The sequence below is a fragment of the Chenopodium album genome, chromosome 17 (genome assembly GCF_948465745.1).
Source record: "Chenopodium album chromosome 17, dcCheAlbu1.1, whole genome shotgun sequence".
Lineage (NCBI taxonomy): Eukaryota > Viridiplantae > Streptophyta > Magnoliopsida > Caryophyllales > Amaranthaceae > Chenopodium > Chenopodium album.
The window spans coordinates 7,955,185-8,027,273 of record NC_137850.1 but is presented as its reverse complement, the minus strand read 5'-3'; the positions used below and the strand labels follow the sequence as shown (position 1 = coordinate 8,027,273).

The 72,089-nt window shown below is 35.7% G+C and overlaps 3 protein-coding genes and 1 non-coding gene across 5 annotated transcripts; 3 read left to right on the top strand and 1 right to left on the bottom strand.

The window, feature by feature from the left end:
• The first annotated feature begins 38,356 nt into the window (after positions 1 to 38,356).
• Positions 38,357 to 47,306, top strand: LOC145589473 (uncharacterized). Of its 2 annotated transcripts, XM_081646051.1 has the most exons (8): positions 38,359 to 38,607; positions 40,801 to 41,271; positions 41,726 to 41,900; positions 42,821 to 43,118; positions 43,514 to 43,586; positions 43,667 to 43,757; positions 46,026 to 46,105; positions 46,748 to 47,306. In XM_081646051.1, exons 1-8 carry the CDS (start codon positions 38,536 to 38,538, stop codon positions 47,003 to 47,005), a joined length of 1,518 nt encoding a protein of 505 aa, XP_081502177.1. In that variant the 5' UTR covers positions 38,359 to 38,535; the 3' UTR covers positions 47,006 to 47,306. The 2 variants fall into 2 exon arrangements, with proteins under 2 accessions (XP_081502178.1, XP_081502177.1); XM_081646052.1 differs by lacking the exon at positions 46,026 to 46,105 and having other exon boundaries at positions 38,357 to 38,607; positions 46,748 to 46,970.
• A 5,371-nt stretch (positions 47,307 to 52,677) lies between these two features.
• LOC145588615 (uncharacterized) lies at positions 52,678 to 53,394 on the top strand. The gene has a single exon (XM_081645240.1). It carries the CDS (start codon positions 52,678 to 52,680, stop codon positions 53,392 to 53,394), a length of 717 nt encoding a protein of 238 aa, XP_081501366.1.
• Positions 53,395 to 53,590: 196 nt separating this feature from the next.
• LOC145588614 (uncharacterized) lies at positions 53,591 to 54,061 on the top strand. Its single transcript, XM_081645239.1, has one exon. It carries the CDS (start codon positions 53,591 to 53,593, stop codon positions 54,059 to 54,061), a length of 471 nt encoding a protein of 156 aa, XP_081501365.1.
• Positions 54,062 to 60,428: 6,367 nt separating this feature from the next.
• On the bottom strand, positions 60,429 to 60,535 carry LOC145590411 (small nucleolar RNA R71). The gene has a single exon (XR_014102015.1). It is a non-coding gene; the product is annotated as a small nucleolar RNA R71 (small nucleolar RNA).
• Positions 60,536 to 72,089: the final 11,554 nt, after the last annotated feature.

The following is a 72,089-nucleotide window of genomic DNA, read 5'->3' as shown; positions in this document are numbered from 1 at the left end:
TGTTTAAGTCGCCCTTATTGTTTGATCAAAGAGGGCGAATTTAATTATGTCTCCCTTATTGATCAAATATAATACCACCACCCATTTTTTGCCCTCTTTGATAGGAACGTAATTGGGCAAGTTATGGATGCCCTACTTGATGGTTTATAGGAAGGCAAAATTCAAGTCGCCCTCTTTTCTAGAATAAAGTTGCCCTTCTTGAGCTATTTTCTTGTAATACGGTCTATTTTCCTTCATTATGTTGCCAATAACTAAAAAAGCTTTTCAAAAATGGTCAGGTATGACGTGCGCGCACATTAACCACTCTAGTAGGGTAGAAATCTTTTCGTACTAGATTTTTCTCCCTTAAGCTTAGTTGCTTGCTTAATAGTCTTCAATGATGTTAATTTGTGTGGGTAATCTATCTAACTATTACCTATAATAAAGCAGAGTTTTTTATTTTAGAGGGAATTTTCTCTCCTAAACTCTACTTTATTCCTTTTTTTTTGTAAGAGATATTTACAGAATTATTAACTTGTCTAAAAACTTTTAAAAAACTTTACTTCCTCCGTATTTAAATACTTGCTCTATTTCTCCATGCGCGGAGTTTAGGAGAAATTCGAGAAAATAATAAGATAGAGGTAGTGGGGTAGGTGGAAAAATAAAAAATTGTAAAAAGCAAAAGTAGTGGGGAGAATTGAAGGGGAGAGAATATGAAATTAATAAAATATGATTATGGTGGGTCCAATAGGTGAGAGAAAATTAATTTAATATTGTAAAAACTTTCCAAATAAGGTAATGAAGCAAGTATTTAAAAACGGCCGAAAAAGAAAAGTGAAACAAGTATTTAAAAACGGAGGAAGTATTATCTAATTATTTATTATTATGCACATTTTTCTACACACTTCTATATTTGAATTTCAATTACCATTAATTATAAAAATGGAGCATGGGTCTGGAATTATGTAATTACAAACTAGTTAGCGGTATGATTATCAAGTGATTTATATTTTCTCCTGAGAAACTTAAAAGGTACTTGTAATGTTTTATGATTAACATTATTTTATGCTAAAATCAATTTAAATGCTAAAATCAATTTTAATGTAAAGACTTTGGTGCAATTATAAAAATTATAATTCCATATTTGGTAGGAAATGTCCAAAGCTAGTTGGTTATAAGTGGAAACTCCAGTCACCTTGGAGAGGGAGAGAGATTAGTAAAGCAACTTTTCTGATTCTATTAAAGAAGAATTCTCCCAGAATTCCATTATACGTACAAACTTTTTTTTTGTTACAACTCATACTTGGGCTACAATGATACATAAAGTCTAGTAAAGCAACTTTTTCTTTCTAGTATAAGAAATTAAATTTGTATAAGCAACTTTCGTATTACCCTCAAAACTCACTCTAGTATATATAATTTTTTTGTTTTTTGATGAAGTAATATTTCTTTTAATAATACCCCTATTTAGGGCAAATCTTAAAGGGGTAGTTTTCTAGGAATTTGCTTAAGGTTTTAGGGGTAATAACAATCAATTCTGCAAATAACAATCACAATAACAAAAAACAATAACACAATAAAGAACGAGTAAACAAAGTAATGAGAGTAAAGAAGACAATACTGAGTAAGGATGGTCCCCTTCGAATGGACACAATTTTCTTAAGTAACTTGCATATATTTTCGAGTATTAATGTATGAATGAGGCTAGGGCTGTTTAGAGTGCGATCTAGGCCGCACCAAACCACAAACCAAACCGTTTTGTGCGGTTTGAAAATTGCAGTGTGGTTTTTGAAAATAAATAAAAACGCAATGGGATTTTGAAAAAAATTTAAACCAAACCGCACTTTGATGCGGTTTGCGGTTTTTATACTATATTATATTTTTATTAAAAAAATATAAAAGAATTAAAATATATGATCTGATCTTTCACTATAAGCTAATTAAAGGTTAAAAAAAGAGTTTAATATTTGAATTATAAATTAATAATCTCAAAATAAAATAAAAGTTTTATTTTTTAGAAAATAATTAAAATTTTAAAAAAGTATGGTTAAACCGCATCGCACCAAACTGCATTTTGCGGTGCAGTTTGATTAGAAGTGCAGTTTGGAAAAATTACAAACTGCAATTTTGCGGCTTGGTGCGGTTTAGCATCTAAACCGCACCGCAAACACCCCTAAATAAGGTTGTACATGTATTGCTAACTATTTATACTTAGAGATCTCTAGGATTTACAAGTATTTACAGAATATATTCAAATGAGGAAAATCTTCGTTTGCTTATTCTTCTTTCCTTACGACATTAGGTATTTTTGGCATGCTTCCCTTGTTGCCTTGCCTTGCTTATCGATTCCCTTTTCATACTTGAGTCCATTAAGCCGTTTAACTTGATTTCTTCTTGTTTGGATTGCTTCTTGGATCTCTTGGCCTTGTCCTATGTCTTTTGGGCTCCTAAGGAGTACGGGCTTAACAACCCTCTCTTGCCATTTGTCTTTGAAAAAAGTAAGGTCTTATTATATTCACCTTATCTTTAAGTATTTTAAATCTCTTAAGTTCATACGAACTATAAGATAAATTAAGAAAAAATATATTTTTGAAAAGGATTTTCAAGTATTTTAAATTTCTTAAGTTCATACGAATTATAAGATAAATTTAGGAAAAATATATTTTTGGAAAAGGGTTGATAAGGATATATACATATATGTGTGTATATATATATATATATATATATATATATATATATATATATATAATAATAATAATAATAATAATAATAATAATAATAATCCATTAAACCTATCCTATCACTACCTTGAATATAAAATAAAAAAAAAATAAAAAAAAATCTGGTTATTCAATATGTTATTCAATATGTTCACATTATAAGAAATCTGGTTGCATTAGCGTGTGATTTTAAAATATTTACTTTTTCTTTTATATATAATAATTTTATGGAGAGACAATTACAAATATTAATGAGGCGGACTTTTATTAACTTACTAGATTAGGATCATACGATGCACGATTCTAATAATTTTTTTGGCTTTTTTATGTGTAAACTATATGTACATAGTATTAATAATTTAAGCAAATCTAATAAATAGATAAGTTAACAAAGAGTGGAAACCCCAATTCATATAATCAGTATAAAATATACGGAGTAGGAGAAAAGATAATGTGTATAAGAAAATGAAACAATATGACCTTCCTTTAATTTCTCCTATGGAATTTGTGTAATTAGTCAATTTAAATATAAAATTTGTTAGAAAAATGTATAATTAATTTACCATTTTAAAACTTATATTTATGTTGAAAAACAAAAATTAATGATGCCATCATTAATTTTGATCGGAAATTTTTTTTATGAGAAATTGATATGTAGATAGCAATGATATCAATGGTAAGTAATTTAGTTATATTTTTATAATATAACAGGAGTTAAATTTTAATACCGTGTAACACCGTTTTAAGTATACATTATCATATAACAACTCATTTCTTTGGCTGACAATGATAGGTTAGCAAAGCAACTTTTCTCTAAAATAAAAAAATTACAAGATTTAATTATATTGTAACAACTCAATGTGCCGACAATGAGATAGACCAATACACTTGCATCAATAAAAGATACGACTTTTTTTTTTTTTAACACAAAAAAAAGATAGACTAATACACTAAAAAGAACAAATTAAATCCAGTTTGTTATCACTTAAATGTATAGATTTGTGGCTTTATTATCAAATGGAGATTAGGTCGTTTGGATATGATTAGACTTACACTAATGCTAAAAATGGACTAGTAAGTTGTAACAAGCAGGTTGTCTACGTGTCAAATTTATACAAAGTACTAAATTATTGTAAACGTGTCAAAACAACTCAAGGTATGTAAGTTTACAGCCAAATCAATCTATACTAATATATTTAAAAGAAGGAAAAAAGGGATTGGGATTCGAACCCCTGACATTTGTCCTAAAAAGCTACGCTTTCACCAGTAGGACGTGCGTAGTATAGGTTAAATATGAAGGAATTATGTCTTCGATAAGTGCAATTACTAGATATATCAAGGATCATTATTATGAACATAATAAATTCATTCTTTTGGGTCGTCATTGTTTGTTGTTAGATATGATAAATGATTTTTGGACTAGTGAAATAGTCCAAAACCCAATAAAATAGATCATATGAGGTCACACAATAAGGGTATTGGGTTAAACAAGTTAGAGGCCTATTAATGGGTCTTATGAGGATAGGACAGACCATAATGGCGTTGGGCTAGAGTAGTTAGATAAGAGTTAGGAATTTGGGCTCTACATGGACTCTTATTTTCTAGATATGATCTATAAATAAAGTCCATGACTAAGGTTGAACTAAGTCACAATTCACATGTCAGTAAATTGTGAAACAAGCAACCAATTCCCAAAATCCTAAGCTCTCTCTTTCCTCTATTACTCACGGCCCTCCCCTCTCTCTCACCCCTCCGTACGGCTGGCCACCCGAAGGTGGCGTGTGGTGTTTGTGGTGGTGGTTCTTGGTTGGTTCGTTCCTCTCCTCTCCGTAGAAGGTTGGTTGAAGCGTTCAATCACGACTAACTAGCATTAGTGGAGGTTTAATCTGTGCCTGTGGACCAAGTAGAGGAATCACGCTTGAGGTTCTTTATCTCCATTGTTCTTGCTCGATCGCACGTGGAATCACACTTCAAAGGTACAATTATATGTTTTTTATGTGTTATACCACTACTACAAAAAACCCCTATCGAGTCTCCTGTAAATTGAAAGGAATGGTGTCCTTCGAACAAGTGTACTACTCTGATAGCGGGTTCAGAATTATTAGAAAGCTAATATATTCAGTAAGGTCAAGTGATCGGAATGCCTGGGTGGAGGCCGCTTCCGATTAGTAATATTAATATAATTAATATTACAGCTTAATCTTGACTGAACCCTTCGGGTCACACCCAAACAAATATATGCGAACCAACTCGACGAATTAATTCGGAAGAAATTAATTCGTCGCCTGAGTGTTAAATATTTAGACGTCGGTAATTCGAGCTTAGAGCGCTGAAACCGATCGTCGGAAGTCGAGTCTAAAATGATAAAAGACGAGACGCGCAAAATAATAATAAATCGACCATATTCCCGAAAATACCCCTAGCATCGGTGTGCCCCGAGCATCCGAATGCTAGGGGCAATACGAGCTAGCACACCTTGCTAGCAGCCCCGGCCAGCCGCGGCTAGGCACAACAGCAGCCGCACCACGGCAGCAGCCGCAGCCGCACCAAACCGCAGCAGCAGCCGCTGGTGCGTGCTGGGCTCGGGTCAGGTGCGGGCTGGTGCGGGCCGGGCTCGGGCCGGGCTCGTGGCTTGGCTCGGGCCATAGGGCCATAAATAAAGGGGAAGCTTGGAATATGGGAGTAAGTGGGAGAGGACATGTGGCACAAGGAGAGTATTGAGTGGGGAGCAAGTATGGTCCCCTACTCTCCATGTGGTCCTCACCAACCCATCTCACATGGTAATGCCACTTGTAGATTTATTATTAGTTTGCAATTTTAATTTAATTTAGCTTTAAATTAATTTGTGGAATTTCATGATCCCACATTGATGGGATAGAAATTCCCACTCATACTTTCCTCTATAAATACCAAGCTTTGGGTTTTGGAGAAAAGTGCTTGAGTGGGAGTTAAAAAGAGCATTCCATAATTTTTGGGAAAACTCTTAAACTCACATAACACTCGGGTTTGGGTCGGACCTTGCTAACCCCAAGGTAGTAGACCTTAAAGTTGTGTTCGCCCATTTGTGGGTGGATACCGTCGAAGGCGCGGCGCTTGACGTGCTAGTAGCTTTCAAGTAAGAGCCCCGGGTTTTGAGCGAAGCTCGCTTCGAGGGTAAGATTCGTTATCTTTTCTTTGTGAATATTTATTTATGCTTTGTGATTTTAATTATTGCGAGTGGTTCCTCGGGAAGGGGTTGTTTCCGCGGTGAGTCGGACTCACCAAACCCCAACAGCGGTATCGGAGCCCCGCTCGTTTATTTTTATAATCATGTTTTTCAAGGTTTATTTTTGGCTTAATTTTCTGGTTTATGTTGCTAATTAGATTAGTAGCTCGGTTTTATTTATTTAATCCCGTTTTTAATGTCGAATTTGGCCCAGAACCCAGATTTTCGCCCAAGACTAGTGAATTTTGGGTGGAAAACGTGTTCTGGAAATGGTTTTACCCTGTTGGGACTGTGATTTTAGCCAAATTCTGACCAGAAATGCCTTTTTCGAGGGGTTTTTCGTTTTTGACGAAAAATTTTAAGTCTTTTCTAACCTTGAAATTAATGGCATAAATTGTTGATTATATGGTTGATTATTTGCATATTTTTCTGCACTTTTATGTCCCCTTAAAGCACACTTACTTGGTAGTATTTGATGCTTAAAGGTTGATTTATTTTCACATAATTGCAAACTAATTGCTTTTTAGTGTGAAAATTTTATTTTTGAGGCTTCCTAAGTGTTAAAGATTCAATCTTTATTTATGATAAGTGATTGAAACTTTGAAAAACCACTAAATTCCATGTTACTTTGAGTTGAACTTTGTTGTTTTAATCATTTTGAGTTGATTAGAAACATAAAGTTTCGATTTTTGTGATAGAAATTTGGTTATCTTCATGTTGGAAGATATAATTTTCAAGGATTCACAAATTTTAGATGTTGGAATTTTCATTTGAACATTAAAGTTCATATTTTTCCAACTTCCCTTTACTTTGTCAAATTCTCAAGTTTAATTTAAAATGATTAAATTGAAAGTGAGAAATTGCCTCAATTTTATTTTGCACCAAGCTAAACCAATTTAATTAAAGATGGTTCTTGGAATTATTTTGGTTATTGCACTTTGAAAATTTTATTAAGTTAGACTTGTTTAAAATTTTACTTTGCTCAATAAATTAGTTCTAAAATTAATTTAGAATTAATTATTTTTGTCTCGCGGAAAAGGGATCAAATCCCAAGGTAGTGGCACGCAAAACGAGGCAATGCACCACCATGGCGAGCCGGGCTGCACAGCAGCCCGCATGTGGCTGCCACGGTGGTTGCACCGCCTCGATGGTGGGCCACACGCGCGGCAGCAGCCACGCACAGCAGCAGCTCACGCGCGGCAGCAGCAGCCCCGCGCGGCTGTGCTGTGGCAGCGGCTTGCGGCCGTGTGCCATGGGTCGTATGTTCGTGGTCTTGGCGTGTGCGTATGCTTGGTGCGGTGAGGTGACTAGCCGTAGTAGGCTTGATGTTAATTATTTTGCCGTTTATTTATTTTAATTAATTTTGTTATTTTTAATTAAAATTTTGGGAGGCTAGGCCTCGGGTTTATTGAGAGGCATTGGCAAAATTTCATTTTGACAAGTATGGGTGCTACCGACTTAATTAATTGGATTAATTAAGGAAATGTGGAATTTAGTGGGAGCTTCAATTATTAATGACGTAATTTATATAATCGGTTAAACAACTTTGACTAGTTTAATTAGGCGTGTTAATCGGATTAACCACCTAGATTAGTTACTAGTGCGCGCGTTGTTTGAATGCATTTTACTTGTTGTTAATTTTGTAAATTGCATGGGCCATTCACAAATAGTGAATGGATGAATAGAATATATATATTCTCTCTCTCACAGGTTTTATGAAATGGCAATTAGTGGGACCCGACTAGGATAGAAAATACGGACTACGTGCCGTTATGTATTTTTGTAAATCTAAATACGGTCTACGCACCGTTAAGTATTTTTGTACTTTAATATTTAGATTATTCCTAGTTATATACACTAGTTTTTGCATAGTTTGGTTAAGTCTTGAAGACGGCGTATCTTGGAAGACAAAGCCTTGAAATGCAAATGAAGACCTTTTGAAGATATGAAGATTTCAAGGGGTCATGCTAGTTGCCAATATGCATCTATTATTTCGCTTTATATTTTATGGTTATATATATGTGTGTGAAATATTCGTTAGATGCATGTTTAGGTTTTCTTGATGTTGCGATGATTAGTTAAGTTCACTTAAATCAACCAACATAGAAATCCTAGGTCCCTAATAATATTGAGTAAAACTTGCCTTTCCAAAACAACACTTACTAACCGGACGATGGTGATGGTAGGCTACGCCAAAGCGAGGTGCCATCACTCCTCTAAGGGGCATAAGGCACACCGGGTGTGCACGTTGGTTTTGGTTTAACTCATCGGTATGAGTGAGGAGTCCTCACATACCGTGGCAAAAGAGACACATCGTCAAAGATGCATTAGATGTGACGATTGTCTAACCAAGAGTGGCTTAGAGCCATTAGCAAGGCAATGCTTACCCTAGAAGATTGAGTGTTTAAGACAAGCCAAAGCATGCTTAACCACTCTTTGTTTCTTCGGATCTTGGAATCGCCTTATTTTCACCAAATAGGGACAATTTTACGTGTAAATAAGACGTTAAATAAGTATTGAAAATTTGCATGAATAAAATTCAATCTTATTTAAGTAATTTTTGAATGGTTTTTCATTAAAAATTCTTTCAATTGTAGAATCATGTCTTCAACCTCAAACAACCAGTTTTCATTACGCTCAATTCTCGACAAGGAGAAGTTGAGTGGTACCAATTTCCTTGATTGGCAAAGGAATTTGCGCATCGTTCTTATGCAAGAACAGAAAGAGTATGTCCTTGATGAGGAAATGCCTGAGGCTCCCAATGAGGAGGTAACTCAAGCGGCCCTTAACCGATGGCAAGTGGCCGATCGGGATGTCAAGTGCATAATGCTAGCCACTATGTCTCCTGAACTTCAGAGAACCTTCTTCGAGAAGTAATCGGCCTATGAGATCATTTCTGAGTTACAGAATATGTTTTCAAGAATAGGCTCGAACTGAAAGGTTTGAAACCCACAGGCCGATCCTTGAGACTAAGCTCAAGAAAGGAGAGTCAGTCAGCCCACATGTGCTCAAAATGATCGGATTATTTGAGAACATGGGAAGGCTTGATGCGGGGTATTCAACCGAAATGGCTATTGACATCATTCTCCATTCCCTTCACAAAGGCTATGACCAGTTCAAAATGAACTACAACATGCATAGCATGGAGAAAACCCTCACCGAGCTTCATGGGATGTTGAAGCAAGCTGAGCAGACGCTCAAGGATGAGGGAAAGCATGATATGCTCATGATTAAGAAGGGTAAGCCGTTCAAAAGGGTAGGCAAAAAGAAGAAGGGCTTCAAGGGGAAAGGGAAGAAGAACTTTCCGCCTAAGCCGAAAGCTACCAAAGACAACAAGGAGGAAAAGGTAGCATCTTCTAAGTCTGATTCCGAATGCTTCTATTGCAAGAAGAAGGGACATTGGAAGAGAGACTGCCTCAAATTCAAGGAAGATAAGAAGAACGGAACCGTTGCTTCTACATCAGGTATTTACGTTATAGATTTTAACTTCACTAGCTCGGCTTCATGGGTATTAGATACCGGATGTGGCTCACACCTTTGTTCCAATTCACAGGCACTAAGGAACACTAGGAAGCTAGCGAAGGGAGAGATCGAGCTCCGAGTAGGAAATGGAGCAAGGATTAGTGCTATTTCTGTAGGATCTCTCAGTTTGTCTTTGCCCACGGGGCTAGTTTTGGAACTTGACAATGTTTATTGTGTTCCCAACATTACCAAAAACATCATTTCAATTTCGGCGTTGGACGCCAAAGGTTTTGAATTTCGAGTTAAAGACCAAACATGTTCATTTTATCTCGATAATGTTTTATATGGTACGACACATTCAAAAAATGGTCTTTATGTGTTATCTCTAGATAAAGAAATTTATAACGTTAATAATCCTGCAAAGAAAGCTAAGACTACACAGTCTAGTCAAACTTACTTGTGGCATTGTCGCCTTGGCCACATTAACATCAAACGCATCAAGAAACTTCTACAAGAAGGTATTCTTGACTCATTTGATTTAGAATCCTTTGAGAATTGCGAAGGATGTTTATTAGGCAAGATGATAAAGCAACCATTCTCCAAGTTAGGAGAAAGGGTCGGTGACTTATTGGGACTTATACACACCGATGTATGTGGACCAATGAGTACACCCGCAAGAAATGGTTATCGGTATTTCATAACCTTCACGGATGACTTTAGTAGATATGGTTATGTCTATCTAATGTCGCACAAATCTGAATCGTTTGATAAATTCAAAGAATTTCAGAGAGAAGTTGAAAACCAACTCGGCAAGAAAATCAAGGCACTTCGATCGGATCGAGGTGGCGAATATTTGAGCCAAGATTTTGATGACCATCTGAAAGAACATGGAATACTTTCAGAGTTGACACCTCCGGGAACTCCTCAATGGAATGGAGTATCTGAAAGGAGGAATCGAACCCTGTTAGACATGGTCCGATCGACTATGGGTCTTAGTGAACTTCCAATCTCTTTCTGGGGACATGCACTTTTAACTGCGGCACTCACACTGAATCGTGCTCCGTCAAAAGCAGTGGAAAAGACTCCATATGAATTATGGACTAATAAACCACCAAGGTTGTCTTTTCTCAAGATTTGGGGATGCGAAGCATATGTCAAGAAACTCATTTCTGACAAACTTCATCCAAAATCTGATAAGGTTTACTTTGTGGGTTATCCAAAAGAAACCAAAGGGTATTACTTCTACAACAAATCCGAGAACAAAGTGTTTGTTGCTCGTGATGGTGTCTTTTTGGAGAAGGAGCATCTCTCCAAAATGACAAGTGGGAGGAAAATCGAACTCGACGAAGTTCGAGAGGACGAGCAACAAGGACAAGTTGACAATCAAACTGCTTACCAAGCAGCTGTTGACGTTGTTCAAACTGATAATGCAAATGCTCAGTCCATTACCCTACGTAGGTCGACTCGGCCAAGATCTCAACCTGACAGATATCTCGGTATTGTATTAACCGAAGATCAGGACATCCTAGTAGTGGATGGAGATGAGCCGGCAACCTACAAGCAAGCTATGACGAGCCCTGACTCTGCAAAATGGCAAGAGGCCATGAAATCCGAAATGGACTCCATGTTTGAAAATCAAGTATGGGACTTGGTTAATTTACCCGTAGGTTACACACCTATCGGATGTAAATGGATTTTCAAGATGAAAACCGACAAAGATGGAAATGTATTTATTTACAAAGCAAGGCTGGTAGCAAAAGGTTACAGGCAAATTCACGGCGTTGATTATGATGAAACCTTTTCTCCAGTTGCCATGCTTAAGTCCGTTCGAATTCTTCTAGCGATTGCTGCATATTACAATTATGAAATATGGCAGATGGACGTCAAAACCGCCTTCCTCAATGGGATTTTGGAAGAAACTGTGTATATGACACAGCCTGAAGGTTTTGTCGACCAGAATAATCCTAAGAAGGTATGCAAGCTTAAGAAGTCCATTTATGAACTAAAGCAAGCAAGCAGAAGTTGGAATCTGCGATTTGATGAAGCCATCAGTAAGTTTGGTTTTATCAAGAATCCAGATGAGTCTTGTGTCTACAAGAAGGTCAGTGGGAGTGACATCGCCTTCCTAGTCTTATACGTCGATGACATTTTGCTCATTGGAAATAGCATTCCATTGCTGGAGTCTGTAAAGACTTGGCTCGGGAAATGTTTTTCAATGAAAGACTTGGGAGAAGCTCAGTACATATTAGGCATCAAGATCTATAGGGATAGATAAAAAAGGATGATTGGAATGAGTCAGAGCACTTATATCGATAAGGTACTGGCTCGATTCCAAATGGAAGGAGCCAAGAGAGGGCACCTACCCATGTCACATGGCGTAACCTTAAGCAAGAAGCAGTGTCCAAAGACACCTGATGAGCGAGAAAGGATGAGTCGAATTCCGTATGCTTCGCTTATCGGATCGATCATGTATGCCATGATATGTACTAGGCCGGATGTATCGTATGCCTTGAGTGCTACGAGCCGATACCAATTAGACCCAGGAGAGGCGCATTGGACTGCGGCCAAGAATATTCTGAAATACCTGAAAAGGAACAAGGATAAATTCCTGGTCTATGGTGGTAAAGATGAATTGGTTGTTGAGGGATATACCGACGCAAGCTTCCAGACAGACAGAGACGACTTCAAGTCGCAATCAGGATACATATTATGTCTCAATGGAGGAGCGTTTAGTTAGATGAGTGCAAAGCAAAGCACAACCGCTGATTCTACAACTAAAGCCGAGTACTTGGCAGCATCTGAGGCGGCCAAGGAGGCAGTTTGGATTCGCAAGTTCATTGATGAACTTGGTGTTGTACCCTCGATCAAGGGTCCAATAGACCTCTATTGTGACAACAATGGAGCTATTGCTCAGGCTAGAGAGCCACGAGAACATCAGAAGGTCAAACATGTCCAGAGGCGATTTCATATGATTCGAGAATGGAAGCCAGAAGGTGAAATCAGAATTTGTAAAGTTGGAACGGATGACAATGTAGCCGATCCACTGACTAAACCTCTGTCTCAAGTGAAGCACAACAAACACATTGAGGCAATGGGAATCAAGCATGTTGCGAACTGGCTTTGAATTCCATTTATAGTGTTTTTTAATCAGATTTTGAACAATGTTGATGTAAAGCACCATGATGAACCATTCAGTTTTGGAGTAATTAAAATCTTCATGCAATTTAAATCACTCCGTCTTTATTTAATTGTGGTTTAGAATTAAATAATGAGTCCATTCAATTTTAATAAATATTCAAAATAGGGTATCAAGTCAATGGCTTGGATAAAGAAACACCTATTAAGTGAATGTTGAATATTTTAATCGAAAATTATCCCTAATCAAGGTCGTATTTTGTGGACGAATGATGACCATCAGAGATTAGTGTGTAGTATGATTTGTAGCACCGTTTCTTGTGCTATGAAGATACAAATCATTTGCACAGGTATTGGTTTAGAACCATACTGGACAGACCTATGAGGATGCTTTAAGAGATTAAAAATCGTCATAAGTATTTTCTCATTATTACTATCGGAACTCTTTCCTTTTGACCATGAGTAGTGGGAGATCTCTTGTTTGAGTACTGGTCCGTTTTGGTATTCGCCAAACGTCTGCCGTAATTGGGGATTATAAAGACGGATATCGGGTGGGTGAGTCCTCTTAGTAAGAGAAGCTACATTACAAGACTGGAAATGTCCTCCTACTAACAATAGGGAACATGTCTTGTTGTTTACAAGGCCTCTCGAAGAGCGAGACTGTGAAAAATGCATGGCCGTGCTCAGATGGATTTTAGAAATCATCTGCTTATTGACAGTCAAACTCGGATTTCGAGAAACACTTCTGGACGTAACAGAGATGACTAGTAATCTTACTCTGTAGTTCATGAAGAGACATGAAGAGACATAGGATAAGGGCTATACACTAAATGCACACTTGTCCGAAAGGACAAGTGGGAGATTAAAAGGAATGGTGTCCTTCGAACAAGTGTATTACTCTGATAGCGGGTTCAGAATTATTAGAAAGCTAATATATTCAGTAAGGTCAAGTGATCGGAATGCCTGGGTGGAGGCCGCTTCCGATCAGTAATATTAATATAATTAATATTACAGCTTAATCTTGACTGAACCCTTCGGGTCACACCCAAGCAAATATATGCGAACCAACTCGACGAATTAATTCGAAAGAAATTAATTCGTCGCCTGAGTGTTAAATATTTAGACGTTTGTAATTCGAGCTTAGAGCGCTGAAACCGATCGTCGGAAGTCGAGTCTAAAATGATAAAAGACGAGACGCGCAAAATAATAATAAATCGACCATATTCCCGAAAATACCCCTAGCATCGGTGTGCCCCGAGCATCCGAATGCTAGGGGCAATACGAGCTAGCACACCTTGCTAGCAGCCCCGGCCAGCCGCGGCTAGGCACAGCAGCAGCCGCACCAAACCGCAGCAGCAGCTGGTGCGTGCTGGGCTCGGGTTAGGTGCGGGCTGGCTGCGGGCCAGGTGCGGGCTGGTGCGGGCCGGGCTCGGGCTTGGCTCGGGCCATAGGGCCATAAATAAAGGGGAAGCTTGGAATATGGGAGTAAGTGGGAGAGGACATGTGGCACAAGGAGAGTATTGAGTGGGGAGCAAGTATGGTCCCCTACTCTCCATGTGGTCCTCACCAACCCATCTCACATGGTAATGCCACTTGTAGATTTATTATTAGTTTGCAATTTTAATTTAATTTAGCTTTAAATTAATTTGTGGAATTTCATGATCCCACATTGATGGGATAGAAATTCCCACTCATACTTTCCTCTATAAATACCAAGCTTTGGGTTTTGGAGAAAAGTGCTTGAGTGGGAGTTAAAAAGAGCATCCCATAATTTTTGGGAAAACTCTTAAACTCACATAACACTCGGGTTTGGGTCGGACCTTGCTAACCCCAAGGTAGTAGACCTTAAAGTTGTGTTCGCCCATTTGTGGGTGGATACCGTCGGAGGCGCGGCGCTTGACGTGCTAGTAGCTTTCAAGTAAGAGCCCCGGGTTTTGGGCGAAGCTCGCTTCAAGGGTAAGATTCGTTATCTTTTCTTTGTGAATATTTATTTATGCTTTGTGATTTTAATTATTGCGAGGGGTTCCTCGGGAAGGGGTTGTTTCCGCGGTGAGTCGGACTCACCAAACCCCAACATAAATGACCTAATGGAGTCGCCTCAAAGGCGACTCTACAGCCACCGATATGATAGCTTCCAACTTTAGGAGTCGCCTCAGAGGCGACTCGATAACTTTTATATAAGTCGCCTATTAGTTGTTAGGCGACTCTATAGGTTAAGACATTGTGTCACATGTATTGAAAGAGGCGACTCCATAGGTTAATCTATGGTGTCGCTTGTGTTGAAAGAGGCGACACGTAAAAAATCAACATTTGTTTCCAACTACTTTTATTTGCTCATATAATGTCAATGTTTATGCTACTTAACATGCTTGATCTCTGGTTCTTTGCCTGGAAGGTTGATGTTCTTGCCGTCGTTCCAAAGTTACTTTATATGTATATATGATATTGTAACTATTTTTAATATTTTGTAAGAATCAACCTATCGAGTCGTGTTTTACGTATTAGGTGACTTATTAGGTAGTGGTCATAATAAAACACATAACAAGTCGGACTTTTAGAGTCGCATGTATATAAGGTGCGACTTGTAAACATATCGAGTCGCCTCATACTAATTAGGCGACTTGTTAAGTTGGAGTTAAAATCAACAAAGCACCTAACGAGTCACCTAATATACATGAGGTGAGTTGATAGGTTTACAAGTCGCATCATATATGCATGTGACTCTATAACCTAACTTATTCGGTGGCTTAAATTAAATTTTCAAAATCACCTGTATATAAGGTGCGACTCATTAACCTATTAAGTCGTCTTATACTCAAAATCACCTGTATATAAGGTGCGACTCATTAACCTATTAAGTCGCCTTATACATATTAGGCGACTCATTAGGTGAGAGTTATAGCAATCAAAACTCACCTAATGAGTCGCTTAATATGTATAAGGCGACTCGTCAGGTTTTTGAGTCGCACCTTATGTACAGGTGACTTTGAAAATCTAATTTAAACCACCAAATAAGTCAGTTATAGAGTCTCATGCATATATGGGGTGACTTGTTAGCCTATTAAGTCGCCTCATATATATTAGGCGACTCGTTAGGTGCTTTGTTGATTTTAACCCTAACTTAACAAGTCGCCTAGTAAGTATGAGGCGACTCGATAGGTTTATAAGTCGCACCTTATGTACAGGTGACTCTAAAAGTCCGACTTATTAGGGGTTTTTTGTAGTAGTGTACATTGATCTTGGTGTTTAGATGCTTATAAATATGATTCATGCAATTCCGCTTAGAGTATCTAAAGTCCAACAAAATATTCGCAACATTTAATATTTAACCCAATTTTTATTTTCTTATAAAAAACCTATTCGTTTTTTTTTTTCGGATCTAGTTGGGTTCAGCTGAACACACACTGGAACCGCCACTATACCTACTAGAGTGGGGATGAATTTTGGACCCGCCACGAAGATGGAGTTGGGGATGGGAATGGGGATGGAGATGAAAATGTTAGGTGGGGATAGGGATGGAAAGACCAACATTCGCCTTGCCCCATTGACATCCCTAAATCACAAGATTTAATTAAAGCAGCAATGTGGTGCAACTTGGACAACACACTAGTTTAGAATCTTTAGATTAATTAAGATGAGGTTTTATTCAATAAAGGAAAAGGTATGCAAAATTTCGGCTTGGCAATGCAATAGTTTTGCACGGTTGTTAAATGACAAACTACGAATGGCCAAAAATGAGAGGTACCATTACCTCAACAGAAGGTTGCTTTTTTTTTAGGCGATGATAATGTAAAAGAATCTTTCTCCACAAGGGTTTTGGAGGGAAAAAATGATAGTTTGTTGCCCTTGGGAAAGAGGCTACATGATGATGCATGGTTTGGAGAAAAAAGGAAAAAAGATTTATAATTGGCATTATATTCCTTGGTAGACAAACTAAATGGTGTCGAAAATTAAATTTGGTTTGGCATCTCTTTAATTTGTAAATATATTACATGCCGTAATAAAATGAATTGTGTTTCTCTAAAATGGTATGGTACTAAGGTTGATAAACACTTGGTACATAAACTACATGTAGTGCTGAAAAACATAAGCGGAAGTTTGAGTTCGATTTGAAGCTATGTCCGGTGAATAGATTAGCTTGAATTGTTTGGTGGTGACTGTTGGAAAACTACCTGTTGAAATCAAGAACAAAGACAAGAAATACCGATACAACTGATCAAGATCCGTCCTCCTTTGGTTGTGTCGTGGTTTGGAACCCACTGACTTAGAAGCGAACTACGCCACCACTGGTACAGATATCCGTTACTGCCCCCCAAGTTTTACACAACGACCTCCGTACGCCGTGTACCCGAACTCGAAGGTTGGAATTGCTTAAAAACTTTTCAGATCTCAAAGGGTAGGCTATTGTTTAGTTTTCTTATGAATGAATAAAATAAAGAAGAAGACAATACTTATATTTATATGTGTCCCAAACTAGGAGACAAATAACACAAACATACCCAAAAAAATAGGCAGGCCCGGTCAGGTAACTGGCCGCCCACCCGAGCGCAAGTGCAAGCCTCCCAGACTGAGCTGTTGCATCCGGTTAGGCCACGACCACCCGATTGGGCGATCTCAATTCACTCGCCAAGAAAAACCGGACAAACAACCGGGCACCTACCGCCCTGTCGGGCTCGTAAACTAGTAGTCCTGCCGCCCGTTCAAGCGAACCATCATATCGCTCTGCCGGGCTCAAGAGAACTCCTAATTCATGCAGTCAAATTCACCCGGTTGATCAGCAACGCCTACCCGGTCAGGCGCCAGCATTCCTTGGAACATTTAATCATCCCGATCGGGCGCAGCTCGCTTGGCCTGGCACGAGTGTGGATTCTAATGGTTGCAACTCATCTGAATGCATTACCATTTCCAACATTGAGTACATCACAACCCACCCATTGATGAAGAAAAGAGAAAAAGAGGAAAGGAGATCAATATATTCATCATCATTTGCTGGTGTCGACATTGGGTTTTTGGGTGTAACTATGGATATGATATGTGGGATAGAAGAAGTGTAAAAATTAGATCAAAAGCTCATGATACCATGATAGAGTTATGAAATAAAATGTTAAAATCTTAAAGAGAATATGAGAAAGCTTAGAAAGTATAAGCGAGAGCTCTATTATATATATTGATGTGATTCTATGACTACTATATAATACATGAGTAAGCAATAAAATACTAATAGATACATTTGAATAAATGCATTAGCTAAGGTAGAGATATACTTTGATTAGCAATCTAAAAAGTAAGTCAAAGAATTACAGAAACTATAAATGGTACTAGTAACTAATAATGATAATAGCTATAACTAGATATGCCAGATATTAGAAGAGACTTTCTCTCTCTAAAAGTGTAGTCATTGGGGGTTAGCCTTCCACTTTGGTGGTAAGGTCTCGGGGAGCTCTCTTCTATTAGGGAGCACGTCCAGTTGTTCATTCTTTCAGTCAGTGTTAGGATTAGAGTCTTTCGGTCCTTTAGTTTGGTCAAGTCTGTTCCGTCTAGGCTAGTCTTAGGTGGGAAGTGGTATGACTCAAGTAGAGGATATTGATATGGTTTCTGCTTAAGAAACTGATCTTGTGGAAAGATCAGTCACTCATCCAGATCAGGTGCAAGTAGAAAGGGGGAAGATGCCCCTTGCTGGGGATTTGGAGGTTATGCAAGTTTGTGTCGATAATGATATTGAGGATAAGGAAAGTACTTAAGTAGTGGAAAAGCAGGTCAAAGGTTCCTTTAGGGAGGCTGTAACAAGATCATCTCAATGGTTTACGGAGGCTAGGAAAATCATGGTTGCTTCGAATGATTGGGATGAAGAGGAGTTCACTCATGAACATGCAGTCAAATTCCCTAAGAATAAATTGGTGGAGTTACGAAAGCATTGGGGGTTGACTCTAATATGAAAATGCTTGGGCTTAAGAGTACGAAGTGAATTCTTATGCCATCTAGTTAGGAAAATGTGGAACCTAAGAGGGGGTTGAAATCATAGAAAATGGAAGGGAGAGTGTTTCTATTTCGATTTGCTCTTCAGGATGATTTGGAAAAGGCTAGACTAGGGGGACCATGGTTCATTTTTGAGCATTACCTCATGGTAGCCAAATGGAAGCCAAACTTTAGACCTTCTATGGAGATCTTTCAGTGTATGTCAGTATGGATTAGATTTCCAGAATTGCCTGTTGAATATTACGACAAGGAGGCCTTGTACCATATAGCAGCGGTGGCAGGAAGTCCTATTAAGGTTGATTATTCAACAGATAAGGTGAACAGATGCAGGTACGCTAGAGTATGCATTGAAATCTATCTGAATAATCCTTTAGTCACTAAATTTTGGGTAGGGAAGGCCTGGCAAAGGATTGAATATGAGAAGATCCATAGTTTGTGTTTTAGCGATGGTAGGATAGGGCATGCTAAAGAAAGTTGTGGTTGGCATAAAGGAAAAGCTGTACAAGTGTCAGATAAGCTAGATACCCTAGCTAAGGGCAGAATAGTAGAAAGGAATAGCAGTGACACTATTTCTTTAGAAAAGAGTGTGATGCAGCCTAGTACTAGGGAGGTTGGAGATTCTAGCAGCAAAGATATTCTGAAAGAGGGGCCAAGTAGTATGGGGGAGAAAGTTGACAAAGAGGATTACAGCACAAAGAGGATAAAGATATTCTGATAGCAGCACAAAGGAAAAAAATTATTAAAAATGGAGAAAATAACAAAAAAGGAAGGAATGTAGAAGGGGATAAATCAGGAAACACAGCTAGATTCGGAAAACAACATAGGGAACAAACTAGCCACCATTTACCAATAAATAATAATAAGTGGAGCGTGCTATGAGAAGAGGAAGGTGGAAAGTTTGATAATATTAATAAAAAACATTTGCATCGAAATATTTCAAAGGGAGGGGAAGTAGCCTACAGATCATCTTTTCCAAAAAAAACCATCTACCTTGGTAAATGGAAAAATTAATATTTGTGAAGTCCCAAAGGGAGGCTGCCCAACTTCCGCCAATGGGGGTTCACCCTTTGTTGGTGATTTCCTTCCCGGAGTTGCCTTTAAAGATTGCCCTTCATCCTCGTCTCCTTTATCTCATAATTCCCCTGCTTCGGAAAATACTTTGAATAACCATGAGTTCTCAAAGCCAATTCCTTAACCGCAAACACAACAATGATCAAGCAAGGTTCGCAAATCAGCTCTCAGGAAATCGATTGTGTCGCTACTGGGCAATTTGAAAAATCAGTCGGTGAACTCGAACCCGCAGTGAAACACCCTAGAAATTCCTTTCTTTTAAAATACCTGTTCTGCCCTGTTTAAAAATTTAAATAGGAATATCCGCAGTGAAACACCCTAGAAATTCCTTTCTTTTAAAATACCTGTTCTGCCCTGTTTAAAACTTTAAATAGGAATATCCGCAGTGAAACACCCTAGAAATTCCTTTCTTTTAAAATACCTGTTCTGCCCTGTTTAAAACTTTAAATAGAAATATCTAAGACATTACCGCCACCGTGAAAACGGCTGAGGCAACTATCAAAGATACACAGCGGAAGATCAATTTTAATACCACTCAAAACAAGTCAACTTGAAAAGTCAATCAACGAAAGTAAAGTCAAACCAAAGTCAAACGAAGTAAAATAAAATCAACCTACAACTTGGAACCATCATAGGCCCTTATTAAAACCAAACCAACTTTAAAAATTTTGCATTAGTCATGCAAAATAATAATTTCATAAATAATTAAAGCATTAAACACATCATATACTTATAGAAATTAGCATGATTCGCTCTTCACTCATGCCCATTCATGAATATGCTTCATCACTTGAAAAGCTTCTCTCTACTTGTTTCCACTACTCTCCATTAACAATAGGTCATCATAGGGCCAAGATAAAGACAAGGCCAACAAACACACAAAACACACAATCAGCAAAGCTGAGTACATAAGCGTAATTAACACTCTAACATGCAATTACCTATCAACACACAACTTACCTTGTTGCACCTGTTTTTCAAGCATACAACATTCAACAAAACTTTTCACTAGACAACTAAATAATTTATTTAGTGTGATTACGCATTGAGCGGGTTTCCCCACTAACCTCCCCCAATAAATTGAGGATACTGACACGGGAGCTAACCGTGCCAGCATCAATAACCACTCGTAAGTAGCGGAATTCCTGTGCATAATAATAATAATAAAAGGAATGTACAGCGTCCTGTACTCTAGTAGAATTTATGATCAAATAAAGTCACATAACTCCCCCCATATGTTCATACTCAAGGTATATACGTTCCAAGAGCTTTGGTGCGTAATCTCTTTCACTTTACATTATTTACAGATTATTAAACTTGGTGATGACTCTCAAACCATAATTATTCAATCAACAATAATTATTCAAACAATCAAACATACCAATTTAATTCTTGAATAATTAGTGACCACATAATATTTAATATTGAACCCTTTTTAAATCTACCTCGGTGTCAATGACACCTTAAACGCTTAATGCGCCAAAAATCCTATCCCTCAGTGTTAAAAACACCTTAAGTGCAATAAGGCACCAACATACATTTTATTCCTCGTGTACATAGACACTTACATAGCTCTTTTCCCATGCTTAAAGCATCAATAAAAATTATATGAACCATAATAAAATTCTCTTTTAATATTCCAAACCAAATTAAACATTTAGTTTAATTAAACATGCTCTCTAACATGCCATAAATAAAAGTGTGGTTCATAAACAATATTCCAAACTATAATTTTCCATCCATTAATCCATCACAAATAAATCATGCTTCATAATTCAATCACCAATAACATCCAAATCATAATTTCCATTCTAAATCTAGCATGATACTACTTGTAATCAATTAAACACATTTAGCATGCTACTACACAAGTAAAATTATGCTAAGTACGCGAACGTACCCTGTATACGATCTTAAAATCGCCACGACTAATAGAAATCACTCACTTCGAAGTCTCCTACAATTTAAAATCATAGAAGAGTATTAAAATCCTCTCTACACAAATTTCCAGCAATATATACTATTATTAAACCCCTCATAATTTAATTAAAATAAGCTAAAATTATATTTAAAACATCATACTTTAATCCCAATTAATGGATAATTGAAATTCCTTAAAGAAACTTGATTTTTAATGCACTACTAAAAATTCCAGCATTATATTTTAATGAAAACTTACTATAATTAGGCCTTAAAACACTTTAATCAAATATTTAAACCATTGTATATCATAATCCTTCAATAATTAACAATTCAAGAACCTAGGGTTTCAAAAATTGAGGCTTTTTAATTAAAAATAAAATCTGAAAATTAATTTACATAATACTCATAATCAAACATCAAAAATCAAATCACAAAACTCATAATTAATAATTAGATCTAGGATTAAACTAGTTTTTATAACAAAGTTTTAATTTTTTTTTTAATTTTTAATTTTTTTGTTCGAAAAAGGCAGCTGGTCGGCCACCACTGCCGACTGTCGCCAGCTGCCGGCTGGTGCTGCTGGTGGCTGGCGCCGGTAGCCCACTGGTGGTGGTGGTGGCCGGCGGTGAGGGGGAAGCCGAAAAGGGGAAGGGGGAAAAAGAGAAAGAAAAAGAAAAAGAAAAATAAAGAGAAAGGGAGAGAAGTTTACCTTGGGTTTTCTCCACTCTGGGCAAAGTTTGATTTGCCTCAAGTGTTTAATATTTATACCTCTTCTCTAGAAACCCTTCTCCCTAAACTTTTTTTTTTTTAATCTTTCTTAATCCCTTCCCTAATAAAACTTTACTAAAATAAAACTTTCTTAAATTAAACCCCAACTTAAATAAAATAATTAATTAAATAAGCTTTCCTTTTATAAAATATTTCTAAACTTATTAAAATGAATAATAAAAATAATTTAAATAAAACATTTCAATTTGTTTAAATACTTCTCAAAATATTTATTTTAAATAAAATACGTATAAAAATACGAGGTATTACACGCAACCGCCTAACCAACCTCTTCCATCTCTACTCCCCCCAGCCACAAACCACGTTCCAACCCAAATTCTCACCCATCTATTATCCACCAGTCCTTTCAGAACATCAGGCTACAGCCAATGCAAGTTCCTCTTCCACCCCACACAATATCACCTACAATTTTACCCCCTTTTCTGACAATCAAACCATACAATCAGTCCTCTCTACGCCGGGTCTCACCGCCATCACAAACTCATCATCTCTTTCCAATCTTTCCAACCCCAGCCATGTGGCTAATTCTGGCAAAATATCCTATTCCAGTAGAAAAAATAAGCAAGGTAGACGCAGAGTTGAGAATATTGATGAACCAATTTGTTCCTCCATTTCCCTCCGATTACGGAACAGTATTCAACCCAATGTCGCAGCCACCAAAAAAACCCCCCGAACTTCCTGTTGCAATTAGCAAGCATAAATTTAAATCTCATGCTACCTCAAAATCTCCTAGTAGTTTTGGAGTCTCAGAAGGAGGTAGTAGGAGCAGAGTTGGTGCTCAACCACATTCCAACCGAAAATTTGGTACTAGAGATCAAATTAGCAGCCAACCCTCTGTCGATGGAAGATGTTTGGGCAATGGGGAAGATGAATCTATGGGAGGATTGGAGGAAGATGTTTCTGGCATCGTCAACTCTCAATGAGCTCAAATTGGGAGTGTTTCCAGATATTCATATCAATTATATCTCAATGAAAGTCATACTGTGGAATGTCAGGGGAGCAGTTAGCAAGGAATTTTTGCCTCACGCTTGTGAGGTTCTGAAGGCCTACAATCCAAACGTGGTTTTCTTCCTTGAGATGATGGCTAAAGATAGGGTAGCTAATTAGGTCTATAAGTTGCTGGGCTTTGATGGTTACCGTACTATTGGAGCAAATGGAATTAGAGGTGGCATCTGGCTTTTTTGGAAAAGACCAGTTGAGCTGCTAGAATTTGCAATCAAGTCCCCTAATCTGTTTCATTCTCTTTTCAAAATTAGTCCAGGCAAACCGAAAATTTTTTTCACTGGCATTCATGCACCGTCGATAGCCAAAGATAAGGCTGAGCTGTGGAGAGGGCTGAAAGACGACGTTCCTCCTTCGTCCACTCCTTGGTTAGTAATGGGAGATATGAATGAAGTGGTTAGCCAATAGGAGAAAGTAGGTGGCAGCCCAGTTACCAATTCACAAGGAAGGGAGTATGTGAATTGGACAGATGCTGCTGGGCTTATGGACCTCGGGTATAGTGGGCAGAATTTTACGTAGAATAATGGAAGGGATGGAACAGACTTGATTAGGGAAAGGCTCGATAAAGCTTTAGCCAATGCTGAATGGTTTAATGTCCACCCTCAAACTCAGGTATTTCATCTTGCAAAAACCTATTCAGATCACTGTCCTATATTAGTTGATACGAATTCTTTGATTCCTAAAGGTTGTTTTCCTTTTAGATGCAAAGAATCTTGGATGCATAACCCTAATTTTGATGAATTTTTCCGCATAACTTGGAATAAAGGAAATAATGTTTTTAATAATTCTAGAGATCAGTTTATCCAGGATGTCAAAAATTGGGATAAAAATGTTTTCAATAGTATTATTAACAATAAGAAACGTGTAATAGCCAGAATCCATGGAATTCAAAAATCGTTGTGTCATAATTACTCCACCTTCCTAATAAAGCTAGAGAAACAGTTGCTTCATGAGCTTAATGATGTTTTGAAATTAGAATGGATTAAATGGGCGCAAAAAGTAGGGATAGATTGGCGAAAATATGGAGATTGGAACACTAAATATTTCCATATTTTGGTCAAAGTGAAAAATAGTAGGGGAAAAACTTTGAACTTAAAAGATGATAATGACAATTGGATAGAAGACCAGGAGGTGCTTAAAGTTATGTGTGTTAATTACTTTAAATCCATTTTTTCCTCCAAACAATTGTTTCAATCTAGATTGGTTAATTTTACCCGTAATAGAACGATTTCTGACTCGGATATTTCTTTCCTCAATAGTGGTGTTAGTCTAATGGAAGTCAAGAATGCTTTAAATTCTATGGCTCCCATGAAATGCCCTGGTCCGGATGTAATCCAACCAATTTTTTTTCCAAAAATATTGGGATGTTATGGGTAATTCAATTTATAATCTAGTTTATAAAAGTTTCGAGGAGGGCAAAATTCCCCTGGACATTAATGAATCTTACATTTCGCTTATCCCTAAGATTGAACATCTGGCTACTATAAATGATTTTAGACCAATAGGGCTTTGCAACTCTATTTATAAAATCATCACAAAAGTAGTAGCTAATAGGATTAAGCCTCTATTTGGAGATCTCATTAATCCGGTGCAATCTAGTTTCATAGAAGGGAGAACTATTGATGAAAATATTTAGTCATTAAGGAGGTGGCTCACTTATTTAAAAAGTCTAGTAAAAAGCATCTTATGACTTTTAAAATTGACATTTCAAAAGCCTATGATAGTTTGGAATGGGGTTTTACTAGGGAAACGTTGCTTGGGCTTAATTTCCCCGATAAATTGGTTAATCTCATTTTAAGTTGTGTTACTACTCCTTCGATCTCCATTCTTTGGAATGGACAAATCAAGAATAGTTTTACTCCATCTAGAGGGATTAGGCAAGGTGACCCCCTTTCTTCTTATATTTTTGTTCTTTACCTTAAGAGACTTTCCTTATTGATTAAACAAAGGGTCGAATGTGGTATTTGGAATCCTATAAAGATTGGTCATGATGTCAAGATTTCACATTTATTTTATGCCGATGATGTTTTCCTCTTTGCTAAAGCTTCGGTGGAAAATGTTGATGTTATCAAGAATACTCTTATGGAGATTGGGACTAAGTCCGGGCTTTTTATAAGTCAAGCTAAGTCTAAGGTAATTTTTCCTCCAAAAATGAGCCTTACTCTTGTGGATACCAAATTTTAATCCTACTTTTGTAATTATCACTATTATTATATTTTATTATTATAGTTGTTGTTTTTGCAAATAATCACTATTATTTTGCTAAATATTTTTATAAACTTAATGACGTTTTTTTTATTATTATTTAAAACGAAGAAAACAAGTAATAACAATGATTTTTATTCATAATTTCCAAAATACATGTTACAATTTGTACTTTTAAACTACTAAATTACAAAATATTGAAGTACAGCTAACACCACATGCATTTTTACCCTGCTCCACCGAAGTAATTTTCGGGCTTTTACTTGTGGATTAACAAGTAAAGTAATGCAGCCATTAGGAGGACCACTAGCCCCACAATGTACATGAAGTACACCCGTATCATCCTCATGTCTTCCTCGAAGGTGAAGATAGACTGATCTTCCTGGTTATCTTGAAACATGGTGGCCGAAATTAATGGTTTTTTTTTTTTTTTTTTTTTTTTTTTTTTTTTTTTTTTTTGGGTAAGGAGATGGAAGAAGATAAGAAATAAGTGATGAGTGGAAATTTTGAATAAGGGTAATTTTCTTTTTATAGTAAAAAGTAGGTATTTTAGACCGTATTTTTATATGCATATGTATAATTATAGTATAGTATAAAGTACAATATTTTTTTTGTCTCGCCAGGGGAATTTGTCAGCATAGTAAGTCTATTGGTATGTTCACTTAGAGTGTTAGAATACTTTTTTTTTTAATCTAGTGATTTTTACGATTTGTGTAATACTCTATTATTTGGCCAGCTTACCTATAAAGTCCACTACTCCAAAGACTCACGCCCAACCAATGTAGGGAAATAACAAACATTCTCATACCTAAAGAGGTATTACATGTCATAGTACTAAAGGGAACTCCTTTTATATACACTTGTTTTACCGTAGACTAAAATATCATTGCCTTTTTGTCCCGCGGTTAATACTTGATCCGATAGATACAAGTTCGGACCAAACCCGTTGATATATATCTAGATGTTGTATGGATGAGAGTAAAAAGAGGGATACGTATAGATAGAAATGTATAATTGTGCAGGGTTGTTTCGTATGATTATTGTGTTGAGCACTAGATGAATAGTGTTTACAGTGTTAAATTAGGATCATTTTTTTTTCAATCAGACTTTCTCTTTGCTAATTGAATTCATGTCAATCTAACATTTTTTTTTGGCTATTTCGTTTTGTTCTTTTTTTATTTACCTTTTTTTTATTATTATTTTTATTTATTTATTTTTTATGACTTGTTTATTTCAGTCTAATTTTTGTATCCTTTCGTCAATTTTGATGAACAATTGTCAATAGTGAAATAATGCTATCTTTTTTTTATCCCCCACGGTTAATATTGGATCCAATAGATATTAATTCGGATCAATTGAATCAATGATCATTTATCGATAGGAAGCGTGTATGGGAGTAAAACAGGCTGGTAATGGCCGAAATTTATAAGGAAGCACAATATATTTTTGTTAGCTTTTGGAGTATAATGCGGATTGAGGGATATGTATGCATGGAGTAGTAGGGATTATTCAGATAGTGGAGGTATGGATGCAGGAAGCTACATTAGTGACTTAAATTTGTAGCAATTCGTGAGGATGTGAATGCATGAATCAACAGTAGTACTTTAAGCTTGTAGCAATTAGATAGGATACGTATGCATGAATCTACAGTGGTACTTTAAGCTTCTAGCAATTAGTTAGGATATGGATGCATGAATCCATAGTGGTAATCTGAGTGTGTAGCAGTTAGTTACGAGCTCATCATGATGATGAAGCCCTTTTCATGCATTTTGTTCCCTTTGTTTTTTTTTTCTCCTTTCTTTCTTCGTTTTTTTAGTTTTCTTTGATCGAATTTTGTATTTCTTGTCATCGTCAATTGTGAAATAATGCGACTATGATAAATATAAATTTGTGTTTTAGTAGAGTAAGGCAAGATAAGAGTTCACCTTTTTTATTAAGGTCATTCGGTTAAGGGAATATATTTTACTCTTGACTACCTTAAATTTATGTCGTATGACTTAATATTGTATGATTGTACATGGTGTATTTTCACTTTGACCACGTCAAGTTTATGACTTTATATGATTTACCTTACTTTATACTTTTAGTAAGGGTCATTGTTTGTAATGCTCGTATGTATAAGATTTTGTCGTATACTTAAATGTTCTTGGGTAAATTTATATGTACCGTCTAATAAGGGCAAGGGTTATTTTTATTTTTTTATTTTTTTTATAAGCTCTGAAAATATTTTGTCCATTCCTACTAGTATTGTAACCTAATGTCTTTGTGTAACTTTCAGAGCTGACATCTTAGGGAGATATTTATTTTATAAGTGTTGTTTTAGTACCTTGGTGAGTATAATAGTCACTAAATAAATTTAGGCACTCTGTCATACGTATGCCACGTGAGTATTTTTGAGTTGTGACATGACTTGGTTATATATTTCTTTTTTGTAATACCATATGGCATTTTAGAACCTTTTTATATGAATATTAGAGTCTGATTTAATTACGGTTTTCTTTATTTTATCAATTTTAGTGTTGCAAAACAGATTAAGTAGTTTGTTACATATAAAACGAAAGAATTTAATATCAAGATTCTCATTATTACCAAAATCTTGATATTTACCATTTAAATCCTTGAATTATAATTTATTTACTTTTATTTATTTACAAATTAACCCCTTTATTTTTCTATAAATATCCCCCTTAATTTTCTCATTGGAGGACACCAAATTTTTTTACTAATTCTCTCTCTAAAAATTCTCTCTAAAAAATTCTCCTTTAATCTTTTGCTTTAGTTAAAATCTCTCTAATTTAGCTTTATTTTTAAGTTATTAGCCTATAAAAGTATCACATAATTAAGTTGTTATTTTATTTAAGTATTGTCACTATCTTTAATTCCTATAAAAAAAACACAAAAAATATTTTAAGTTCAAGTATTATTGTTATTTTCATCTTTGTTAAAAAATTAGCTTAATTGTTTAAGTATTCTTATTCTATATTAAAACCCAAAAAAAAAAAAAAAAAAAAAAAGGTTTGTTTCTCAAGATTTAGTTTTATTTTTCAAGTTTATTTTCTTTAATCAAAAATCAAAAAAAGTTCATTAGTTTTATTTTGCACTAATTTCTTTTAATACCTTAAAATTCCAAAAATATCACTTAGTCTCTTTTGTTTCACTTTAATTAAGGAGTTATCATCTTTTAATCCTTGATAAGTAAGAAGGGTTATCCAAAAAATTGCTATATCTAGCTCAAGGTATTATCTTTATTACTTTCTTAATTTCCTTAATTATTATTATTATGCTAACTAATGTGTTTGTTTCCATGTGATGTTACCAATCGGGGTAATGACGATATTAGGTGCTAAATTAGCCCTAAATCTTTCATTACTCCACATTAAAAAGCCAATAAGCATATTGGTGAGGTGATAGGTTATAAAAGAGGGGGGTTAATTGCATTTTGCATTGCATCTCTTTCTAATGCGTTTAAAATATGAAAGGTTAATACATTCATGTGTTTGTCTAAGATATATTTTTAAGAATAATTTCCTTCTTAAAGTGGGCTTAAAGACTTAAGGAATTAAGAGTTTATGTAAAAGATGTTCAAGAGTAAAGAGTAATTTACCACGTCCCAAAGATGGCCTATGAAACAACCCTTATGTCCAGAAACAGTTCCTTTTCTTTAGCTCAAGTGATAGAATTTTTCAAGGGCTTTCCATTCGTATCTCACAATAATTTTTTCGATTTTTCTATGATTTTTAATGATTTTTTTAGTTCAAGCTATCAAAGAGATGAAAAAGGCACTTTTTTTTTTCTCTTAATTGCTTTATAAAATTGTATTAATTTATTTTTAAGAAACTAATGGTGTCATGGAACCTATATTACATTATATTATGTATTCTTCATTTATGGAACTTTAATTATTAAGAGTTTTAAGTAACTTTAATTTTATCTAGAGATGACTTTAGAAATAAGAGTTTTAACAAGCTTTAATTCTAAATGTTAATTTAAGAAACCTTAATCTTATTCTAAAGATGACTTTAGAGATAAGAATTTTTAACAAATTTTAATTTTGAAAGATGTTTTAAAAATCTTTAACTTTATTTTAAAGATGACTTTCGAAATAAATGATATCTTAAGGACTTTAATTTTATTTTAAGACGACTTTAGAAATAAAATTTTGAACAAACTTTATTTTCTTTACTTTAAGATGATTTTAGAAATAAAATCTTTTATAATTTCGTGAACCTTCTTATTTCAAACCCTTTTGTAAAACAAGAATGAATCATAACTTTGCGTATTTATTTTTAATAATTAATGATAGTTAATATAAGGTTATGGCCTCATTTCCAAACATGAGGTTAAGATTAATTATTTAGTTGTATAAGGTTGTAACAATTATCCATCTCCATAAAAATAAGTCCGGATCCCATTAAAATTACCCGATGGATTAGTTGACAATCGGATATGATTAAATAGTTTATTATTCCCTTTTATTTGGAAGTAAGGCCTTGACAGGTGTCGTGTTTTATTTGGCCAATTCCATTAATCCTAAACACATATCCCTTAAAACCTTACAAAAATTACCTTTGAGTGATTTTAAACTTAAATTGAGATTACATAGTGAACCCTTACAGTTTCACTCAAAAAAAATACCTTGACCCACTAAAAAGTCGTCAATTGAGACGCATTTGTTGAATTGTCTTGTTCAAAAGACATTTGTGGTAATCACTAATCAAGGTGATTTTCCTCAACCAAGGTGGTTCATTTTACTTTTATGAGTGAATCTGTCAAATATCGCTAAAATCTCACTTACAAAAATGACGTGTATGTCAACTACCCAAATTTAAAACCTAATGGAATTGGTTACTTAAAGCATGGCATATGTCCGAACTATGAAGGTTTTGATCCGTGAGTGAATTCAAAGTCTCACTATGATCGGTACGTAGTGCAACTTTGGTGCTCAAACCTACCTTATATTAATTATTATGTCATTTTATGTGATTAACATGTCTTAAAACTTGACTTTTAACAACGCAATAGTAAGAGCCCGTTCCTTAGAACGAAAGGGAAGACAAGTTCCAGACGTTCGATTCTCTTAACCTAAACCCTGAACCCTGTGCCTTGTTTCTTTTTATGGAGTTAGCAGTTGATTTTTTTTTTTTTAAGTTTTATTTCTTAAAATTGACTGTTTTAAAATCTGTCCTTATTCGGATAAAAATAAGGTGGCGACTCTAAGTTTTTTTTTAATTATAGGTCTTACACTTAAGTGGAACCTCTATAGACTAATTTTTGCCCGCTAAAAACCAGGTACCACAACTCTTAAGCTAGCTATTCTCGAGGCATCAAATATCAAGGGAGCCCCACTTTTGGAAAGTACTTATGAATTAAAATTAGTCCTAATAAACTTAAAAAAGTGGATTACAATGATCTTCTCAATAAAACCAAAAGTAGGATTAAAGGGTGGAAAGCTAATCTCCTTAATATGGCTGGTAGATGTACTCTAATTAAATTGGTTATCAATTCCTACCCTCTTTATGCTATGCAAACCACTCTTATTCCTAATGCTATCTTGGATAACATTGAGAAGTCTTGTAGGCATTTTCTTTGGAATAAAGTTGATAAATCTCATTGCCTTTCCTAGAACTAGTTGGGAGAAAATTTGCCTTCCTTTGGGAATGGGAGGGCTAGGTATGAGAAAGCTTAGAGAGTGGAATCTTGCCTTTATGGCTAAGTTAGCTTGGAAAATTATCAAAGACCCGGATAAGCTTTGGGTAAAAATTTTAAGAGTTAGATATTTCAAGAATTCCACCTTTTTTAATTGCTTTCCTAGACCTAAGGACTCTCCCCTTTGGAAGGACATTCTTAAGGGTAGGGACCTCCTCCTTAGGGGTATCTCTTATAGAATTGGAAATGGGGAGGATGTGTGCCTTTGGTATCACCATTGGGTTGGGAAAAAGCCGATTTATTTAATGATTAATACCCCATTCCGGACTCTATAGCCCATTGGCGTGTTGGCAACATTATTACTAATGGTAAGTGGAATACTAATAGAATTAGGCATATAATTCCGGATGAGTTATGTAACCTAATTGAAAATATCCCTCTTCCTTCGGTTGTTAAATGGATTATTCTATTAGTTGGGGGTTGGAGATCAATGGTCAATTCAACATTAAAAGTGCTTACAATTTCTGTTGTAATTTTGTCATGTATCCCTCCTTCCCTCCAATTAATAATTGGAAGCTTATTTGGCATCTAGACATTCCTTACAAGTATAAAATGCTAATGTGGAATCTAGGACACCAAATTCTCCCTGTAGGTATGATTTTAGCCATCTCCATTGCTGACTTTAATCCTCTATGTGCTATATGTAATCTAGATGATGAGAGTCACATTCATATTTGTTTAGGGATTGTATCAATTCTAGGGTCTTATGGTCTAGAATCTTTGGAGGAAACAAATTGGATCCTAAGTTTAATTATCACTATTTCTTAAACACTGATTGGAAGGAGTGGATTAGCTATAATTTATCTTTGGACAATAAATGGAGAATCATCTTTGCTGTGGCTATGTGACACATTTGGAAAGCTAGAAAAATTATAGTTTTTCAACATGCTATGCAACACCTTTTTCTATGTTTAATAGATATATGGTGGACTTGGTTGCAAACTTACATATTTTTCAGGGTAAAGCAAAAGTTCCAGCCAAGTTAAAGCAGTCGGTCACCTGGAAGCGTCTTCGGGATGGAGTTGTGAAGATAAATACCGATGGGGCATGGAAAGGAGAGGGCCTTGCAGGTGCAGGCAACATTATTAAAGATGCTGAGGGCATTTGGTTGATGGGGAAAGCATTGAAAACTAGAGGAAGAAACTCGACCGAATCTGAGTTACTAGCTATCAAGGGAGGTATGCAAATGGAGGTTGATGCAGACTTCAAGATAGCCATCATTGAGACAGACGCTCAATCACTCAAGAAGGTTATTGAGGACATTGGGAAGATTGGTACTAGCGAATTGGTTGCCATTCTTGGTGATATGCAAGGACTGATGAAGAAGGGCTGCGAGTTCGATTTTATTTACATACCAAGGGAGGCCAATGCAGTGGCTCATTACTTGGCTAAGCTGGCTGTAATACCCTGTATTTTTATACGTATTTTATTTAAAATAAGTATTTTATGGGGTTTTTAAATAATTTGAAATGAATTATTTATGATATTTTAATTATTTATTTAAATAAGTTTGGAAATATTTTATAAAAGGAAAGTTTATTTAATAATTATTTATTTTATTAAAGTTGGGGTTTATTTTAGGAAAGTTTTATTTTAGTAAAGTTTTATTAGGAAAGGGATTAGGAAAGATTAAAAAAGGGAATTCTAGGTAAGAAGGGTTTCTAAAGAAAGGGTATAAATATTCAACACTTGGGCAAATTAAACTTTGCCCAGAGTGGAGAAAACGCAAGGTAAACTTTCTCTCTCTTCTCCTTTATTTTTTCTCCTTTTTTCTTTCTTTCTTTTTCCCCTTCCCCTTGTTTTCGATCCTCCACCGCCGGCCACCAGCCGGCAGCGGCGGCTACCACCAGCGGTTGGCAGAAGCCGGCAGTGGTGGCCGGCCTGCTGTCCGGCCTCCTTCCATTCGAAAAAAAAATAAAAAAAAAATAATCTTTCTTTTTAATTTTTGTTTAAACCTTAGATCTAATTATTAAATATAGGTTTTGTGATTAATGTTATGATGTTTGATTATAATTAGTATGTAATTTAATTTTTAGATTTTAATTCTAATTAAAAAGCCCCAATTTTGAAACTATAGATTCATAAATTATTAATTATTGAAGTATTATGATTTAGGGTTGTTTAAACCTTTGATTTAAGTGTTTTAAAGCTTAATTACAACAAGTTTTTATATATATTGCTAGAATTGTGATTACAAGTAGTATCATGCTAGTTTATGATTGGAAATTGTGATTTGGTTGATATTGGTGATTGAATTATGAAGCATGATTTATTTGTGATGGATTAATGATTGAAAAATAATAGTTTGGCATGTTGTGTATGAACCACACTTTTATTTATGGCATGATAGAAATCATGTTATTTATGGCATGATAGAAAGCATGTTTAATTAAACTAAATGTTTAATTTGGATTGGAATATTAAAAGGGAATTTTATGATGGTTCATATAATTTTTATTGATGCTATAAGCATGGGAAAAGAGTTATGTAAGTGTCTATGTACACGAGGAATAAATTGTATGTTGGTGCCTTTGTGCACTTAAGGTGTTTTTAACACCGAGGGATAGGATTTTTGGCGCATTTAGCGTTTAAGGTGTCTTTGACACTGAGTTAGATTTAAAAAGGGTTGAACATTAAATATTATGTGGTCACTAATTATTCAAGAATTAAATTGGAGTGTTTAATTGTTTGAATAATTATAATGTTTGATGTTATTATGAATTGTGAGTCATCACCAAGTTTAATAATATGTAAAGAATGTAAAGTGAAAGAGATTACGCACCAAAACTCTTGGAACGTATATACCTTGAGTATGAACATATGGGGGGAGTTATGCGACTTTATATTTGACCATAAATTCTACTGGGAGTACAGGACGCTGTATTTTCCTTTTATTATTATGCATAGGAATTCCGCCACTTACGAGTGGTTCTTTTATACTGGCACGATTAGCTCCCGTGTTAGTACCCCTTTATTGCTGGGCCAGGTTAGGGGGGAAACCCTTTCGATGCGTAATCAAAACTAAATAATTTATTTAGTAACTTAGTTGAGAAGTTTTGTTGTATGTTGTGTGCTTGAAAACAGGTGCAACAAGATAAGTTGTGTGTTGATAGGTAAAAGCATGTTAGTGTGTTTAATTACGCTTATGTACTCAGATTTGCTGATTGTGTGTTTGTGTGATTGTTGGCCTTGTCTTTACCTTGGCCCTATGATTACCCATTTTTAATGGAGAGTAGTGGAAACAAGTAGAGAGAAGTTTTTCAGGTGACGAAGCATATTCATGATGGGCAGCGAATCATGCTAGTTTCCATAAGTTTATGATGTGTTTTTGCTTTTATTATATTATAATATTATTCTTGCGAGACTAAGTAAAGGCTTTTAAATTGAATTGGTTTTGTTAAGGGCCTATAATGGTTTCAAGTTGTAGGTTTGACTTTATTTTACTTTGGTTTGACTATACTTTTGATTGGTTGATTTTTTTTAAGTTGAGTCGTTTTAAATGATTTAAAGGAGAGTCTTCCGCTGTGTGTCTTTGATAGTTGCCTTAGCCGTTTTTACGGTGGCGGTAATATCTTAGATTTTCCTATTTAAAGTTTTAAACAGGGCAAAATAGGTATTTTAAAAGAAGGGAATTAATAGGGTGTTACACTGGCTATGGAGAAGGATAGCATGGATGGAATGGGGAAGTTGTTTGATACTGCCCCTCAAACTGTAAGGGATATCTATGAAGGTGATCTTATTGAGTGCACCATGAGTTTTTGCAGCTGCTCACCCTTAATTTTCGCTGTTGGGATGCAATAGTAATGGGCAGTATGAGTAGTTTGGTTCAGCTTGTTTTTGTTGCTAGCAAATGGATGTTGTTAATGCTAGCTTTTGCTCTCTTTTTGTTCTGAAAACTCTTGAAACAGAGCTTGGTTTGGTTTTAAAGTATCCTTTTATCCTAAAAAAAAAAAAAACAAAAACAAAAAAAAACAAAAAACTAATAATGATAATCATCATTATCCTTTAGCCTAAACTTGTTAGCCAATTCTATTCATATTTTTTTGTGATAAAAGTAGCCAAGACGGGTCTTGTAGGTTGGCAGTGGTACAATTCATTGAATATTATTGTATTTGTATTGGGCACCAATGAATATTACTGTAGTATATTACTCTATATGAGTGCATTGAGAACTGTATGGGATGATATCTGGGCATGACCAATATCTTGTGAAAGCACATGACCAGGTTTCAATAATTATAAGAAGATGCTGATATGTTACAGAAAGAAGACATGTCGGCCTGCCGGAATTCAACACGTGGCAACAGAAGCTCGACACTTGGCACAAAAGGCTCTGCATGGATGAGAGCCACCTGTCAAGGTAAACTATTATAAATAGTAGGTAAGACCTCATTAATGAGGGCGTTAATTACACTCTCTTACTCTTTCTCTCTCTATCTTCTCTCTTACTTATCTTCTCTTCTAAAACACTTTCTGACTTTATCATCGGAGTGGTTATCCCCGGACCACCCCGGGGTTAGCTAACTTCTTCTCATTGTGTAGGTTCTCAGCTTGCCGATAGGAGTATCAGGATCTCAGGTCCGAATTCTTGGGGAAGTCAGGATCAGACAGAAACAAGAACCAGGAGTTGGTGATTAATGATTTTTTATTACACTTTTTAATCTATTGTTTTTTGTAGAAAACTTTAAAATAAAATCTATAATTGAGTGGAAATATTATTTGCGCAAAATGTTTTTTCATTAAAGTTAAATAGATCTTATACATAAATTTGTTGGCTTATCTAGCTGTTGCCTCACTTATTAAAAGGCCAACGAAGTACTATTTAAAATTTTGGCCACTTTGTGAAGCTAAATGGGTGGCTAAGATTGGACTCCTGAGGATTGAGGAACAACGAAATTGCTTCAATTTTTTTTTTTTGTATGAGTAGGGCGGCTAACTAGTGTGTCATTCCTAGTCATTTTCAAGGAGCTCTTTCGTAGGGCGGCTAACTAGTGTGTCATTTCTAGTCATTTTCAAGGAGCTCTTTCGGTTTTGGCTTATGTCATAAACTTAGTTGTTGACAGTTAACATTGATGAGAAAAAATGTCCAAACAAATATTTTAGAGTTATAAAGGTCCGCACATTATTCATAATAGTTAAAAAAAAGAGACATACATTTTTAAGTAAACAAATTTTTTTAAAGACATAAATGACAACACACAATTTATAAGAGCTTGGTTGAACATTTAAAAATCTAAGGATTACTTTACTAGTATAATATACTAATTAAGAATATAAATCCTCCATCATATTTAAAGAGTAAAATACTGGTAGTACTAGTAAAACTTGATCTAATAGAAAATTTTACATCTCACAATTACGAGAATATGGGTTATATTCCTAGCAAGGACGGAGATTGATAGGGATTATAAGCAAAATGTTCTTGTCATAGATTCATGATATGTATTGTGTAAATATATACTTGTATAGCTTTATTATCTTATGGTGCAAAATATATACTTGTCTATATATATATATATAGTTCTAAAATTTTTATATGATTTATCACTGCAAACAATTCAAACTTAAGATTTTTCTTTTTGAAATAATTAATTCACTAATAAAAAGTCATAAGACATCTATACATGAAATCTAAATTTACAAAAGATATAAAAACAAATCAAACAAAAGTTTTCTTCATTGAAGCCACGATCATTCGTTTAATAGATCTTGCACTATAATACATCCTTCGAACACATCGTTGGAATATACAGTTTTTTCGGAAGGATGGTCTAACAATTCTTTGTAGCCAAAAGGATGATTTTCATCTAATTTAATTGAACGTATTTGAAAACTTGACAAACTTTGTAATCCCGCACGATTCTTCAACAACGAATCATTAATTCATAAGGCAGAAGAAGATAGATTTTTTGATAAACCCTAACCCACGATAATTCCCTATAAAAGAACGAACAACTACACCAACGACCAACAACTCCACCATAGGGAGACTGAGTACATTTAAATTACTCGTGAAGATTTATTGAAATTAACAATGAAAAATTTAAAGTAATATAGTTTAATTTTTGAAAAATTAAAACGCTGGAAACTTGATATTTTGTTCGGAATTCGTCATTAAGATGTCATTTATAAAACAAAATTTAACTCAATGTATTTTTTGATAAATAAAAGGTACTAGTTTACAAATTGACTTAAAAACAAGGTATTATATACATCCCCTCCGTACTTATTGGTTGATCCACTTTTTTTTTGCGGCCGTATTTTATTAGTTACTCCATTTTATATTTTATAAATTTTAAATAATACTCCCTCAATTTTTTTATAAGCTAGAGTTACTATTTTCGTTCGTTTTTTTTATAAGCTAGAGTTCCATTTTTGAAAATCTCATACAATTTAATAATATATCTGTAGCCACTGATGTCTCCACTCTTTCGTACTATATCATTTCTCACTTCTCCAATGATCACCACTCCTTCTCACACCACTTTACTTTTCAATAAAATAATTTTATATACCCCACTAACATCTTATTTTATTAAACCACCTAAAATTCGCGCAATTTCATCTTTAGTCTATAAAAAATGAGGGGAGTACTTCAAATTTTATTGTTTTCCTCCCCACTAGCGGTTTCCCATATCATATTTTAATATTTATCATATCTTTTCTCCTCCCTATTTATACTTACTTTTTGCTTTTTTTTAGAATTATTTATTATTAAACCAACTTTACTTCAAAGCCACTTTCATTATTATTATTATTATTTTTTTTTTTTTACTATTTCTCCTAAAATTCTACGCATGGAAAAATTAAGCAAGTGATAAGATATAAAGAGAAAAACAACTTTGTCAAAAATAATAATTACAATTGATAAACGTACTACGTAGTATAAAAACTTGTAAAAACACGTTAAATGTGTCAATTATTTTTGACCGGAGTAGGATTATAGTAAAAGGCCAATATTGTCACAAACTCACAACCCAATCCAAAAGGCGCGGGAGAAATTGTAGTACTACTACAAGCAGCAAATCCAGCAATGGTAAAGTGTTAGTGGAGAAATTTAGGGGTAGGCCCTTCAACGGGTCCCTCTCTTTTCCCTTGTTTCTCACTCCCCCTCTACCATCAACATCCTCCTTTGCCATAAATGCCATCTTTTTCTTCCCTTTATTATTTTTTTTTTTTTTTTGGAAAATTTAATTTCCTGCTTCGCTTACTTCAAAATTATTTATTATCCTTACCCTTCCAGTTTTTCTCTCCTTTTTCTAAATTTCTGGGTTTTTATTTTTCTTCCCTTCAATATAATTTTTATGAATTTTTAGTTTATTTTTGTAAGTTATATAGTAATTTTTCTTGTTTATATAATTCATGGAAATTGAAGAGAAGTTCATAGCTGCTGATTCTACTTGTGGAGATCACGATGTTCTTCTAAATCGAAAGGTAACCTTTTAATTTTAATTACGTTCTTTTCATTTCTATTAAATAATTCATCTTGTTTTGAATCGATCAGAGGTTTCTGTTGTTCCACTCGATCAAATGATTGTTTCTGCTTCGAGCCGTACCACTACTTCGTAGTAATTCGAAGATAGAAGTAGAAATATTAAACATTAAGTTTGATTAAATATTTCGTACAGAGTATGATTTTGTTATAAAATCCGAAGTTTATGAATATACTCCCTCTATTCTATTTTTTATTTTTTTTATTATCCCATATTCTGTCATTACTATGTAAGAAAAAAATCATAAGGATTTTGTAATTTTGTTGTAATTTGTATTTTTATAATATCAACATTTTTTTTTATATGTGCATTAGTGGATACTTTTTTTCTTTTTTGACCATTAATGGTTACTTGAAGACTATGCAAAACACAAATGGAAAAATAAAAAAAGAACTTAGGGAGTACGAGTTCGTAAGTGACTATAGGGAGTATATAGCCACTTACGGCTGTATATCAAAGTTTTATGACAGTCAGAGATACCTCAAATGGTTAGAGCTTTTCTCCCGATTTCAGGAGATTTCAGAATCGATTCTCACCCGTCGTTGTGGTTCTATACACCAATTAAAAAAAAAAAAAAAACAAAAAATCAAAGCTTTATTTTTTGTTACTCTATTATTTCATTTTCCGTGTTTCAAGGGGTTTTAGGCGTGTTTATATGTCATTACACTAGATCACATGATTCTTCTTTTTCTTATTTACATGATAATAATGTTTTTATTCCCATCAAAAAATTAAATACGGAGTAAATAATGTTTTATGTTATTGTATTTTATTTGGTAAGTTATGTAGGTGGTTGAGTTTGTTAGGTTGTAACAGCATTTTATCTGCTTCATGGCCTCCAAATAAATCGAACGTTTGTGTTCGAAACACGTGTCTTATCATCTTTTTTTTATTTTATTTTTCTTTGGAGTACTTGAAAATTCAATGTCCTAATCAATTTGAAAATCTCATATTTCATTTCACATGAAAATTTCATACCTGAGTTTTGGAATTTTGTTAACATAGAATTTACGATTCAGGAGTTTGCCAACATGGAATCTTGTGGCTAATTAATAAGGTGTTTGTTTTTGTTTAGATGGAGACTTGAAAGGTTTGTTTTATAGTGTGTTTGGTTATATTCTTTCCGTTTCATATTGTTTTTTATATTTAGAATTTTTTGTGTGACGGAATTGGTCAAAATAGGAAGAATAATATGAAACGGAAGAGTGACCAATTCCGTCATTATCATGTATGAAAGACGGAAGTGTGACGGAATTGGTCAAATAGAGTGTATGAAAGGCGAGGGAAAGAGTGACCTTCCATTTTCTTTTTACCCGAAACTACCTAACTATTAAGTACACATGGGTGTGTGTAGGCGTATTTGTTCTAATAATGGAAGAAGTTTGTTTAAGGGGAAGGGAAATAGTATACTTTCAATTTCCTTGTGTTTTTTTTTTTTTTTTTTTTTTTTTTTTTTCCTTCTTTTAATTCTATATCCAATTTCCAAACATAAAATTGGATTTTTGTTGCTCACTATATAACTTCAATACATTACTTCTTGAGATACTAAAACAGAGAACATATCTAGAGGTGGCGACGCATTACTATAGATATGGCCGTATGGGATAGTTAGCAAAGTCTTTTTATATGAGGTAATGAGTATGTGATTACCAATACGACATTACTACCTATCAAACGAGCCGTTATGGATCATAGCTAACAAAGCCATTTTATTAGGAACATTCTATCAGGGTGACATAATATGCTAGGCAACTGCTGATTTGCTTTGATTTGATGATCACCTTTTTAAATGATTAGTTCATCATTATCATTAGACATTTATTGTGAATGTATCTACAATATACTGTCATCACTAGGTTGTAATGTATTATTGACACTTCAGTTCAGCACTTCAGCTTGCCTTCCTCATCAGCATATGTCCAATTACTGTTTTGGTGTTTCATGTAATCTAGCTTCAAAAATAATTCTAGTTACTTGAAAAAAATTAACCGAGGAAGTAAACTTGTTCTCCTGAACGTAAAGACTAAAGACTAGTTGAAAACTTCGAATAATTGTACAAGGAGAATAAAGGCGTAGTTGATGATGTGCCCATATCATTTGTATCTTTAAACAGTTACTACTTGTGATGTTTCAGGTAGAGAGTTCCTCTGCAGAAAATGTAGACACAGGACGTGTACCCAACTGGAAAAAACAGAACCTGTCTCTCGACATTCCTAAAAGAAAAATTGATGGCCCTCAAGATTATGTTAAAATCAAGATGCCTCCTACACCAAAGAGAGTCAATTTTGTTTTGACACCAACTTCCTCTGATGTAAAATCTAATGAATCTCCTGGTCCTTCCTCAGTGAGAGGGCGCTCATCGTTAAAAAATCTTCTACCTAAATTTGCCTTTTATCGTAGCTCTTCAGATGTTGATAAGGCTGTGTGCACAGCAAGTGATGTTCCATTATCAACACCACGAGAGAAGACTTCCATCCCCAGGTCAACATCAATTACAAAGATATTTACACCAAGGATCAAGCGAACTTCATCTCTTCCGGTCACCCAAAATGAGAACCCAGTACCTGTTTTCTGTGGAAGCACCAGTGGTTCACTACATTCATGCGTAAGCTCCTCTAATTTATTTCTGAAATTTTTAATTGCATAATTCTTCAGCTTACTGCTGGTGAATTTGTGTCACTAAACAGCATATTTTGCTAAACAGGCCAAAGTTTAGACTTTGTAAGCATTATGCTCTTAAGAAAGTGTGTTGCACAAGAATATCTACTCCGTTTACAAGTCTATAGCTTAATATTATGCCCAAACGTGAAGAATTATACCCTTCAAGGGTAAAATACTCGATGTACAGATCATCCTCTTCTTCGTTAGTGGAAGTAGTTATTTTAAAAATTTCTTGTAGATGTCTTTGCTAAGAGCCTAAGAATCTTCTAATCTTATGTATAAGCTAGACACTGAAGCTGAACTTTTGTTTTTCAGTTTTTCTTTCACATGTACGGAACAACTCAATCTCATGTCCATCTATTTTTGGGGTTCTTCCAAAATTCTTACTCATATTGCAGGCAAAGGGATCTCAAAAACATGAAGCTGAGGTACACATTTCTCGTTCACTTTCAGTTCCCCTCAATAAAGAATTGCGCACTAGAAGAATGGATTCTTTTATTCGTGTTATCCCCTCTCCCCGGGTGAAGGCAGGGGAGCTTCATATTCCAAAAACAAGTGAGCCAGTGAAAACTGGTAAGTTCTTTAATTTTTATTTACAAAATTCCCTAAAGTCTATTCACCAAATTCAAACTTTGTATGTCATTGACCTCGCTGTTACTATGTTTCCCTGACTTGGAATGAGAAAATTTGTTTCAATGTTGTCTTGACCTTTCGTGACACCTTGATTATCCTTGTTATAATTGTTAACAATTTGACTAGGGTATAGAACTTGACACTTCATATTTTTCCAAAATTATGCAAACTTCTCACTTTATAGCCAAGTCAAGCACTTAGATTTGTACCTATGACCTATGAGTCTATGACCCACACTTATAGCAAATCCAAGTAATGTAGTTTCTGATAATTATAGTCAAGTTTTATTCATGCTTATATAGTAGAAATGATAATATTGTTTTCCATATAAATATTTGTAAAAGAGAGGGTTTTTTTGGCTGGAATTTTTTATCAAAGGTAGAACTATTTTCTGGGCATTTCACATTTCATCTGCTGATCTGATGGACTTTCACAATTTAAAACCAGTATGAAGTTTGAGGACCCTGGATCCTACTGATTTTTCTGTACCCTATCATTGTCAGCAACATTAGTAATAAACTTGATGCATCATGATACGTATGCAAGGAAACTTTTCTATACTCTATTAAAACAAGCAATGGGTATTCTCTTAAACTTATTTGTTCTTTGGATTTCCGATTCAAGGCATATTACTTCAGCTGAAAAGTGTAGCACAGAAGTTACAACCAAATATTATCAGAGTTGTTTCACTTTGTATATATAATTCATTGCAAAACCTGAAGGAGATGACTGCCTAAACTTGAGCATTGGTTGAATGATGACTCTCAAGTCCATTGTGAATCCAAGTGAACATCGGAACCATCCAACTAACCTATCTTCCTCCAGATTCTGTTCCTAACTTATTGTTTCTCTACTTTCAGAAAATGCAGAAGCTGATAGTGAAGATATACCCGAAGAGGATGCTGTTTGTCGAATTTGCTTGGTTGAATTATGTGAAGGCGGAGAAACCCTGAAGATGGAATGCAGTTGCAAAGGTGAACTTGCTCTTGCCCATCAGGAATGTGCCGTGAAATGGTTCAGTATTAAAGGGAACAAAACATGTGATGTATGCAAGCAAGATGTACAAAATCTGCCTGTCACTCTTCTGCGTATCCAGAGTACTCGTGCAGCAAATGCTGCAGCAACTAGAGCTCAAATGATTAACATCAATGATTACAGGCAAGTCTTCTTTCTTATTTTCTTCTTTTTTCTTCAATCGTGTAGGGACAGCAATCCACTTTTGGTGTAGACTGTAGAGAGAAACGTTTATGCATCGCTTCATTATCTTCAGTTGCCACACATTTTTAGTTATGCATCTTTGTCATTCTATATAGAACCTTTTGTATGCACATTATTATTATATAAATCAAGTACCAGAAGAAAATTACTGAATTCAGTGTTCCCACATGCATCAGTGCATAATCTCGGATCCCTTCCATATACCATCCCGGTATTGACCTATTTTCCTTGTTTAATTTGGAATTTGAGGAATGGATGCCTAGACTGCCAACTGATCGGACATTAGAATCATTCAGTCACTGCTTTCTTAATCCGTTTGTGTGAATCATTTGCAGGGCCTGGCAAGAAGTTCCAGTCCTTGTAATTGTCAGTATGCTGGCCTACTTTTGTTTCCTGGAGCAACTACTTGTAAGACATTTTTATTCATGCTAATAAATCAAGTTTGCTAACAGATTTGACTCTTACGGCTTATTTCTGTTTCTATTCAGGTTGGAAAAATGGGCACTGGAGCAATTGCTCTCTCACTTCCATTTTCTTGCTTGCTGGGTCTACTTTCGTCAATGACCTCATCAACAATGGGTAAGTCTTCCAGGACACTCAAGGACATAGTCTTGTATGTTTTCTTTCAGTTTACATAATTTGGCAATCAGGAAGAGATTAGTGTTCTATTCAATGTTGCATGAAATGAATAGGGTTTAAATGAAGACGGTTCGAGAACCTTCACTAGGATGAAGGTAATAATCTGTGAGCGGCTCGTACTTAGGAGGAGGAGGAGGAGGGGTAACATGGCCTTCACCCATCGCACCAAGTCACGAGCACACAAACTTATCAACACGTCGCAGCTCCTAAAAAAAAACACCACACACACTCGGCAGCGCACACACACTTGTAGCGCACCACACCAACACTTTGCAGCACCCAAAGAGCACTACACACACCTAGCAGCACCACACGCACACTCGGCAGCACCCAACAGAGCAGGACACACACACTAGCAGCATGCATACACCAGTAGCGCACCACACATACAAGAGAGCACCACTCACTCGGCAGCACCCGACACACACAGCACACACAATATGCGCACCCGACGCACACAACCCAGCACACCACACACTCGGCAGCACACCTCAACAAGCACCACGCAACACAGAGCAGCACACAACCACATGCACCGCAATAGCAGCACGTACTAACCAACACAATTAGGGTTTGAGAAACCCTAAATTAACGAATTAATTGTGTAGAAAATTGAAACAAAAATTGAAGCCCTAATCTCACTTTAAAATTGCGGAATATTTGTAATTTGATGAACAAGCCAAGATCAAAAAAAAATCTCTAGAAATTAGAGAGGCTTTGATACTATGTTAAAGTGGAGAAAGATTGGAGAAAACGACTTAGGCCTTGCATTGATTATCACAACAATATGTATACACAATACAAAGGAAACCTAACTTGCCTAAACTCCTAACAAGATAGACTTAACATAAATACCCGACTTCTAATATATATATATATATATATATATATATATATATATATATATATATATATATATATATATATATATATATATATATATACGGACACGGGAAAATGGATACTATAAAATGTGAAACTTGGATTGTTGAATACAACAGAATACATGTTTTTTTGGTGTCATCAAGGCAAGGTTTTTGTAATTTGAAAGTACAAAACTGAGACAAACACAAGTATATTCATATACATATATTGGTGAAAAGATGGGCGAATTCTCCGTTTCTAGTCTAAGTTTGTGAAGTCTGACTTTTGAACAGTAATTTGGATATTTATGTAGGGTTAGTGGAGATAATATACGGAATTGCATAATATATATACGTAAATGAGGTAATTAGTGGAATTTTCACTGAATCACCAATACTTATTACTTAAAAGAGTTCATAGGAGGACATTTCTGAGTATCTCAGCGTCTAGTTAATGTTAATGACTGTCGAATCTCTGCCCATAAGTCTAAATCACACAGAGAGGATTTTTTGTGTGCTTGAAACGTTATGCAATATTATTTTCGTCCTCTGCAGTCTAAATGTCCTCTGTCGAACATATGTGACACAGATTCGCTAGTTGGTTGGTGTGTCTGCATTACCTGGGTTTGAACTAGTCTTTTGACCACCCAATAGATAAGTATTTAGTCTCTATCAATTTAATGTAAGATCCTCCTAATATATGATCAAACTTGGTAAGTTATTGTTTGGGATGTTGTTTGTGAGGTACTGAGGTTATAGCTCCTGCCCTTATTTCCAGCTAAATTGAAAATTTGTTGACTGGCCTATCTTTGCTTCACATAAATTCATCTTCATTTTAATAATGGAAATAGATGTTCAAGGACCAAGAAAATACTATTGAAAAGAAAGAGGTTTTCAAATTTTTAAGTGACGTAGTGTAAGCATCTGAGCAACTAGCATCTGTGCGGTTGCAAGCTTTGAGTCAAGGAAGTGTAGTCATTCCTCCTTGACACTCAGTGCATACATTTGAGAAGCCTGGCCTTGTGTGCTAAACTGGGAATTGGAGTACCCATCTAGAATTGGACTGATCAATCATAGACTTCTGGTCTTCTGCTCATGCATATGTGTAATGTGCTTTAGCCATTTCAATTCTTAGTCAAAATTGAACCTTCTGAAGTCAAATTTGATCTGGTATTCTGAGATAGGAGGTTACTAATAAAACCAGTGGGTAGATTATTAATTAAAGTGTTTTTAAGGGTTCTTGTTTTTACAAAGCTGTCAAATTTAATTTTACAATGCTTGAACCTAATTTACATTTTAACGACATTTTTTGTTTGTAAAGCTAATTCACTACTACACTTTTCAGCAACGAAACGATTTGTCTGGCTATATGCTTCCATGCAATTTGTTCTAGTCGTCATCTTTGGCCATATTTTCTACACAGTGGTAAGAGGTTATATCTAAGAATTTTTTTCCAAAAATATAAACAGATAACTGAATGCATCTTTTCTTTCTTATAATAGCCCTTTTTGGTTGAGGAAATGGGAGGAAAAGAAAGGAAAGGAAAGGAAAATTATGGCTTCCTATGTTTGGTTGTAAAAATTAACCGGAATTTGATAGGAAATGGAGAGAGATTGTTATATACACTTGGGTGTATGGTACACCCAAGAGTATTTGTTTGTTCATTTGATGATAAAATGAGCAATAATCATCAAAATGAGCAAAAAATATCTTCGGTGCACTGTACATTCTGGGTGTATAAACAATTTCTAGGAAATGGAAGGAAAACTCCCTTCACAAAATCTTCCCTTTCCTTTCCTCCAAAACCGGAGGAATTTGAGAGAAAAGGAAGAAATTAAATCTATCAAGTTTAAAATAAGTTTGCCCTTTCTTTTCCTTTCTTCACTAATTTCAATTCATACCAAACAATATTCCTCTCTTTTCCCTTCCTTTACTAATATTAAACCAAACATTACCCTCCGTCCCTTAATTAAAATCCTAGTTTTTTTTCTTTTCCCTTCTCTTCCTTTCCCTTTCTTTCCTTTACTAATGTTGAACCAAACAAATATGATTTCTCTGGCTTTGCAGGTCCATTTACAAGCAATCATATCAATTTTGCTGGCGACATTTGTAGGGTATGGTATTGCCATGAGTGTTAGTTCTATCATCGTCGAATTTTTTAGATGGAGAGCAAGGAACGCCCAGCTACATACACGGCAAGATCCTCAAGCAGCTCATCAGCCAAACAATCAAGAAGAAGAAATCTCATCTCCATTGCCTTGGCCAGGTTATCCAAACCGTCTTCCAGCATATCCAGATAACCCTGAGACGTTTAGTCACACCTGAACTGTGTATAGTTTTTGTTTGAGTAATGTAAGATATGCATGCTCTTGTCCAGGTTCAAGATGTGTAAATCTTGTTGACTTATCAGTCGATTGTCATTAGTATTGTAAGTGAGAGAGTGGTTTCGAGTGATCTGAGTGTTTGAGATGTAGTTATAGCAATGGTTGGTAAGTTGAAATACCATGAATACAAATAGCTTGAGTTTCCTGTAATGAAGAGTGGGTTCAGGTGTTCAGCCACTCATGATCCTATTGTAAGTGAACTCTGTTTGTAAAAAGCAAAGAGGCAGAAGTTTTTTTGGTAACTTTTTGTTGTTCAGTTGTTGAAAGTAAGAGGAAGAGCCGAAGTAGTTTAAGGGTTTAAAAATTTCAATTTTGTCGAAAACTACCTAAGTTCTTAATACCTTTAAAATTTAGTATGAATCTCTTTGGTTAACACGATCATCAACATTATCGTATTGAGAATTCTGATAATTTTGCAACCCTGAACCCTCAATACTGACAAGTTTTCTAAATTGATTGTGTTAGAAGTAACAACAACTTGATGTTGAAGTAATAATAGCATGTACTCCTACATGTTTATGTCTTTACTCAATATGACCAAATCCACTATAACCACCAAAACCCAATTACAAACTAACCAAAAGTTTACCAAATTATTGTTTAGGGGTATAAAAGAAGAGGGATAAAAATTTTTGGGAAATAAGAATTCTTATGTTGGTTTCTAGGGATAGGGTTTAGAGAGGAGGATGACACATGGATGAAAAACCCCCTTATCCCTCAATTTTCAAACCTAGTAGGACTTTGGCAAAAGGATAAGAAAGTAGGATAAGGATAGAGAATTAGTAAATGCGATAAGGATAGAAAATTATATTATCAATTGTTTGATACGACGTATTATTTGGGAATTAAATTGGGATACGTAACCCACCTATAAGAGCACCAACAGTGGCAAGGATTGCAATCCTTTTAGAGCCACTTTAGGATACCATTGGTATCCTTACCAATGTTGGTTTATCTAGGAGAATCCTTTTACACAAAGGAATACACTGTTTCCTTTCCATGGAAAGAATAACTTCCTCGGCCCAAGCGCAAGATTGAGCAAGTAAAGACAAAAAGTGGGTCCTGTATTTGACAAAAAGTGAACGAATTTTACATTGCAACGGTAACTTAGCTGACATGCAAGGCATGTGAATTCATTGCATTGCAATGGTAAATTGAAGTTGCTTCATGACACTTGTCATGATATTATTGCATTTGAATTTTTTTTGCTTCAATTTTGTATAACGGCTATAATATGTAAACGGTAACTTATTTGGGAAAACTAAAAACACCAACGGTCATGAAATTTTTTTCTCTATAAAATGCGTATAATTTGTCCATATTTTCACAAACTTTCATTTTCAGTTAGAAATTACTCTCCATATTTCCAATTCATATTTTCAGTTCCATATCTCCAAGTCATTTTTTCTCCATAACACTTCTATTGCTAATTTCTTTTTTTGACCAACTTATCACTTCCAATTTCAAATACCCTTCAATATGGATCATAGTAATTCAAATTATAGGAATAATATGAATTTTTCAAATAATCCAAACTATCAATATAATCAAAATAATCCTCCTTTTGACGCAAATGTATTGTGTAATCCTCATTTTCAAGCTGCTTTGCAATGGTTTAATAGTCAATCAAGACCAATAAATGTGTAACACCCCAATAATTCTCCCTTTTTCCAAACCACTTAATTTAAATAAAATAGTGAAGAACCATTGGCATGTTACCGCCACGTGTTAAAACGTTAAGGCTTTATCAAAGTATTGCAGCAAAAATCCAACTTAAATCTTAAAATAATATAATTTAGAAAACCAATAAGTCAAAGCTTACAAATTGGAACCATAAAGGCCCTTATTAAACCAAACTAATATTTAAAATCCCAAAACATAATTGAAATAGTAAAACATAGATAAGTTCAACACAAAGAACGAATACTCTCAATCACACCAATCCCTTGACAACGAGTATGTCAAATCCCCGAACCTCACATCATCAAGCTAACATGTGCAATACTGTTCCCCAATAATACAAGTGTAATAATTGGATCATCACAGTGTCATTGAAAGGCGAAGGCCATAACAAAAAAAAAACACACACAAAAGCACACAATCAGCAAAGCTGAGTACATACAAGCTACAACGTACAAAACCTAACATGCTCAATTAATTAAAGTAAATAAACATACAAAACGAATTCATTAATCAAGACTCCACACTTAAACAATTTAATTGACTCAACATACTTAGTAACCAGTTCCAAACACTTGACTCTTAATATTTAGTTTGATTAATTTAATTTGGAGTAAGCAATAGATGAGGTTGTCCAACCCACCAAATCATTTTGGTCCCAAATGACCATTTAAAATAAAAGTTTAGCGCAATGCAAGAATGGGCGCGACTCCATTCTCACAAAGTTAGTCTAGGATCCCATTTAACTTTCATTATAAAATAAAAATGTAAATACCAAAAGAGAAGAGGACACGTTGATCAAACAAGCCTCGAAAAGCCACGGGCTACCACCGTGTACCCCAACCCATAATTGTCAATACTCTAGAAGTGCACACTTTCCAGAGTTTTATTGCTCATCCTTGTTTCACTTTTCGTGATTACAATTTTAATTAATAGCCGACTCATTCAAGTAGACCATACATAACAATCATACATCAATTCACTTTTAATCTTATTTAGGACAATGGTGATCACATCACAAATTGACCTTTAATTCCTTTAAACTTTCAAATTATCCAAAATTGTTGAACATAGTCAATCCACCTGGCCATTTCGGCTTAATCCACTTTTACTCAACATACTAACAAGTCATGCTTGAGTAATGAATAAAATAATAATAACCTTGTGGAATAATTAATAAATTTATTCCACTTAAACCATTCAACTCCAATCCTTCAATAATCCAAATGTAGTTAATAAACCAATCCAATAAAAATATGCTTGTACCAATATTCCATACAAACAATTAATCCAATATAATTCAACATACTTGCATCCATAATTCCATACAAACATAATCAATTCACCAAAACATGTCTCATAAACATAAGCACATGAATTAATTAAATGTATAACCAAACAATTTCCATCCAAGTGTTCTCTAAACATGAAACTAAGTTCTTTCTTTTTGGTACCTAAACATGATACTACTTACAACGAAGTAGACATGTACGTACCTCGTATAAACAATCCTTTGTGCCACTTTTAATCACTTAAAAGTCTCTTAGGGAATAATCACTTCCTAGAAAACAACCAATAACAATAAATTAATACTCAACCAAATTTCCAGCAAATTAAATTTACTTTAGACTACTTAAAAAAAATCTTAAAATTATTTTAAAACCCCTAATTAAACTCCTTTTAAATGGGTAATCACACCCTTTCATTAAAATCACAATTATACTACTTTAAATAAAATTCCAACATTTTAAACTAATCAAAAACCCTTTAAAACTCAAGGATAAAATTTAAAGCATAAAAAAAAACTTCGTTAAAAATCAAAAACTGCCCAAAAATCATATTTAGAGGCTGAATTTGGCCACGAGAGGGTGGTGCTCACTAACAAAGGTAGTGAGTCTTTCTTAAAACATTGTTTCTACATGGAAAACACTACTTTTTTTTTTTATCAAAATCGGATGAGTTCAGAACCTAATCGGGATTAAAACGGGATTAATATTAACAAATGGAAATCTAAGAATTAAAACACGAATTTACGTGTTCAAAATAATCTGGGATTAAGTTAAACTAATCAGTAGTTATAATCACCAAAATTTCAAACATCATTACTATAAAAGCCCTAAATCAATTGTTCGTAAAAACCCTAAAATCGTGATTTTCAATAATTAAAAACCCTAGGTTATAAAATTTACAAAATCTGAAAATTATGACATTTATAAAATCTGAAATTATAAAGTTTAATCATCAAAATACAATTTGATACTAATTAAATTAATTTCAAACAATAAAATCAAAACCCATAAATCAATTATTATAATTACACAAATTAATAAAACAAAGGAGAAAATAAGACTAACCTTTTGTGTGGGGAAAATTTTGGGGATGTATGTGGTATTTATAGGGGAGAGAGTTGTAGGGTAAGTAGGAGTATTGGGCCTCATAAAATTAATGGGCCAATTAGGTAAATAAAATGGACTAGGCTTTGTTTGTATGGCATAGATTGTAGAATGAAAGCTCATAAAATAATTTGTACTAAAATAATTTTCGACCCAAATTAATAATTTGAAACTTTTTAAAATAAAATCCGGAAAAATACAAATAAATATTATAAATAAAATAAATTTTCATTTATAAAATATTTAAAAATACGGGGGATTACAAAATGTCAATAATATTCCACAATGTCAACCTTCTTTCCTTTTTCCTCAAAGTAGCTCGTCATCTCAACAATCTCTTAGTAATATGCCGGGTTTTCCCATTTCTGAACATTTTACTTAGAACATGAATCAATCACCGGGAGGTTTTGGTGGTAGCAATGCAACTCCAATAGATGAGAGTGATGATGAACATGTGGAACAATTAGTGGGGGCGCAACATCTAGAAGACATTAACGATGTTGATGTCGAAATTGTTTCCGAACAAAATGTCAACACCACCGGGCAAAGGAAAAACCAATCATGGAGCATAGCTGAAGACAAAGCACTTGTATCAGCCTACATAAACGAAGGGGGTGACGTAGTGAGAGGAACCAAGACAAAGAGAAGTGGGTTATGGGTTGACATCTATAACCGTAACGAACGTTCTAAAATAGAAAAGCCCGATGAAATAAAGGCAAGAAACATTAAATCTATGCAAAATCGATGGGATCATATCAATTTACATTGTAGTAAATGGGTAATGGATATGGGTATCATTATCGAACCAAGGGTAGTGGTGAGTCCGAGCAAAATTTGGAGAAATTTGCTCACAAAGATTATTACGCAACTAATAACAAGATGTTTTGTTTATTGCACTGTTTTGAGGAATTGAGAAAATATCCGAAATGGGATCCATCTTTGGCCAAAGATCAATCAAATATGAATGTAATTTCTATGTATTAATATGAACTTTGGGTCAACCGAAAGTGGGGGGAAGCGGTAAAAGATCACAACCTAATTCACCATCTGAGGTTGGAGGAAGAGGTAAAAGACCCGCTGGCATAAAACAGACAAAGATGAAAGGTAAAGCATCTACTACTTCATCTTCAAGTATAAATCTTGAAGCGTTAAACGCAAATTTTAACGAAGTTAGTGATAAGTTGAATGATTTGGGTGGGCAACTTCTGGATCAGTTGAAGGAAAGAGATGAACTTAAAAAAGCACAAGTTGAAGAAAAGAAAAGGCAAAAGGACGAGGCCATGAAGTTTAGAATGTCAGAAAGGTTAATGCAAAAGCCCGTTCCTGATGAAATTGAATTAGAAATGTATAATGTCCACATATCCTTATCATAAATCTTATCTTCTGACTAACCTTATCCCATTTTCTATCTATAAAATTCATAAAATTACTCCCAATAACATTACATCTATTAATATCAACCTTATATTCCCTTTAGCATTTTTTTTTAAAAAAAAACCCAAAACCTTCTATTTCAAATATCGTTTGGTAATAAACAAATATGAATTTCGATTCAAACTCTTCAAGTTCTTCTTCTTCGTCTTCAAGTTCAACTGATGAAATCTATGATCAAATGGTCATGAATTTTATCAACGAGAGTCATCGATTACAAGTAATGCAAAATGCAGTACTTGTAGCTGTAAACAATTCAATACGGCAAAATGAACAAAAACGTCAAAGAAAACGAAGAATAACTGTGCCGAGAAATCGTGAAGCAGCTCACGACAATTTAGTTTCAGATTACTTTAGTGACCAACCAGTATACGATGAAACCACATTTCGAAGGAGGTTTCGTATGCGAAGACCCCTTTTCCTTTGCATTGTCAACACATTAAGTGCAACTAACCGTTACTTCCAACAACACCCAGATGCTACCATGCGTCTTGGTGCTTCACCCCTTCATAAATGCACAGCAGCCATACGTATGTTAGCTTATGGTTGTTCTGCTGATCAAGTAGATGAGTATCTAAAGTTCGGTGAAAGCACTGCTAGAGAATGTCTTGCACAGTTTGTCGACGGAGTAATTGCTCAATTTGCAACTGAGTACCTTCGCAAGCCAACATTGGAAGATATCCAACGCCTCCTTAGAGAAAGGGAGGATAGAGGTTTCCTGGCATGTTGGGCAGCATTGATTGCATGCATTGGGTCTAAAAAAATTGTCCAGCTGGATGAAAAGGAATGTATCAAGGAAGATCTAAAACGACGACTGTTATTTTAGAAGCGATTGCTTCCAGGGATTTATGGATTTGGCACGCCTTCTTTGGGACGCCTGGATCTTGCAACGACATTAATGTAATTCAACGTTCTCCGGTGTTTGATGATATAATAAATAATCGTGCTCCACAAGTTTTGTTCACTGTTAACGGAAATAATTACAACAAAGGATATTATCTCACAGATGGGATTTATCCAAAATGGTCGACATTCATAGACGCTATTGCAGCCCACAAACCTTAAAGGATAAATTGTTCACTACACGTCAAGAGAGTGCTAAAAAGGATGTTGAGCGTGCATTTGGTGTGTTACAAGCTCGGTTTGCAATAATTAGGAAGCCTGCTTTGGCATGGAGTGTAGAGTTGATGTGGAAAATCATGATGACTTGCATCATCATCCACAACATGATAGTTGAAGACGAGCGTGATACGTATTTAAACTATAAAGATCCACTTGAATTTGCCCAAGAACAGTATGAAATTATGCCAGGGTCGTCCTCAACCAGAAATGCAACAACATTTACCGTAACGCCTGGGCAGTATGATCCTTATAATTTTAGTAGATTGATAGCTTCAAGAGGGGAGATTCGCGATAGACAAGTTTATGAGGCATTAAAGAACGACTTGGTTGAGCATTTATGGGCAAGGTCAGGGAGTTCGGTTGAAATTTAACATTTTAATAATTTTAAATTATGTGTGTTATTTTCGTTGCTTATTTTCATCCGTTTATTTCATATTTTTAATTTATGTCTTTTAATTCATGTATTTCGTATTTTACTAATTTTTTAAATTAATGTGAAATTGTATTAGTTGACGTATTTTTGTTCGATTAATAATAATAATAATAATAATAATAATAAACATATTTTACAAACTTAAATAATAATTAGGTGTGTAAATAGGAGAGAGAATATATGGTGGGGTATATGTAAATAGGAGAGAGTAAATGGGAAAGGATACTTATTGGTGTTGGAAATATTTAAGAAAGAGGATAAGTAAAAGGATGGAGATAGTGGGAAGTGATGTAGAAGAAAGAGAGTGTAATGTGTCAAGTGGAGGAAAGGAGAGAGAAATTGGGAAAGGATTGTAGCTTCCTCTTGAATGCTGGTGCTCTAATAGGCAGGTAGCAATTCAAAAATTAAAAAATTTTAAAAAAATTTGAATTAGTAAATTACTTAACTATCCTTTCTTCTCTCTCCTCTTTCTTCCTATTCATTAAAGGTAAAATTGTCTTTTGCCTTTCAATTTTATCCCCAAACCTTATACATGTCCCCTTGTAATAGAAATAGAGAGATAAGCTCCTATTTTATCCCTATCTCTTCTACATGGGATAGCTTGTATTCTCTCAACCAAACAAGTGATAATGAGATATGAGGGATTTTAAATATTTATCCCATTAATAATCCCCACAAACAAAAAGGTTGTAAGCGTTTGTGTAAGGGAAAATTGGAGGTTATAATTGAAAATAAATATATACCCTTTATGAAAAGAAAAGAAAATAAAGGAAAAGAACAAAGTTAGTAAGGATATATAAGTAACTTTATTACTTTCTCTACTTGTATCCTTAACTTATATCAAATGATAACACTTTATTTTATTCCCACCCATAATTATTTTCTTATCCACATATCTTATCCATATCTCTCATACCAAATGCCTCCGAAAAAAATGTACTCCCTTCGTATTTTAAATAAGTGTTACATTTTAACCGACACATAGTTTTAGGTAATTTAATTGACTTAAATAAAATAAGAGATAAGTGGGGTAGTTGGATTATTTATAATTTGTAAAAGAAAGGGGTAAAAACAAGTTTATCTCTGAGATAAATTTGTGAATATATCTCCACTCACAACCTAATCATTTTCTTTTATTTTTTTAAATGATAAAAGTAAAGTGGCATAAAAATCAATACATAAAGTTGTGAGAGGAGATAAAATGGAATGTTAATCTCTGAGATTAACCTGGGCTCACTCGAAAGAAAGATAGTGCGGTTAATAATTTATTGAAAAATAATGAATGTGAGAGGAAAGAAATAATAATAAAAAAATATTGGGTTTGTGTAGGGACCATGAGAGGAGAGATATATAATATTAAAATGTGTATAATTTCTAAAAAAGAAAATGTAATACTTAATAAAACACGACCGCGTTTGGTAAGTTTAACACTTATAAAAACATGGAAGGAGTAGTGTTTATTTAGGGGCATGAGGATTAAAAAGGGATGGAATAGTAGAATTTGTTATATACACCCGCATGTACTGTACACCCAACTAACCTAATGTTAGTTTTTGTTCTTCATTTGATGATAAAATGAAAAACAATCATCAAAATGAGAACAAATACCCATGGGTGTACGGTATGGTGCACCCGAGTGTGTATAACATCCTCTCATGGAATAGGAATAGGAATAAAACAGGCCCTTATCCCTTTATTTCTATAAACAAGGAGTGGTAAAAGGGGAAGGGATATGAAGTGTGTTTAAAAAGACCAACTTATGCTTAAGAGCATAAAAAATGGTAAGGGTACTGTAATCCCCCGTATTTTTAAATATTTTATAAATGATATTTTATTTTATTTATAATATTTAATTGTATTTTTCCGGAATTTTATTTCAAGTTTCAAATTATTTTTGGGTTGATAAACGATTTTATTACAAAAAAAATTTTATGAACCATCATTCTACAATTTATGTCCAAACAAACAAAGCCTAGTTCATTTTATTTCTTAATTGACCCATTATTTTATGAGCCCAATCTTCCTACTTACCCTACAACTCTCTCTCCTATAAATACTTCATAAATCCCCAAATTTTTCCCACATAAAAAGGTTAGTCTTATTTTCTTTTTCCCTTATTTTATTTTTATTTTTATTTTTTCTTTTCTTTTTTTCTTTTCTTTTTTTTCCCTTTCTTTCTTTCCCCTTATTTCTCCTTACGTGAGAAAGTCTCACACTGCTACCGCTGCTACTGTTCACCACCGGCGCTGCTTGCTGTCGCCGCCGCCCACCTGACGCCGGCCACCAGTCAACCGACGACCTACCAGCCCGCCAGCAGCACCACCCTCGTGGCTGCTCCTTTCTCTCTTCCCTTTGGTTTTCTTATTTTGCTAAAATTATTAATTTTGGTTTATGTTTTGATTTTATAGTATAAATTTTATATTTTTAGTATCAAAATCATGTTTTTGATGTTTTGAACTTATAATTTCAGATTTATAGTTGTGTTATTTATTTTCAAATTTTATAATTTATAAACCTAGGGTTTCAATTTAATTTAATTGGGATTTTAGGGTTCCTATGAAATTAGGGCTTTTGTTCCTATTGAATTTCTATTGATTAATGGAGCATAAAAACATGTTTTTAAGGAAGTTTTAATGAGTTTTAAATCAGGTTGTATTGCTGTAAATTTGATATTTGGGTATTGATTGAGATCTCATTGTTTGGTTTAGGAGAGGACTTTATTGAAGGTGATTTCTAGTTAGTAAAGTGGTATACCAACTTGCTTACTCAAGGTACGTACGGGTTACGAAACCTTGCCTTTAGAAGCATGATTAGGGATGTATCGAGAACTTAGTATCATGTATAGTGAAGACTGGGCTTAATTGTTTGGTTATACATTGTGATTTCCGTATATTGTGTATGAGACATGTTTGAGATATAAGTATATGACTACGGTTGTGGGTGATGTATAAGTAATTTTCTTATCAATTGGATATGTTATGATTAATTAAAGGTTATGAATTCTTGGTTGTCTATAAGTGGAATTAATTTTGATAATTGTTCCATGAGGTTAATTTTTAATACTCTTTCATGAATTAATTATGATTTGAGTAGAGGGAGTTTATTAAAGTCTTATATGACGAGGTTAAGGTTTTGGGGTGCTTTATGCACTCAAGGTGTTTATACATCGAGGTAGTTAAAGGAATCAATAATAAATATTGCTCGTCACTAATAAATCAAGAATGAATTGGAAACTTGGTTTACTTGATTGAATTGATATTGGATTGATTGTATTGTTTTGCATATGAGTCATCACCAAGTCTAAACTTGTAAATTATGTAAAGTGCAAGATAGATGAGCAATAAAACTCTGAATTTGTGCACATCTAGAGTAATGACAATCAGGGGTTGTGGTACACGAGGCATTAGCCGTGCACTTTTCTAGAGGTCGTCTGATCTACGAGTCTCTTGTTTCAAATACTTTTCAAAAACTAGGAGTTAGATGAGATCTCATACTAGCTACGGTCACGGAGTCGCGCTCGTGGTCGTTGGATGTTTTATTGATGTTTCCAAAAGGAGGCATGGGGTTTTTTTTTATTGATGTTCCAAATGGAGCATGGGATGGACAACCTTGTCTATTGCTTGATCCAATGAATAAAATGAAATGATTTAACTACTATTAACTAGTGAAGTATCAGTAAAACTGACAGTTGAGTCTATAGTTTAATGATGCGTGATGATTGATTATTAGTAGCATGATAGGGAATTCTTATTATATTCCGCGGATGTATGTACTCAGCTTTGTTGATTGCGTGCTTTTGGGTGTCTTTCTTTGGTCATGGCCTACGCCTTTCATTGACCCTGTGACGATCCAATTTTTGCACTTGTAATATTGGGGAGCAGATTAATCACAGGTTCTTACACATGCAGCATTCGCATCTAGGTGGTGGGATTTTGAGCGGAATGTTGGTTGCTTTTCACAATTTATTTTGCTACTTACTTTTGAATTGGTTTAAACTCGGTTTCATTTTGTACTACTTTTACTAGTTTGGGTTTTGAATAAGGGCCTTAATGGTTTCAAGTTGTAAGACTTAATTTGGTTTTGTTTATTGGTTTTGAAACTAATTTATAACTGAATTAGTTTTTCCGCTGCTAATTTCCGATATAGCCTTAATGTTTGAACACGTGGCGGTAGCACTGATATGTCCAATTTATATAATGTTTTACCCCCGTCCCATGGTCATAATTAGTGGTGTTTTTGGCTCTTTAGAGCCACTTTTATTACTAATTTGTGTTTTCTAGTGTTTTTGCAGTTTTGCTTGAGTTTTGTAGGAAATTGCACATTTGGAGCGTTTTTCGGGTTTTTCACGAAGCAACTACGAGCATTAGGAGGACACGACCGTCTTTGAAGCCCAGGACCGGTTAGAGCCGGTGATTAAGGGCTCGGTATGTGATACCGGGGCATATGGATCGAGTATTCAAGACCCGAAGGGGAAATCCGGATTGGGCCGAAGAATCGAGCCCAATCGAAGTCCAAGCCTCGAAGAAGAAGCCGGGCCCGATCGGGCAAGCTTGCGGCCGATCGGGCGGGCGCGCACAAAGGAGCAGCACCAAGAAGGCGCGCCCGATCGGGTGAGCGTAAGCTCGATCGGGCGCGGCGCGTCAGGAAGGGCGAAAGAAAAAAAGGCGGGCCCGATCGGGCGGCCCTTCGCCCGATCGGGCGCGTGTTTTTAGAGGACCTGATTGTCGAGATTGTTAGTTTTCAATTAGGATGTGTTTTAGGGATGTTTAAGTACAATTTTTGGACATAATTTTGATTACCTTCTCTTTTTAGATTTTCTCTCTCTACTTAGAATATTTTTCTCTCTCTAAAATTCTCTTTAACTTTGTTCTTAACTCCATTCCTCAATCCAGATTTCTTTTGGTAACAATTTCTTCTATTTTAATTTTAGTTATTTTCTTTAATCCTTTCATTAGGTCTTGCTTTATTGTTTTGATTAGTTTAAATTTAATTATGTTTGAGTAGTTTCATTTCTAGGGTTTATGGGGATCTAATAAATAATATGAAGGGGTAATTTGTGATTGTTGATTATCAATGCTTGATTGATTTCCTATTGATTGATTTAATGCTATGCAATTAGGTTTGGCCAGATTTAATTGTATGAGTTTAGCAATATTAATTCGAGATTCGACAGATGAGAATTGATGTTTAGGCTTAGTTTCAATAGGCAGACTAATTTATAAATGGTTAAGTCGAGATTCGAGAGATGAGATTTAATACCGGTAAATTAACTCTGTGATTATAATACGTAGCGAAAGCCCTTTATAATCTGATTAATTGATGCTTGATGATTGCTTATTATGATTTGCCCTGGAATATTGTTTATTAGTGAACCTATGCCCTAGGTTTTTCCTTCATTCATTTATACCCTTTTTATTCCCTTCCTACTCTTACCTTTTAGTATTTAATTACCCTTTTTACAACAATTTGTTACTTGATAATTTAGATTGCACTTAATTAGTTAGGAGTAAATTGACTTGTTTTCCTGTGGTTCAACCCTTCTTCCCTATCTGCATAGTTAGTGGATTTAGGTTTTATTTTTGATTGGGTGAATACGGCTTGAGCCTGTCAAATTTTGGCTCCGTTGTCGGGGAAACGGTCTTATTTTTATTTTCTGATTATTTTTGTAGTCTAGATTATCCCCTCTTGTCTTAGAGAACGTTAGTTCTTTGAGGCAATTCTCATATTTGTCTTTTAGTTCCTTGTTTATGCTCAGGTGTTTCAGATCAGGTTACATTCCATTCGATCCTGAGATCGAGCGCTCGTTTCATAGGCAGAGGAACCTTTATAGAAAAATTCTGGCGGGTTCTAAGGAAGACAACAATCGAAGAGACCCTCCCTCTGATTCTAGCGACGCAGAAATTCCTTCAGATTCAGAATCAGAGATGACGGCCCAAAAGAAGCTTAGTGACTACTCGCAGCCGAAGCTCACAGATTTCCCGCACCTTACTCCCACTCCGGCTCTTGATGGAGTTCAATTTGAGATCAAGCCCCAATTTATCACTATGATAGAGAGGAAGAAATTTAGTGGAGCTAAGGGTGAAGATCCTAATCTTCACATTGCAGATTTCTGCCAGTATTGTAACACCATTAGACAAGCCGGGGTCACGCAGGACCAAATCAGGGAGATTCTTTTTCCCTTTTCATTATGTGGCAAAGCTAAATTATGGTTTAATGGTTTGAATAGAACTGCACTTGGTATTACTGACTAGGAAACTCTTGCTTTGAATTTCTATAATAAATATTATCCTTCAGAGAGAACAGCGGTACTAAGGAGTGCTATTCAGAACTTCGCTCAAGAGGCCGATGAAACGCTATATGAGGCTTGGGAGAGGTTCAAGGACCTACAGAGAGAATGCCCCCACCATAATCTAGCACAGTGGAAATTGATCCAAGCTTTCTACAATGGACTTGGAAATTCATTTAGATCGGTTCTAGATTCTGCAGCTAGTGGGAGATTCATGAATTTAAATGTGGACGATGCAGGACAGGTTATTGAAGATATGGAAATACACAATTCCCAATACGGGAATCCAAGAAGGTTTGCAAATAAAGGAAAACATAATGTCGATTCCGTATCCTTTTTGCAAGCTCAATTAACGTCTATTTGTCAAAAATTAGATAACCTTACTACTACTCCTAACTCTGTAGCTAATGTTTCTGCTGTTGCTAACATTGAAGCTTTTTGTGAAAATTGTGGAATTGTAGGGCATTGGGAGCAAGATTGTAGGAGTTCCATGGAACAAGTTAATGCCTTCCAAACCTATAGGCAGAATAACCCATATTCCAACTCTTATAATCCTGGTTACCGGAACCATCCTTATCTCTCTTACCGAAGTACCAATGTACAAAACCCTCCACCTTCACAACAACCACAACAGCAACCTCCACCACAGCAGAAATATTACCATCCTAATTCTGGCTAGAAAAACCAAGCACAACCCTCATCATCTTCTGACCCTGCTATGATAGAAATTAGAGCAATGCTTACCAACATGCAAAAGCATATGGAGAGTAGGGATGCACAAATTGATTCAATTTTAGCTCATAATAAAATCATGGATAATCTAATTGCGTAACTTTCATCTACCCTACAAACCCGTCAGCAGGGAGCTCTACCATCGCAACCAATCCATCCCACAGATCATGCCAATGCAATCACTCTAAGGAGTGGTTCACATTATGATGGACCTCCCATGCCAAAGGAAGATGGACCTGTACCTGATCTAGATTCCTCTATACCAAACACTAATCCTGCTAACCCTGCAGGCCTACAAAAAGATACTAACCCTTCTAATGTTTCTTTGCAGGGTAAATCTCAGGATAAGGGAGGAGATGTGCAGAGCCCGATTATCAAACTACCGTTCCCTAATAGACAATTGAAGAGTAAGTTTGATAAACAATTTGGTAAGTTATTATAGGTTGTGAAAAACCTGGAGGTAACAGTTCCTTTCACAGATTTAATCTCTCAGGTTCCTGCATATGCTAAATTTATGAAAGACATTCTGACTAGGAAAAGGGCCTTTAATGAGGTAGAAACTGTAGCTTTTACAGAGGAGTGTAGCGCTTTATTGCAAAATAAATCCCCTCCTAAATTAAAGGATCCCGACAGTTTTTCTATCCCTTGTGATATAGGGAATGTTTTTATTGATAAAGCTTTGTGTGATTTGGGTGCCAGTGTCAGCGTTATGCCATCGTCTGTCTGTGCTAAACTTAATATGGGAGAATTAAAAGTTACTAATATCACTTTGCAAATGGCGGATCGTTCTGTAAAATACCCCCTAGGTATTTTAGAGGATGTCCCTGTCAGAGTTGGTAAATTTTTTTATTCCTGTTGATTTTGTTGTTTTAGACATGGCAGAGGACACACAAATACCCATTATATTAGGTAGGCCTTTCCTCCATACTGCAGGAGCCATTATTGATGTGAAAAATGGTAAACTAACCCTTTCTGTTGGTGATAATAATGTTACTTTTAATTTAGGGAAAGTTTTGAAAGGGCCTATGCTAGAGGAAAATTGTTGTTATATTGATGTAATTGATATAATGGACGATATTTGTGATGATAGCTTGCCACAGGTTCTTGCAAGGGATCCCCTGGAGGAAATTATTTGTGGGAATTTATCTGCAGATAATGCAAGCGTCTGGGGTAATGAAGTACAAAATATAGAAAGAGCTTTTTCCTTAAAAGAGTTAGACCCCAAGGAGACAATGAAGGTAGTAAATTTAGTTCAGGAATCGAAACCTGCAGAGGTCAAGAAACCTGAACTAAAACCTCTCCCTTCTCATTTAAAATATATTTTTCTGGATGAACAGGAACTATACCCCGTGATCATCAGTACTGCACTTAATGACCTACAAACTTCCCAACTTCTAGGGGTTCTTCAAACCCATAAGAAAGCAATTGGGTACAGTATTGATGATCTTAAGGGTATTAGCCCTGATTTTTGTATGCATAGGATACATTTAGAGGATAACTATAAGCCCTGCATTCAACCCCAAAGAAGGTTGAATCCTAACATGCAGGAAGTAGTCAAGAAAGAGGTTATGAAATTACTTGATGTAGGTATTATTTATCCTATTTCTGACTCCAAGTGGGTAAGTCCTGTGCAGGTAGTGCCAAAAAAGGTGGGATGACTGTGATCACTAATGAAAAAAATGAATTAATTCCCACTAGAACTGTAACAGGGTGGCGTATGTGTATTGATTATCGTAGACTGAACATCGCCACTAAAAAGGACCATTTCCCCCTCCCCTTTATAGATCAAATGCCCGAGAGGTTAGCTAACCATAAGTTCTTTTGCTATTTGGATGGGTATTCGGGATTTTTTCAAATTCCGATTCAACCTGAAGATCAGGAGAAGACAACCTTTACATGCCCCTATGGCACTTTTGCATATCGTAGAACGCCCTTTGGTTTATGTAATGCCCCCTCTACCTTTCAACGTTGTATGATGAGCATCTTTTCTGATTTCATAGAGTTTATTATGGAAGTCTTTATGGATGATTTTAGCGTGTATGGTTCTTCATTTGATTCATGTCTAATAAATCTCACTAAAATTTTAAAACGATGTGAAGAATGCAACTTAGTTCTAAACTGGGAAAAATGTCACTTTATGGTAACAGAGGGAGTAGTTCTAGGTCATATTGTATCTGACAAGGGCATACAAGTCGACAAAGCTAAGATTTCATTGATTGAGCAATTACCTCCCCCAGTTAATGTTAAGGGAGTTAGAAGTTTCTTGGGTCATGCGGGGTTTTATCGTCGCTTTATCAAAGATTTTTCTAAAATTGCTAAACCACTGACTCAGCTTTTACTCAAGGATGCCCCTTTTATTTTTACTGACGAGTGTCTTGAGGCTTTTAACAGGATTAAGCAGGCTTTGATATCGCCACCCATCATATGTGCTCCCGATTAGAATTTACCTTTCGAGATCATGTGTGATGCAAGTGACTTCGCACTAGGAGACGTGCTCGGACAACGAAAGGACAAAGTTTTGCATGCTATTTATTATGCAAGCAAAACTTTGGATGAAGCTCAAGTCAACTATGCCACTACGGAGAAGGAGTTTCTTGCTGTTATATATGCTTTAGAAAAATTTAGATCATATCTTGTTGGTTCTAAAGTCATTGTTTTTACTGACCATGCAGCGTTGAAGTACTTGATAGCTAAGGCGGAATCAAAGCCAAGGCTACTCCGTTGGGTTCTTTTGCTCTAAGATTTTAATATCGAAATAAAAGATAAAAAGGGAGCAGAGAACGTAGTGGCAGACCACTTGTCACGTATCAGGTATGATGAGGGTAAGGATTCTCTTCCTATAGATGATTCTTTCCCTGATGACAATCTATATGTAGTTGTAGAGCAACACCCATGGTATGCCAACTTTGCTAATTATTTAGTGGGTGGCACTCTACCTCCTGACTTGTCCTACCAACAAAAAAAGAAATTCCTTTCGGATGTTAAACATTATTTTTGGGATGATCCTTTTTTGTTTCATGAGTGTGCAGATGGATTATTACGCAAGTGTGTTCCCGAATGGGAAGTCCATGGTGTGCTTACTAGTTGCCACACCTCACCATATGGAGGACATCATGGCCCCACTAAAACGGTGGCCAAGATTAATGAGTCAGGTTTTTATTGGCCTACAATGTTTAAGGATACTAACACTTTTGTGCAGGCTTGTGACTCTTGCCAAAGGACTGGCAACATCTCGCGGCGGCATGAGATGCCTCAAACTGGAATTTTGGAAGTTGAAATTTTTGACGTTTGGGGTGTTGATTACATGGGACCGTTCCCTTCTTCAAAAGGGAACCGCTATATACTTGTCGCCGTCGATTATGTATCCAAGTGGGTTGAGGCCATCGCTACTCCTACTAATGATGCCAAGGTCGTCCACAGACTTTTCAAGAAGACCATCTTTCCAAGATTTGGAGTACCTAGAGCTATAATCAATGACGGAGGATCTCACTTTCATGAGCGGAAGTTGGACACCCTCCTCAAAAGGTATGGTGTCTATCATAGGACAGGTTTAGCCTACCATCCCCAAACTAGTGGCCAAGTTGAAGTTTCTAACCGTGAGATCAAGGCCATTCTAGAGAAGGTGGTGGCAAAGTCAAGGAAAGATTGGAGCGATAGGTTGGATGACACCCTTTGGGCGTACAGAACTGCGTTTAAGACCCCAATAGGTACTACTCCATATAGACTCGTGTACGGTAAAGCATGTCATCTCCTGATCGAATTAGAATACAAGGCATATTGGGCTATTAAGGAGCTTAATTTGGATGTAAACTTAGCGGGAGAAAAGAGGTTATTTCAACTTAACCAACTCGATGAGTTTAGATTGACGGCCTATGATAGTGCTCGTGTCTACAAGGAGAAGACAAAGAGATGGCACGACAAGATGATCCTTCCGATAGAATTCAAAGAGGGTGATAAAGTGTCGTTGTTCAACTCTAGACTTAAACTATTCCTAGGAAAGTTGAGGTCAAGGTGGTCGAGTCCTTTTACTGTAAAAAGGGCTAATAAATTCGGTTCTGTGGAGGTTTTCGATGAACATGGTAACGAGTTCAAGGTTAATGGCCAAAGACTCAAGCTATATCATGAGGGGGCTACGATTGGTGCAGTTGAATTACTTCACCTAAGCGGTTCCGATTCATTTTGAGCTTCAATGTGGTAAGAGGGTCGTGCGGGACCTAGATAAACCAGCGCTTTGGGGGAGGCAACCCGTATCTCTTGCTTTCTAGACTAGTTTTTCATTTATTTTATTTTATTTTATTTTTTTAGAGAGGTGAGGAGAGTGAAATTTTACCTTTCATAAGTGTTTTTGTACAGGTTTTAGATCACAAAGTAAGGAGTTTTCAAGAGAAAAAGTTTGAAGAAAAAAGAAGCTTCAGATTGGGTACGGGCCCGATCGGGCGCGCACCTAGTGGTCATAGTTCGAGCTAAATACGTCCGATCGGGCGCGAAAAATGGAATTTATCGGAGCTCATATTCTCCCGATCGGGCGCGCAAGGAAGGAAGAAAATCAAGGGAAATTTCGTCCGATCGGGCGGAATTTTGGAGAAATCGAGTGACACAAAAAGAAATATCAGGCGAGGCTCGCTCAATCGGGCGAGCATTTTGGCGATTCCAAAGTTCGAGTTCGCGCCCGATCGGGCGCTTATTTCGCATTTCAGCCAAGCTTAAATTTGCCCGATCAGGCGAAGCCGCTCGATCGGGCGCGCCTAAATTCTGGGTATGAAACTCCTTTCTCCCCCTTTCTTTCTTTTTTTTTCTTTCTTACTTCTTCTTCTGCATTCACACTTTCTCTCTCTAAAACCTCCATTTTCAAACCTCCAAACTCACTTTCCTTTCAAAATCTCCTCAAATTCATCCATCAAAACTCAAATTTTTTTACATATTCTTAATCCTCACACCTTCCTATACATTTTCCACCAACTTTCTACCACTTTCTCTCAAGATTTCTCAAAACCCTTAGAGAGAGAAAGCTTCAATACCCAAAATTTTCACTACAAATGGCTTCAAAGAGACCTGGGCAACAAAGGGGTGAAAGTTCTAGGCAACAACAACCGATGGTCGATCCGGAGATTCAAATACCGAGATGGGAGGAGGTTGTTATCACCTCAATGGAACAACGAGCTAGAATGCTCAACCTCATCCAGAGGCAGGTAATCTCTACTCGATTCATTCATCATCCTACATTGTGTAGGCTAGGTCTTGATAAACCCATAGATAAATTGTTTAAGGGTATAGGAATGAGTGGTTTCTTCCAAATGCATCATGATACCTATGATTATTTGACATTAGAATTTATTTCTAGTTTCAATATTATTAAAATGAATGCTTTAATCACTCATGTACAATTCCGATTGCTAAACAATGATGTGCGATTAACTTTAAAAGAATTTGGTAAATTGTTTGAGCTTAAATCGGACAAACCTATTGAACCCTCCCAAGACCACATTGCCGTGGTCTACAAGAGACTCACCGGGGAGGGTTTGCTTAACCTCCAACACGCCAAAGGAACGTGGATTCAACATCCCGTCCCAAAGTTTTGGCAAAGGTTTGCCGGCCTCACAATTTTTGGGAGGCATGAACCGGCAAACGTTAGGAGGGATAAACTTGAATTGTTGGCTTCCTATATGATTCCTACCACTGAGAAACTAAACATACCACATAGGATAGCACAACATTTTCAAAGGGCGGCCAATGCGGCCGAGGGGGGTAGGTCTAGGGCGCCTATCTACTTTGGGGGGTTGGTGACCCATATTGCTATTAAACACCTAGGATGGAACCCAACCGGGCATAGGAAAGTGGAGGGTTCAACCCTCATGGACCTAGCTTACTTAGGGGGCCTAAATTGGGTGCAACCTATGGGCGGTGAGACTTGGTGGATAGTCAACCGGGAATCGGGTAGGAGAGACCAAGCATTTACACTACCCAACCCCACCTTGACCAAATTTGAGAAGGGGAAGCCTTCTTACACTTTCGAGATAAACGGTCAAGGCGAGGTTCAAGAACCTCACCTTTCACCACAACACCACCATTCCCCCCAACACCATTCACCACACTACCAACCACCACCCCAACCCTACACCTATGGCATGCCCACCACCTCCGTCGATTATAACATCGACCCCCATGCCCCTTATGACTTTTCGGCTTTTCGGAGCCAACTTGACCGCATAGAGAGGGGGCAAGGGAGAGTGGAGGGCATGGTGCAAAACCTAGACTCTAGGTTAGGCACTTTGGATAGGCGGGTAGGTCATGTAGAGAGGAACCTCGGGAGGGGTTTATACCCTATGTACGATGACTATGCACGCCGAGGGGCTATCCCCCCGAGGCATTAGTTCCCGATTGGTTCCAATACCCCCAAGGAGGGTATTCCACCCCCGGAGCTTTTGGTACTTATGTGGACTACTCTTCAGTCCATGGATATGGGGGTGATGCTCCTTTTGGGGGTATGGGGGGAAATGTAGACCCTAACTACTTTGCAGGTGGTTCGGGCTCCGGTGGTGCTGGAACGAGTCAGGGTCGTACCGGCTCGAGTTATGGAGGAGGCTACGAGAGGATGGATGATGACGAGGAGTAGCTTCTCCTAGCTACCCTCCCAAGTCAATGAGAGCATTGCTTGATTTGGCTTGGGGGGAGATTTCTTGTACATATGGTAACTCTTTCTCTCTTTTCTCTATTTATTGCTTTTCTAGTATAGTTTTATTGCTTTCTAGTGTAGTTTTTATTGCTTTCCTTTATGAAAAAAATACAAAAAAAATTGAAAAATATAAAAATTCAAAAATACGTTCCAATGAATTGTAAATCATGCTTCCCTATGTCCCATAGTTGGAAAATATTGTTTTGATTCTTGGTACATGATAATGAGCTTTGTGAATTTGTTGATCATGATTTGAAGTTTAATTGTTTGGATGCCTAAACATGCGTCAATTTTGCCAACTATTTGTGAATATAGTGCTTGACTAGTTGATTTGGTTAGGAATTGTGTAATAGTTCCTGGTATGTCAAGGAATTTGAGTATTGGTTTGCAACTATTAGTAATGTTTATAAGGCTCAATATTATGCACATTGAGGAGGATGAAGGCATTTGTTCTCTTAGGTAGCCATCAGACGATATCAGATACATTTGTTACCTTCTTGTTACCCATGTTGTTGCTTGTGCCCTTTTTATTGTTTATTTAGCCACATTACAAGCCTATATGAGCCCCATTGGTTACTAGTCCCAAGCTTGGCTTGGGGGAGCTATTAGTTGGTGAGGTGAGGGAGTTGTGGTGTGCATATCATTTACACAATGTGGGAATAAAAGAAGAGTGATTGTTCTTTGATATTTTGATTGGAAAATATTGATGTTTTGTGTTTCAAAGTTGAAAATTTCCAATATGAGGTAAAAAGATAAAAAAAAAAAAAAGAGCAAAGAAAAAAAAAGTTGTTTCAAATGTTCAAATGTTCTATTTGAAGGTTGTTCAAGAAAAAAAAGAAAAAATTCAAAAGAAAAAAAAAGAGGTTCAAGTTTGAAAAAATAAAAGGAAAGAAAAAAAAAGAATAAGTAGTTCAAAGTTTGTTTTAATTCACTCTATTTCATATCATCATACCTTGTGAGTGAGTATGTAAGTGTTGGGATTGTGTTGTGTATATGATTGTTTGGTGAATTTTTGTGGAGATAAGTTGTGATTGGAGAGGTTTGGTCATCACTTGTTTTTGACCTTGGGTTTTAGTAGGATATGGCTCCCTTAAGCATGGCTTTACTCTCACATTTTCCTAAATTTATCCTACCCTTTACCCTAGGCTTACATTACAAGCTTTAAAGACCTTCCGACCTTTGTGCATAAGAGTTGTATGAATGTGAAAGTGTTGTTTATCAATGCAAGTTATGATTTGACATATTTCGAGTCGACTAGTAGGTTGAGCGTACATTGTTTAAACACACGAGAGTGTGAGTTGGGAGGGCATTGTTCACATATAAAGGGGTTGGTTGGAGAGCGATCGAGTACATCTTTTCTCGCCACATAAATGAGAGTTGAGTGTGTGAGCACTAGTCTTGAATTCTATATGCTCATGTGGTTATGCTCATGTGGTTTGCTCTACTTGACAATTGTTGGGGAGGAAGGATGATTAGATGAATGAGATTGATTGATATTGAAGCATGTTCATGAGATTTGCCTTGAATCGTTTGTGCTTGATTTTGTTTACTTGGGATGAAGCATGTTTTATATGTTCATTGATGAGCTCTTTGCTTAGGGACAAGAAAAGGTTTGGCTTGGGGGAGTTTGATATGTCCAATTTATATAATGTTTTACCCCCGTCCCATGGTCATAATTAGTGGTGTTTTTAGCTCTTTAGAGCCACTTTTATTACTAATTTATGTTTTCTAGTGTTTTTGTAGTTTTGCTTGAGTTTTGTAGGAAATTGCACATTTGGAGCGTTTTTCGGGTTTTTCACGAAGCAACTACGAGCATTAGGAGGACACGACCGTCTTTGAAGCCCAGGACCGGTTAGAGCCGGTGATTAAGGGCTCGGTATGTGATACCGGGGCATATGGATCGCGTATTCAAGACCCAAAGGGGAAATCCGGATTGGGCCGAAGAATCGAGCCCAATCGAAGTCCAAGCCTCAAAGAAGAAGTCGGGCCCGATCGGGCAAGCTTGCGCCTGATCGGGCGGGCGCGCACAAAGGAGCAGCACCAAGAAGGCACGCCCGATCGGGTGAACGTAAGCTCGATAGGGCGCGGCGCGTCAGGAAGGGCGAAAGAAAAAAAGGCGGGCCCGATCAACTAGAGAAAAAGGGGATCACCCTGTTACATTCCTTGAGACGACCATAAGGTTTGGTCCCCATAATATAGTCTAGCTAGATTAGAATAGCATAATTCAACCCATCGCGAAATGCCAGGAAAACGACGACGAAATTCACGTATCATGATCAAACGATCAACTAGATTGAAGGTATTTTGAAAATCCACCAACAACATAGAAAGACAACCATCAGAACCACGGTCCTCAATCAACCGATTCACTGCATGAAGAATTGCCTCACCACCTGAAGATACCCCAACACCAAATTGAAGACCATCAAAGTAACTTCCTAAAGATTGGCCAACCAAAACATCACCCACCTTCGAAACCAGACGCTACCAAACAGTACCTGTAACACCCCCAAAATTCGAGTCTTTTTAAAACAATAAGTGTAACCTTTTAAACTTTCAAAACCCGACCATCGAACCCTGGGAGTGTTACCGCTACACTTATTTTCCGTAGAAAATAAATGCAAAGCAAAACGAAATACTATTAAATAAATTAAGTGGTCTAAGTGGTGGCAAAATAAAATAGTCATTACATCAAAACTGCAAATTATTTTAAAAATATCAATTAAAGGAAAATAAATAAGTTTGGAATAAACTAAATTGTCTTAGCTACGTGATTATTCTAACGTCTCCTCACACGTAACCGAGTACCCTCTTACCAACCTGTAAAATAAATCAGAAACAAGAAAAGAGAGAAAACTCCCAAAATCAGATAAACTGAGTAATTTCAACTCCATCCCGTGAAATAAATAATTTTAGTTCGAAAACATTTTATACATAATACAGTTTCATAGACATTATAATACTAAACTGAAATCAAATTGTCACATAATACTTTATTATTTTATTTAAGAAAGGGAAAGATAACGCAAGTAAGCTGGGACTAGTCCCTGTCATCACCTACTTTACAGAGGGTCGCACGTAACCCTAAATGGCCATAAATAAAACAGAATGTCCCTAGTGTGAACACCCCTCACTAATACCCATTGATTAGGAGGAAGACTAAACAACAATATACATTAATTCAAACCAACTAGTAGCAACCATAACTACTAGTGGGCAACCTGTTCTTCACCCTTTCGAGTTTCATTTCCCTTCTTTATTTCAATTTACATTTTAATAGATTAAATTGACCTATCACATTGCACACAAGTATTGAACAAATCAATATAATGCCAAGTAGCAATATTTCAATTTCAGTATTATTATAACATGGTCAATCTACATGACATACCAATTACGACTCGTTTTCCAATAGACCTTGGAGATCATCAATTACATATAATTAATCATCCAATTCCCAAGATTTTAAATACTTTAAAAACTCATATGATACCCATTATTTTTTTTTTTGAAAATACTCATACTAGTATAGAGAAAACTAGTATAACGTTTAATACCATAATATCATATAGTAACACACCCATCACATATAATTACATAAGCACATAGTTGGCACACAATAATTCAAAACAGTTTCTTAACAGGATTCTAAATATGATGGACATTGAAAATTACCTTGATCGTGCGTAAAAACTCAAGGTAATTAACCTCTGAAACGTTCACCTAGTAGCCTCCTCCGTCTACAAATAAACGAGTCCAAGTTAGTCTTAGAATCGAATTAGTTAGGTAACATCATTAATACTTGATGCCTATTACTAATGCACCTTACGTAAGAAGAAAGAAAGTAATTTTTTTATTTTTTTTATAAAAAGATGTCTGCCAACTCTTTCTAACTTTGTAAAATAATTACTCATCTTTCCCACAATTGTTGCTCACCTAACCATTGTCTGTAATTGAAAGAATCATCTTACAGTTTACGGAAGACCAAACAAAAACCCCTTTTTTTAAAAAAAGAAAAAATAATAAAATAAAAATAAATAATAAAAACCATACTCCTTAAACTATGAATCGGAAGAAGCCAATGAAATATAACTCAAGGTCAAGGAACGAAGGCGTAGTTCGTAGTGGGTTGGCTAACAATTATTATAAGAAGGATGAAGGTGAAGAAGAAACATGGCTTAACACTATACTCAATCAATTATAGTTGGTGATTTAGCAGATGGCACAAACTAAAGAAGAATAGGTTTAAGGGAAAAGAAAGCTTCCTGGAGCTAA

Excerpts from the sequence above, each read along its gene's own strand:
- LOC145589473 (XM_081646051.1), top strand. The coding sequence starts at position 38,536 with ATGGAAATTGAAGAGAAGTTCATAGCTGCTGATTCTACTTGTGGAGAT. Across the intron at positions 43,119-43,513 it reads ATTAACATCAATGATTACAG|GGCCTGGCAAGAAGTTCCAG; the intron begins GCAAGTCTTCTT and ends AATCATTTGCAG. Across the intron at positions 43,587-43,666 it reads GTTTCCTGGAGCAACTACTT|GTTGGAAAAATGGGCACTGG; the intron begins GTAAGACATTTT and ends GTTTCTATTCAG.
- LOC145588614 (XM_081645239.1), top strand. The coding sequence starts at position 53,591 with ATGGTCGACATTCATAGACGCTATTGCAGCCCACAAACCTTAAAGGAT.
- LOC145588615 (XM_081645240.1), top strand. The coding sequence starts at position 52,678 with ATGAATTTCGATTCAAACTCTTCAAGTTCTTCTTCTTCGTCTTCAAGT.